Raw genomic sequence first — 70,070 nt, 5'->3', positions numbered from 1 at the left:
TAATAAATCATGGGAAATTTCCATGAAATTATGAGTGGGTTTCTCAATCAAACAATGAAGTTTTTGAGTTGATTCTCTTTTTCTTTTGTTATGCACAGGTAATGAAGCCCCACATGAAATCTTTTCTCCACACTGTGCAGAAGAATCGGATGCTGATGATGACTCCAAATTCCCTTGGCCGCACTGGTGTTGTCACGTCCTTCATTAAACACACCACTCCGATGAAGGCTGACCCCAAGGTAAGTTGAAAGCTTAACTCGCAGCAAAGATGCAGTGTTGTTCTCAGGGGTTCAGGTGCTGTGGTGGCGTGACTGTAGACGCACGCAATAATTATAATCAATGGGTTTGTTCTATAATTCTCTCATATCAATCTAGCTGCTCTCACATATGCACTGAACTCTGCAGATTGTCATGTGTGAATGCATATATCTCCAGAAGTTGCTTCAGTCGTGTGGGAATGCAGCAGGAGAACCTCCGTAGAATCCATAGAGAGTTAAAAGTGGAGTGCCTTCTTAATCCAGGTGTCAGTCTTTGGTTGAGTCTTCAGAGATTCTGCTGCATCTTTGGCTGTTCTCACACTATACATTTCTACATTAGCAAATGTTTTGGGACAAATGAATGAGAAGCATTTTAAAAGAAGTAATTAATCAATGTAGAATCTCCCTTTAAGCTTACTTATAGGAGTTTATAGTTTAAAAATGCACTATTATGTTTGTTTACACAGCAGAAAATACTTGCTGAAAAAAACAGACATGGCATACACTTTATCTGATATCTTAAAAGTTCTTGGCTCACCCCTTAAATCCTTATTTATATTTACATGTATTTTCTTGAGCTTTGAAACCATTTAATTCTCTTATATGAATGTTTGTTTTTTCTCCCCTCATCAGTTGAGTGTTGGTATCGTGGTAAGTGTGATAACGAAGCACTCACTGTATGTTTGTGGGTCCAAGTTCCCATTGTTACTGGGTTGAATGTCTTCTCATTTAAAGCACTTTTCCAATTTACAGTTCTAGCATGACTCTGCTTTTTTTTTTGCTTTTTCATTAGCGATAGTACCTGGTGCTCTTTTTAGTATCTGTTCTGGCAAGGTTCCAAGTGAGCTGAGCTGATACTAAAATGTGACATTGGCAGAGATTGGCACCTGGAAGAGTCATGAGCGCGACGTCGACACAGGAATCAAACCGAACAATGCCAAAATGTAGATAAGTTAAAAAGACTAAAAATATGAGCTAATCTCCAACATTATAAGCTGGCGATCATGAGCTAAATCACAACACATTCAACTATATTTCAGTTCAGTGACTGTGTCAGACGGAGTCACGATTCAGTGATCTTTTTAACAAAGTGATTCTGTTGATTCAGGACACTGAAAAGAACTGTTTTTCTTGTTGCTAGTTTGTGTGTCGCATAGAAACCCGACGTCATGGCAGTCTCGTGCAGCCGTCCAATGACGGCCCCCGTCCACGTTGAGGACATCCAGCCGTGACGTCGTCAGACTGTACACCTCACCTTTCACCTCACATGAAAAAGACCTGATATCAAACCGAGTTGAGTCATGCTAGAACTATATAGTGGAAAAGCACCATTAGCACACCCCCCTTTTCCTGTCTCCATATTTCCACATAAACACATTTACATCACAGCTCAAGTAACTATCTATGGTGGTTGGAGAGACTTGTGTTAAATGCAGGCTCTTGAGCAAGACTGCTCAACGTTGGCCTGCTTGCCTTCTATTTTGTAAAAGTAAATAGTGTTTCTCGGTCATTGACAAAAGAGTTTTTGGCCCCCACAGAATCGACAATATATTTGTATATATAATAATTTCAATCTGTTTGTAAAGAAAATTTAAATTGGTCATTCAGTTGGAGTTGAAAATAAGCATTGAATGATTATGTGCGTATGAGTTACCTGCACCTTTGTAAGCCAAAATGAAATGTAATGGCGGAACCTTTACAAAAAATGAAGTTTTGTGGTAGAATACAACACAAAGCTCTTATTTGTTTACATTTAAATGAAAAGAAAATTCAGTGAAGGAGCCTGGGTTGCCGGTACTTTTCTGTCTTATAAGGCCAGCTGCCCTCTATCAAATATTAGACATCCCTACTCTAGAGAAAACAGATAAGCAGCTTTCTGGAGAAAAAAAGATGAACGTCAGAAAGTGAAATATGTTTAATGATGCTCTACACTTTTGCAGCACGTGTGTGAAGTGGGCAACTGGATATTAATAACACCCCAAACTGCACTTAGTTGATGGTTTCACTCATTCCATTGGTCACTAATGCTCATGTTATGCAGTTGTTTAGAATATAACAACCCTTCAAGCAACCTAATACAGTTTTGGTGACTTCACTTGTTTTTGTTTGGAAACTAAAGGAAAAATCCATCTTAACCAGAATCCATGTAAAGTAACGTCATCACAATGGCTTTTATTCTTTTGATCATCAGTAGAGTAAAGTACACTGAGGGAGGAGATCGATCAATTATACGACTACTGTTCTATATATAACTGCACTGATCTTTGAGAACTACTGACAGGAGTATAGTGTAAATGTTAATAAATTCATCATGTAATTTTTTTGTTTGTTTTCCACCATACCTTGAACAATGTGTAATATTTAATTGCCTTCTGTTAGGTATAAAAAGGGTCAAGAAATAAAGAAAAGACAAGAATTTGCTAGTACAAGTACATAAATTCAGAGACCAATTATCACAAGTCAACAGTAAATCTCCATCACATCCTGTGGCCCTGTTGTTCACACGGTGTTAGAAGTCTGGTTGGATGGATTTTTGCTCTTGGTGTCTATTCTGGGAGGTGAACACTTTCTGCATGGAAGCACTCCATTTGCCCTTTTGCATTAATTTGATTTTTTTTTTCATTTGTTCATTCATTAATTTCTTTTTGAACAAACCTTTGAATCGTATTTTTTGTACATTTATAGACAAAAGAGCGACACAAACTGGAAGCACTTAAAAAGAAGCAAGAGCAAGAAGAGGAAAGGATGAAGAAAATGGAGGAGGAGAAGAGACGGAAACAAGATGAGCTTAAACGGTTAGAACTCAGTCTTTCACATTTTATACGTATTTATTCATAGCCAGTTATTATGTTTTATGCATTACAAAATGTATCCTAATGTTCATAATTTGTGTTCCAGGAAGAGGGATGAGAGGCTGAAACGGGTGTTTGATGCCAAAGTGAAAGAAGAGCAGAGGGAGGAGGAAAAGAAAAAGAAGATTGAGCAGAAAATGTTACAGATTGATGAGAAAAATGATAAGGTATGGAACAAAATTCAACCATATTTTGTCCTTTGTCTCATAGGAATTTCGATGAAAGACAAATTATTCACAACACGCCAACTCTAACCAAAACCTGCCCGCTGCCTTCAGATGCATTTTCATTTAAACAATGTTTGCACACTGGTTTGAAAAAGTCAAAACGTTCACCCCTCATCTCATATTGTGCTTCTTCAACCAGCGACAGGCGGATGAGAAGGCCAAGCGGAAGCTGGCCCTGAAACGTCTGGAGGAGCTTGAGCAGAAGAAGTTGGAGGAAGAGGCTAGGAGGAAGAAGATGCAGCAAGCAGTAAGATTATGCTTTTTTTCCTCCTCAAAGGCGACATATTATGCTAAATCAACTTTTGTATCATTAAAATCCCTATATTTGGGACTCTAGAGGCCCTTATCAGTCGGTAAAGTGTGAAAAAAGATGACTCACTCATGTTTTTGTGGTCCTCCTCAGTCTAAGTACAGGAGATAAAACACGCATTGTTGACTTCCGCACTCATAGGGACGTCACAATAGGCCTGGGCGATATATCGATTTTGATTAATTTGATTGTTTTGTTCCGACGATTTTAAAAATATTGATTATTTTCTCTTATTACGGCACACTTTTTTATTGTTCGCACTGGGGAAATGTTTCCGTGGAACGCTCATTCGTGGCACCGCCCGTGCATCTCTTCACAAACACTCACCAGCCCAGGGTCTCCCCCAGTGCATATTGCTTGTTTATTTACTTTATATACACTTTTTTTTTAATACACCACAGATTTTTCTAAACCGCGGAACAAGCGCGATGCGCCCGCATGTAACCGGCTAGCGTCCTCTTGTCCAGGTGCCGATTGAAACTCAAGTCACACTATCAAATGCGCCATTATTAGGGTTATATTGTTATTGTCAATAAAGATGTTATATTTAGGAATGCACCGATAATTTGGTTGTCGAAACACGGCGAGTAAACTGTGGAACAGCAACTATTAAATGCTGGAAAGTCTCTTTGCGTAAAAGTTAAACTTATGAACTCCCCACGACATTCATTTCACAGCAGAGAACATTCTTTCTCTTTGAACAGTTAACTAAAGACATTGGCTCATCTGATGCATCTGTTATTCCCTTAATTGCAGAGTTGTAGGGGTAATATTGCGTGTAGAGAAATGATCCAGTCGGATATTGAGAAGCGCACGGCGCAGGAGAGGGAGAACAGTACAGCGCAGGGGCGGTGCGCAGAAATCTGTCTGCACCAGATGAGGGGGCACTACCACTTTTTTAATTTATGTTAATTATTTTGCTTTTAAATGTGACCAGCATTGCAAGGCTTTGTTTTAAAATTCACTGGCATTTACTTAATTAGGATTTAACTTGAATGAAAACAATTGAACAATTGAGAAGTTGGTGGATTCAAGAAGAAAGTTGCATTTCAATGGATATTTAATTCACTGACACAAAAGCTGTACTGGTGGTAAAGTAAGTATAAAAGGTTAAAACAGACTTAAAACGGAATTCTAAAAGAATTAAAATGGAATTTGGAAAAAAATAAAACGGATATCATAGGTCCCTAGATCAGTCAGAGTCTGTGCTACGGTCATGGAGGATGTATTTAAAATATTTTAATTACCTGACACTGAAACACTGTGTGTGTAAAACGTCATACATTTGCACATCATCATATGAATAATTATTTTGTCTTTAGTAGTTAAAAAAAAAAAAAAAAATGTATCGATTTTTTTATTAAATAAATCGGGGATTTTATTTATAGGCCATATTGCCCAGCCCTACGTCACAATGCGCTAAATTCTTGGAATTGTTGTTGCGGAGCTCCGCTGATGAGTCCTTTAAGTATTATTGTAGTTAACTATTGTAGCTTTGAATGCTTGCACTCAAAAACCTTAATTTTAAACTTCTCAATTTGGCTACTTTCCCCTGTGATCACTGCTCAGAAATATGATGACGATCTGTACGGTTTGATTCATACTACACAGTAACTGCCATTTCTTTTGGCTGTATCTTTATCAGTTTCCCTTGAATGACACATTTTGCTCAGACCTTTTTTTTTTATTATTTTACATGCGTTTCTCAAGGAGGAAGAGAAGCGGCAGCAGGAGTTACTCGCGAAAAAGAAGCTGGAAGAGGAAGAACAGCGAGCTCGTAAACTGGCTGAAGCTCGCAAAGCACTGGAGCTGAAGAAGGAACAGGAGCGAGAAAGAGAGCTGGAAAGAGAAAGGGAGCGAGAGCGTCAAGCTGCCGCTGAAAGGTTATTTATTGTCCTTAATTTTCTATCATAATAGTTGACGTGTAAAGGATTATTACACCTCAATATAACTCAATCTTTCACTGCAGAAGAAATTAGATGAACATTTACACCAGACTTTGATTTACAGGCTTGTTGTCTAGTTTTTTTTAATATATATTTTTTCTTCAGGGAGAGAATTGAGAAAGAAAAAGCTGTGGCTCTGCAGCGTGAACTGGAGAAAGCAGTGAGAGAGAAAGAGAGGAGAGAACTGGAAGAGAAGAAAAGAACACTTGAGGAAAAACGAAAACAGGTGAGACGTCAAATCAAGACGTTTCTTCATTATAGATTTCCTCCTTGTCCCTCATTTTAAGTGTAGCTCAAATGTTAATCATTTCATTGAAAATGATTATCAATCTAAATGTTAATGTGCTTTGTATTCCAGCAGGAGGAGGAGCTGAGGTTTGCTGCAGAGAAAGCTGCTAAGGACAGAGAGGCAGCAAAGCAAAGAGAGGCTGCTGCTATGAAACAGGTAAACTTGAGAATTGTTTGATATTTTCAATTTTCCTCATTAAAAAAAAAAAAAAAAAAAATTCTGTATGGGTTCTGTCCTACAGACCAACAAAATAAAAACAGATCAGTATCGTGTTGGGTGTTTCCACATAATGTACTAGTTTATTTTTACAACATTATATAGCTGGGACAATTCACTCCTATATTCTTATATGTAGCCTATATTGCTCTAACGTATTAACTCTAATATTATGATGTGAAATATATATCGTTTTAACAATTTTCTTGTTCTAACGTTGTGATACTGATCTGTTTTATTTTGCTGGTGTGGCAGAAACATGCGTCTAAACTATCATTTGTTTACATGGTATACACAAGGTATTTGAACTTGAAAACAGTTACCTATGAGATAGAACAGTCTGACGTAATTATCTTTTTTTTTTTTTTTTCATAATTAAGATTTAAAGTAATGTCCTTACGTTAAATTTGCTACTGTAGTTACTGATGATGCCTCTCACTTCCTGTTTGCCCTGTGTAAAGAAACCTGCTGCTGGCCTGAATGTGACTGTGGATATTGAGGTAAGACTGATGTTATTTTATTGACTAAATTATAATTTGGCAACCAGTGACCATATTATTTCATATTTATGATTTGCCTGAATGTTAAAAAAGTTTCTGTCATTAAATCACATTCACAACTTTTCCACTCGTGTTTATTTTTTTTGCAGCAGTCTGTGATGAAAACACCAGTCGGAAAAGGTGGAGGCCTCAATGTGACTGTGGATATTGAGGTAAATATTGAATTATATTCTGGTATTTCTGATTTCAACAATCAAAGCTGCAGTTGGAGTGTGTTTTTGGCCACGAAGAGGAAAAAATCAAGTCATCTGAGAGGACTAGACTTCAACCTTGGATAAATCTATGCAGTTTCTACCACCCTCTTCCTTATCCTTTGTGAATCATGTCCTTTTAATCAGAAAAGGATTGGGCACACTGCTGTGCCATGCTAAGTGTTTCCGTCTGTGCTAATCGGATGGAAAAGGCTCAGATCAGAGAGCTCCCACAATCCCGCCTACTGCAGCTTTAAATCGTGGCAGAACTGATTTGTCATCAGGGTAAAGTCTCCGTTTTATTTTTGTGCAGCAATCACCACAGTCGTACTCCATCACTCCAAAGGGTGGCAACAAACCCCTGACGAAGTTCAAAAATAAAGAGGATTATGGGATGGACCAAAACAGTGATGACTCTACTGATGATGAGTCTGCCCCAAAGAAACCCATTCCATCCTGGGCAGAAGGTATGTACTGTATTATATTAGTTTAGTAGCTTATCGCTCACAATGCTGCTGTGTTTAATTCATTCAGGTTGGTTTATGTCTGTTTCTAATTGGTCAATGTGAAATTTCTACCCACGGTTTAGTAACAATATCTACTCAATGCATGACTGTAAATCAATCCATGATCTTCTACAAGATGTGTGTTATAAGATGTTAAATAATATTAGCCCATTATTAATTAATTAATGAATTAATTCATTCATTAATTCATTAATGAATTAATGACTTGGTTGTCCCAAAAGGCTGCTGTTGTTGAAAAGTTGAGCATTGTTTCACAAATGAAATTTAAGAAAGACATTTTCATTCAATGTTTTGTTTTGTCCACAAACCAAAGTTTACTTTAATAGGGCATTGAAGATTTTTTTATTTATTTTATAAAGCATTTAATTCAATCTAATTATTTGATTAACGGGGCAAATACTCGGGATGCTTTCACACCTACAGTATTTGGTGCTCATCAATGTGTCACCGTGACACATAGGTGTGAAAGCACCCTTAATCAATCTTTAGTATTATTGACCTGGTAACCAAAAAAAAACCCTGTGATGACGACTAAGAAACTGAATAAGAGGATAAATAAATGGGTTTGCTGTCTCTAAATGAACAATAATATGTCTAACCATTAGTTACTCCCAACATTATGAGCCTGTTTGTATGGGTTGTGATGCTGGTCTAATATTTTCTGCCCTAGGTCCCAACCTGCAGCAGATCATTATGAAGCAGTACTTCAATCCTCCTGATTTTGACTCGTTTTTTGGAGAAATTGAACCACCAAAACTGGAGGACATCTTTTATAAAAGCAAGCCTCGATACTTTAAACGCACCAGCTCCGCCGTGTGGCACTCTCCTCCAAGTGGATCAAAGTAATGTCTGTGAACTGTGTAAAGTTTATTATTTGTCTGTTTCCAAAAAAGTAACATTTTTTTTTACCCCCCGATTTTTTTTTTCTATTATATTACATTTGTCTTCTTACGGGTCAACATTTTTAACAATGTTGTTGGTTTGAAAATTTCAATACTTATTTTATGTGATACACGGGAGATGACATCTTTATAATAACACACAGGGATCAGGATGTTTGAAAGTTTTTGCTGATTCATTAAAAACTTTCATTTGTATAACATATGCTGGATGTAAATGATAGAATCACTATCTTTGGGATTGTTTTTAAAAAGTGCATTAAAGTATAAAAGGTTATTCATAGAAATGTGTTGGCTTCTGGTGTTTTAGCGACGTTAATAATGTAACCTTAAAATGTTGACGTATAAGGGAATTGAACTCTCAACCTTTGGACTTGAGCATCCCAATGCCTGCTCTTTAACCAACTGAGCTAACTCCTCTTCTGGCTTTACTTTTTGAACACCTATTTACTCTTCTTGGTTGAATATTGCACTTAAAAATTGACTCCATCTAAGATTCAAACCCTCACCTGCAGTAGCCGCAGGAATAGAAGTCATTCTCTTAGTCACGTGAGCTATTTGTCCTTGTATGATCTTTTTGTAAAATTTGGAAGCCTTTCAATAATAGAACCCATGTCTTCAGTGTATTGAATTATTTAATAATGTCAGTCCAACATCAATAGATGAACAGTTGGTGTAATGGTTTGGATGCTTGCCTTTGGTGCAGGAGACCTGTGTTTGAGTCCTGGTTGGAACAAGTACCTTTATGTGTGCAGTTTTTCTCCCAGTGTGATTGGCACACACACACTGATTAACTGTGGGTGGTTTGAAGGAGGAAGACCCCCCCACACCGACACAACCCCACAGTTAATCGGTGTGGGGGGGTCTTCCTCCTCCAAACATGGAGGTGTGTGTGCCAATACTAATATATATATATTTTTTTGTGAATTTTTTTTATATACATTACAAATGTTGCACATTTCCTGGTATGACGTGATTAAAGGTAAAAACTCTCAATTTAATAGTTCATTTAATTGGCCGTGGCCATTAGTGTTTTATGTTGTTATAGGAGTGATGTTGTTTTTGCCTGAAATCAAATCAAAAGTTGATTTTCCATTCACTGATACACTTTATGATAATCAAAAATGTTGTAAAATACAAAATAATAAGTACTCTTAAGATGACTAAAAAAAACAAACAATTTCATTAAGTACTAAGCATGAATAGGATTTTTTTTTGCTCTAAATGTATTTTGGTTTAAATTTCAAGTTCAAATTTATAACTGTTGTTTGTAGATGTGATATACAAATAATGCTAACTTATCGTTAGAATTACTATTATGGTTAATATAATTATAAAATATTAAAATAAAGTCAGGCCAGAGAAACAGAAACTCTATATTGCATATTCTTATAAACTCTGTATATATATATATTATACAGTATGTTTAAACAGTAACGGGGAAAAAAACCGCCAAAATGTTTTCAGGGTTAAAGTAATAAGAATCGATGTCTATATCATTTTTTTTGGTCAATGTCTATATCATTGAAAACAGGTATTAATTACTGTGTGCACAGTCTGCATTGATAACTTGTTATTTAACCATTTAAAAACAACATGTGTGATAGAGAAACAAACACAGTCGCACATAAATTCAAGGACATGTCTTTAATTTACTTGTGAAAGTCATTAAATGCTGATTTAAAATGGAGGAAAAACTGTAAAACCCAGTGTAGTACAGCATACAGCTATCATTCCTTTTAAAGCAGTTTTTTTTTTTTTTTTTAAATCTTCCTTTCACTGGAATAGTCTCTATCCATCACTTTTATATTGTGCAAACAAATTCATGAGAGTTAACTCACCAATGAGCCTGCACAGAATCAGAAGCTACTTTTGGAACTACAGATATATATATTTTTATCACGCTGTAGTTTCACAAGCAACAACCTACACGAGGACAAACTGTACATACACAGAGAACAGAACGAGTCCACTTCAGTCTCTGCTACTCTAATGGGAAATGTGTTTTTCTTTATCTGTCACTACACCACTATACTACTGTATGTAGTTGTATCTGTTTCACACTCATGTGGAAGATGTATGAACCCAGAGCAGTGAAAACAACATCAACATTTAAGACATTAGAAAGGTAGAGAGAGGGAACTCTGTTTACATCCATCTCAGTCAGACATGGTCATCAAAAAAGTGTTTCAATAGGAAATTAAATCTCAGTTTTGTCAAAACAAATCGACAGTAGTTCTGTCACCGTGTTCCTGTTGCTTTGATAAAGTTGATTCTTGCCGTCTTATTCTTACCATCAGCCTGCTGGTTAGTTAATTGTGACAGAAATGGTTGGAATATCATGTAAATCCTTTTCCAGTTCAGTCCCTGACTGGTGCAACTACTGTATTGCTATAATGCAGACTGTATAATTGTGCTTAGACAGTACTATAAACTGTTTGGAGGACGTTACAGTGACATATAAGGGCAGCTTGAAATACTGTCAAAGTCAATTTCATTCATATTTTTGTCCTTGCGGGGGAAACTAAAAGGTTGAGGTGGTGAAGGATACAGTGGAAAACCTTGCAGAGAAGACAAATAGGTTGGAATACAGTGTTGACACGGAGGTGACAGTAAACAAATAAGAGGAAAAGCCTTTGAGGGTATCCTCAGCCCAAAGCTAATGATAAAATAAAGAGGTCAGATCACTCCATGGTCACCTCAACCTGTGCAATTCAAATGGCTAAAACCCAGAACAACAGCCCTAGTCCTGAACTCAGTCTCTCAAGACATCAGAGCTAACAGATGCATCAGCTGAAAAAATAAATGAAAACAAACACAAGTATAAAATAGTCTTAATGCACATGATCTGCAAAAAAAGGGTCTTATAAAAACATAGGCATCCCAAGAAAGACTAGTGGCATTAAAAAGGTAGTCGTAGTTAACAGTTCTCTTGTAATAATAAAAAGCTTATACCTTCATTTGTCTGTTAGCAACGTCAAACCCAATGTACTCTCACACTCCTACGTAAAAACGGGATATACTGTATATCTTTGATTATGTTGATAAATCTAACAAATGTAGGGTTGAACAGTGTAGTTATGCAGGTTTTAAACCTGCTGATTAGGCCAATGAATGAGGAATTTCTGCTTTTTGTTGCATTGGTTTTCCTTTGTACATGTATACTATCACTATCACTTGACATGATTTAAATTCCATCCTGAAGAATGACCAACCAACACAGAAAAAACATTCCAGTAATAAATAATTCAGAATCTTGCCACAAATCAATACGCAAATAAATATTCAATAAATAATAAATAAATACTTGTAGGAATAAGGGAATGGATTCCCTTGATCTGTCTCTGGCAATTTTTTATTTTTTTGCCATTTTTGTTTTCCCAGGACAGGAGCAGCTCTGCTCTTCTTCTGCAACCCAAGTAAACTGAAGTCCTGAAGGCTGTGCAGCACTTGGGGGTTGAGGGTCACAGAGTCCATCAAGCTCCAGACTGGACTGTATATGATTTAGGGACTTAAATTGAACGCACTGCCATCCAGAGATCATCCGTCAGTGTGACTCCAATCAGAACCAGGGTAGAACCTGGTGCCGCAGCGGGTTAGGATCAGTGCAGGTGGGATTGTTGGACCAGGCAGATACACGGGTCGCAGGGGGAGAGAAGGTTACTGGTGCTGGACAGAAGTGCGTGGTTATCCTGAAGGTCTGCCAAAAACTTAGGACTGTAAAAGCACAGAGACACAGGAGAGGAGAATAAATCGAGCGGAGTGCAAAATGCATTTTAACTGCTGTAGAAGAGGGGAAGCAGTGGCTGTAAGAAAAAAAAGGTTTCATCAGATAATCAAAATGCAACATGTGATGAAGAACAAAAGACTGGTGTGTTTTGCTTCAAGGAAAAGTTCGACATTTTGGGAAAAATGCATGATTGACTCCAATATGTATGTTGCAGCCACATAGCTGGATTGAACGCCTGTTTTACACTTTGTAAAAGTTGTGATCTTTAAATTCATATCCCAATACGTCAAACTATTCCTTTTAAACCACCCCAGGTACAAGGGGAGAGGAAAAGAAAGCAACTAAAAAATCAAAAGTGACTGATGTTAGTGAGTGAAAGCAGTGCTTACAGTAAACTTCCTCATGGTTTTGCGCTTCACTGTGAAATATAACAACCGATGCACTCACACCTGTGCAGTGGACAACTTACTCAAATATTTCCCCACTGGTTGAATTAAGCCGAACACGTAATTTTACTGCATTTGAGCATTCAATTCTTCCGCATAAGGGTCGTAAGGGGAAGATAGCACCCATACCAGCTGACATAAGGCGAAAGGGAGTAAATGCATCACAAACAACCATTCACTCTCACACTCACACCTAGGGTTAGGGTTATTTTGCCTAATCCCCAAATCTGCATGTTTTTGGACTGTGGGAGGAAACTGGAGAACCTGGGGAAAACCCACCCACACACGTGGAGAACATGCAGACTCCATGCAGAAAGACCCTCGCTCTGACCACATTGCTAAACTGAGTCTTCTTCCTGCAAAGGCAAAAGAATGCTTCCATGAGCAAAAATATGGAAAATATTATCATAAATGTCACCGGGAGAAAAGAATAGTGATCATCCAAAGTAAACCTTGCACTTGGACACATCTTTGTTAGTGCTATGACATACAGCATGTGTGTTAAACTGCCATGCACACACCTCTACATGCAAAGTGAAAAGATATTCTTTCACTCAATTGTCCAGAGAAATGTGTTCATTTCTTATGCAGAACTAGGTTTCAGTTTTAACCTGATTTTAACTAATTAATATTAAGTGTTAACGCATGCAGGGCCACTTTAATGTAAATGTGTGATAGGCTACAACTACTAATTAGATAGATAGATAGAAAGATAGATAGATAGATAGATAGATAGATAGATAGATAGATAGATAGATAGATAGATAGATAGATAGATAGATAGATAGATAGATAGATGATTCGAATTCTAGCAGCAGGTTCTACATCTCGTTACCTGCGGGCTAGGGAGGCTCTCCCTCGCCTCAGTTGTGGTGAAAGTGACGATATTGAGGCAGCAGACTGCTGACAATCTACAAGAAACTGATAAATTAGACAGATATATAGAATGGTGACACTCAGGGTTAGACAAGTGTACAGAGAAAACAGTGGGGACAAGACAGGGGAGGCCTGTCAGAGATGAACATTCAGACACTACGGCCGTTATTGGCTTTCACGGGTAAAACGTACCAGTGTTTATCATTTTTTCATAATGTTTGAGATAATCTGAGATACATAATGCCAGTCTCATCTGACCACAGTGACAGAACAAGTCTTCGCACAGATACATAGTCAACACTGGACGAAAATGGCACAAAGCACTTCATGACAGAAACACTGACACCATAACAATCCAGTCCTGTTCAACTCCTGAATACCTGATTATTTTTGGTAATATAATCTAGTGGTAGATACAACACCTTATTCCATTAAATGTTGAATCAGTTTTTAGAAATGCAATTATTTGTAGTGGGTCAGGGCAGGACAAGAGGTCAAACTGCATTTGATAAGAGAGAAATATGGCCAGGCACTGCCATCTAGTGGTAAATGGGCAGCAGAGAACGGTCATTGGTGCAGGAATAGATGGATTTAATTTGTCCCCATTTGCTTTTCTTTTTTTTGATACAGAACAAAACGTGAAAAGATGAGCATTCGTCCACCTTAACCATGTTCCACACTTTGAGTCTGTGAAATGATTTTTGATGTGACTATATCAGACATGCAAAGATTACAACTCTAAGTTGTAATTTACAAAGTCTCCCACAAGGAGGCGCTGTAAGTCACTGAATGTTGAAAGAAATGCTGCAGGCCTTTTTTTTTGCTTGGCTTTCACTTTCAAACGCTTGCACTGATCTGCTAACACTGATACACCAATAGTGTAGGAGAAGTGGTTCTGTTTATTTTGGCAACTATTCAGAAGTCAGAAAAATGTCTGGTGCAAAATTATTAAGGCTGATAATTAGATTAAATTAAACTGTTTGTCAACTGTTTTGAGGATGGAGCAGGCTGTCCTTGGCACTTTCCTGAGACTTTCTGCGTGTTTCAGTTAGAAATTGGAAACCAGAGTTTAGCCTTCGCTGATAGTGAGGAGATACTGACAGAGCTGTAGTTGCTTGTTGTGTGCAGTGCCACACCTTTATGGGGCTCTAAGCTGAATTTGATTTGGGGGGCTCACCACCTTGGAGTAGCCGGTGCTTGACTATTATTCATGTAACAGAATAAGTTTAACCTTAATGATAGTTGTGCTACTTACACCAAACCAATGTCCCTCTTATTTTTAACATTAGAGGGCAGTAAAAGTGTAGTATAATATAGTAAGTATTCATTTGCACGTTTGTTTTCAAAGTGAATCACTAAGCGTGGTGATGCTGAACTTGAATCAAACAAGTAAAAATAAATAACTTAAGATAAACACAATTGCCCCTTAGTTCGTTTATGCCTTGGGTCGACTCTGGGTGTGTGCGAGCAGTGTGTCTTAATACTGTATAAGGTTTGATGCTCAAGGCTTTCCAGAGACAAATTGCAGGCATCTCCATCAGGCGGAGCTGAAGCTCAGGTCTGGATTGTCTCAGAAAGAGAATGAATGAATGAATGAATGAATGAAGGAATGAATGAATGTATGTGGGGTTGTGGTTGTGGTTGAAATGCACACACATGGATTAACAGGTGGTTAACTCTACAGAGGGTCAGGAAGTTACAGGGAGTGGAAACAATGGAGTGTCAGGGTGGAGCCGTGAAGACACTCAGTGACTTACTTTGGGTGGGCTGCTTCTTATCCTGGGAACTTTAGCGCTGCGTCCACGGTGGGTCTGCTCATGGTCAAACTCCAGATCCTCCAGGCGCTGGGTCAGGGCCAGTTTCTGCTGAATAGCCATACGCAGGAGCGAGTTCAACGTCTTTTTCTCATCCTCTGCAGCAGCCAGCTGCCTCTGCATCTCATCCAGCTGGGTGACGTATTCATCACATCTGGGAAGAGAAAGATAACAACAATATAGTTCTGTTAAGACACAATTCATTATTTACATTGAAGTCATAGTGCTTAGTGTTTAAATAGAAACAAATGTCCACGTCCAATACCAAATTTGTTAACAGTAATTAAGCCGGTCGGCTCTGACCTAACCCTACATACACAAAGTGGCTTCTACTGATAAAAATAAACCTGGACGTTCAATAGAGCTGCACATTTTTTGTAGATCAAGATCACGTAAACATACATTATGTAGAGACACTGGTAGTGTTTTAGTGTTTATCTACCGCTTTATGCTCACAGGGGGTGCTGTTCCTATCTCAGCTGATATATAGCTTCGTCAACCCAGCTGATTACCGTTTTGGTAATTCATCGGGGTAAATTCAGGCAGTTTAACACATTAAACTTCTGTCTCACCTTGTGGCAAACATGGCTCTGAGGGACGAGAAGGTGGCAGCATCTTCTTTCAGAGCCTTCAGCTCATTTCTCAGCTTCATCATAGTTTCTGTCACCATCGACTTTTCATTCTCATACTTGCTCTTCAAATTAGCCAGCGCAATCTCTGCGGTCTGTAAAGGGGAGAAAGGATTGTTGTACCTCGTCAGTTTTCATGGAAACCGCACGTTATGGTTATATTTTTTCCCATTTTGTATTAAGAGCAAAGAAGAACCTTCACCTGTTTGTTAGCCTTGAGCACCAGCCTGAGTGTGGCTATCTGCTCTCTCTTAGTGCTCAGTAGAGACTTGAGCTTGAGTATCTCCTCCAAGCAAGTCTCTTTGTCCTTGTCAATCATTGGTGCCAGCTCCCTGGCTGCAGCCCTCTGCCTGGACAACAGCAGTGAGCGGTCAACAGCCTTCTGTAGGTGTTTGATCTGGTCTCTAATGATTGCATTCAGGTTGTAGATATTCATGGGCTCCTTCCGCAGATCCCCGCCTGCCTCTGAGGGCGACGGCGATGGGCACGGAGAGATGCTAATGACTGGAGAGGCCGTGAGGTTGCGAGTGGGGCTGCTATGACAAGAGAGCGGCGAGTCCACCATGTTGGCTGTAGTCTCGTTGTGATGGGCGTCTTTGGATGGGGAGTCCACGAGAGTGCGTGGGGATTCGGAGGATAACGCTGCAGATACTGCAGCAAGGCGTCGGGCCAATCGAGGTGAGAGCAGAGCCCGGGGATCATCGGAGCCTTTCAGGCTGCCGTTGCGCGTGACCCGGCTCTGGCGGTAGTAGTCCAGCATGACGCGATTTGGCGTCTCGTTGTTGCACAGACAGACGTGGTGATAGAGCTGTGCCAGCTCTTCACTGAAGGTAACCAACTCATCCTGTGCAGCGTTCAGCATCCCTTGACTCTCTGTGGCTGTGTTCGTTGCCCCGCGGAGCTCAGCTTCCAGGTTGACCACCCTCTCCCGCGCTTCACGGCAACTGCGCTCCAGGTGAGTTACCTGTTTGCAGAGATCAGGTGGACAACTAGATGTTATATGATGTAAAATGTCAAATAATTTTTCTCCTGTGTGTATACCTTTGCTGTTGAGCTGGATTGTGAGTGAGGTGGTATAAAAGCATGCCACATCATTTGTGCTAAACTGTGTTAGATTTAAAGGTTTAAATTATTTGGTTTATTATGAAACTTGTGGGACAAATCCAAGAATGTTGGGTGCCATGGTTGAGATTCTGTTGGCACACATCAAATACTCAACACAGCAACACTATTATTATTATTCCTTAAAACCAAAAGGCCAAACCTGTTCAGCGAGCGATTGGACCCTGTCGTCACTCTGGTTGTCTCCTTGTTCCTCCACAGCCTGGTTATACTTCTCCTTCAAGGCCTTGAGTTCTGCTTTCAGGTCGATCACCTCCGTCACCGCCACCTTGTACTTAAACTCCAGTATCTCGAACCCGTGGATATCGTGATCATGTTGACCGTTCGCTGGTGGTGATCCACCATCGGGCTTCTCGCTCTCCTGAGGGTCATCAAGCTCTTTGTCTCCGCTGAGACGTTTGATGGCGTTGGTGCGTTCAGTGAGGCGGTGGAGCCGCTCGTTCTGCTCGGTCAGGGCACCCTGTGTGTGCTGCAGCTGGGTCTGCGACTCCTGCAGGTTCTTCAGCAGTGCTGCCTTCTCACGCTCCACCTGTAGGATAAATGTTTTTCAGTATTTTGAGCCCTTTGGCATCTACACTACGAACAGCTACTGTCGAAAAATGTCATGAAGGACAGCATTCTATTCACCTGGGCTTTATAGGACACCATTTCTCTGTGTTTGCAAAAATAAATCACCTGAAGGGCCGTCAGACTGCTATAAACAAGATTCACTTGTCTGATGAAAGTAAGATTGAAAATTTGGCCTTGATTCAAAGTGCTATGTCAGAAGGAAACCATTTCATCCCCATCTCTATGGTGCAGGATGGTAGTCATGACTGCAGGGACCGAGAGAATGATCAAAGTTGAGGGAAACTCAATCGATCAAAGCACAGATATGTCCTTAACCTGATTTCAGAGTGCTCAAGGCGTCAGACTGGGCTGAGGATTCACTTTCCATCAGGACAGTGAGTGTAGGCATTTTATCATCATAGGTTAATGTTGATACTGACTCTAGGAAGGTATGCACTGACATTTTGGTGCAAAGGAAGCAAGTAGAAGCCTGATGCAGCCGGTCTTTACGTCTTTTCTAGAATAATTAAAGTGGAACTATGCAGGATTTTTACCCTAATGCAACACCTTATGAAGCATTGTGATGATTAAATGGGAGATTAGGGGCTCCACTCCCCCTACCGTCTTTTAGCGGAAAACTAGGTCTTGGGAAATAGGAATTGATTTATGGCATTACACACACACACAAGCCACGCCGCCAGGTACTAGCTATAAGATCAAGGCAGCAAGAGCGTTGTTTTATACGTTCATCATGGCAGAGCCAGCCAAAAAGAAGCAGAGAAAACTGTTGTTGGAGGAAGAGGAAATGACTGAGCGAGGGGCCACAGACAATTAAACATCAGACCAGCCTTTTCCAAATTGTGAGTACTGAAAATGCCAGAAGAATGCAAAGTGATTGCCAACCTGGCGTTTTTGCTGTTGCATTTGTAAGTATTTTTGGAATCAACTCTCTGTTCTCCATGTATTTATGTGCAGTTCTGTTGGAAACAAACGCACATGGCCAGGAAAGGGGAAGGGAGGGGCATGTGTCAGTGGTGAGTTTTTACAACAGTGAGAATAAAGCTGTAGACACAAGAGGGAGCTCCATAGAGGAAAAGGCTTAATACTGACCAGATTTGCAATGTTCTGCTTAAACTTGGAAGAGAAAATGGATTATGGAGTAATTGTATCTACTGAGAGAAGCACACTGCTAACATAGCAGCTTCTAATCTCATTTTCTCATTCCCAATGGGGCCAGCAAGGGCAAAACGTACAGTAATGATATAATTAGATTTTAGCATGAATCTCATCCATCCATGGTTTCTATAGCGCTTAACGGACTGTACTGTGCATATTGTGAAATGAATTATGAATGAGTTTATACACCAGTTTAGTCAAAGGATAATTGTCAAAAGTCAAAAAACACACAGATTGTTTCCTTTATGGACATTATTAGATGAGCCATATTGCGTCCCACAATGGACATATTCACCAGATAAGACATGAACCCATTAAGAGTCACATCACCTATTCCAAATATATTTTTTTTAAATGCTGATTACATATTATGATGTATAGAATCTCATGTTGAGGTCAAGAATGATTAAACCATCACATTGTTGTTTCAGCAGCTGGTCATAAGTGACCTTGATTAAGGCTGTGTCTGTGCTGTATAATGATGAAAACCAGACTGCACAAAGTCAAAGATGCCACTGTTCATAAAAGAGATGGTGAAAACAAAGATATAATATAAGTTTTGTTGACATTTCACCATTCATCCAAGAGGATTCTTCAGTTCTGGGGAAAATGTCTTTGACAGAAACTCAAGCAAGTTCATAGTTAGTTTTTTGGTTCGTTTTTTTTAGACTTTACCTTGTTAAGTTCAGTTAGTAGACATAATGGACTTTCACAACAACACAAGCATGTTCTGTTCCTATATATTTGGTTTTGAAGGGTGATAACCCTATTTTCTTTTCTAAAAGAAGATGGGCCTAACTGATTTGAATAACAGAGGGGTGCATCGGGGGTTTTTAATAAAGAGGGATGAAAAGTGACAAGTTTGAAATTGGAGGGGAAGATAAATGAGACAAACCAACTCCCTGTTTTAAAAACAACTGTAGGGTCTAAATGTCAAGTAGTGAGACACATTCTTACAAAAATCCTCCATGACAGTTCTGTTCCCTTGTCTCTGGGCTAAAAGCAGATGTCGTGCGTTTCAGTCTCTATCTTGCATCTGCTCTTCCTGCTTAATCGACACAAATCAACCTGACAGGACATCGTTCACAACCACAATCTTTATCTGCTGCTGGACTAAGGGACACATTAGACAGAGCCTGCATTTTGCATTTTTATATGTAAGGTTCTCTATATCTAGAGCATTTGAGCATGTTATGTGTCAGGCCATGTTAATGAAATTAAATAGTCTTGTCATCCATCTTGTTCTTAAATCAAGTGATTCAAACAAAGTCCATACCAAGAGCAATAGATTGTATAAGCTAAACTAAAGCACTATTATTCTTTTGTTGTTTTTCTGGGTTTGTTTGTCCAAATGATCATATTAAATATAAAATGCTATAACATAGGCCTGGTCTAAAGTCTAAAGTCTAAACAGTGAGATTTACTGATCCTGCTTTAAGACCATTTTCTATGACTTGCCTGTAGCAGCTGCTGTTTGAGCTTCTGCATCTCTGACAGGTTGAGTTCACTAAACAGGTCCGGCACAGGGTGCAGGGCTTCTCCTTTCCGGCCCTGGCGGTACTCCCCATTCATCTTCGTCAACCCAGCGCCTGTATGAAGGTGACCATTGCGCCAGTTGCTGTCCTCATTATTGCCATTAGCAGCAGGGACTGCGCTGCCATTGGTGCCGTTGGTTCCATTTGTCTCCTCTGGGAATTTGAGGCCCTCAACGCCAGTAACAGTGAGCGCCAGATGGGCCCCTGCACCGTAGACGCTGTCACTCAGGCTGATGTGATGGGCAAGTTCCTTTCTTAGGTTGTTCTTCTGCTCACGCTCACTCTTCAGGGCATCTAGGGCCTCTTCTAACTGACCCTGAGAGATATCCTTCAGACGTAAAGCATCTTCCAGCTGGCTGTTGAGAAGTACAGTCTCCTCCTCCAGCACCTTAATTTCATGTTTGAGTCCCTCATACTCAACCTGAGGGATAAACAGAAGGGAAAGGAAATATTTAATACATTATTTTGATTCTGGAAGATACAAATCCAGGCCAAACCACTTTTGACTGAGTACCTTGATAGTTCTAATGTCATAATATACAGTACATTTTATGTGACTATAATGAATATGTGTTTTTTGAAATAATCAATCTTTAATTACTCTTCTAAATGTGGGCAGGATGATGTGGCCAAAAGATTGAGAGCACCATTTAATAAATGTTTGAAGATAGTTGTTGTGAGGTCTACTGTTTTAGAAAGATGAAAGATTAAAAGATTGAAAGATAGAAAGATTAAATGTTAGTAGAAGTTAAATTAAAGCTGTGAGTAGAAAGTCATCATACTGACCTGGTTTTGCTTGAGTGTAGAGACCAGTTTCTGCAGAGTGATGTTCTCCTCCTCCAGCTCTGTGTAGTCCTGAAGAAGCCTCGTCTCTCTGAACTTGTACTCCTTGATCTCCTCCCTCATCCTGCTCCTCTGGAGCTCCATCGTCTCATTGCTCTAGAACCCAGAAGAGAGAAAGGCAGGGGGAAGAAAGTGGAGCTCAACTTAGAAACAAAGTAAGGTTGAATTCAGAGTTTCTTCATAAGCTTAACCTCTCTGGCAGCACTAATTATGGAGAGATTTCTGAACATGTTTTATGACACCCTCTCCCTCCCGCAGAGATCATTCTTTTTGGTCACGTACAAGACAGTCTATGGGTCAAATGCACAGACCACAACAGTCATACTGTATACTGCACATCATACTGTGAAGCAGGCAGCAGCTTGGTAATCTACTGATGTGTCAGCAAAATCCCTGCTGACAAAAATCTTTCCTGAAAGAACAGGGGAATAGATGGACACTTTCTCTGTTAGTTTAAAAACTCAAACTATTTTAATGGGAAGTCAGAAATGACAAGCAAAGTAATAACATAAGGGTAACACTTAAATATTATACTGACAATATGGTAATAGTATAGTAGTTGTTGTAATAGGGAAGCAATGTCATACCCAAAACAATGGAAAATGTGTGTGGGGAAGTTTTTGTCAAATTTTGGACCAAAATTTTTTTTTCAAAAAATTGTCAAATTTTGGACGACATAGTATAGTATGACGTTTTTGTCAAGTTTTGGACCAAAAAATGTTTTTCAAAAAATTCTCCGATTTTGGACGACAGTATAGTATGTCGTTTTTGACAAATTTTGGACCAAAATTCTTTTTTTCAAAACATGGTCACATCTTGGACGACATAGTATAGTATGACGTTTTTGTCAAATTTTGGACCAAATTTATTTTTTTTTTAAATGGTCACATTTTGGACAACATAGTATAGTATGACGTTTTTGTCAAGTTTTGTAAAAAAAAAAGTTTTTTTAAATACTTTGGACGACATATTAAGTATGACGTTTTGAAGTTTTTTTTTCAAAGAATGGTCAGATTTTGGACAAAATAGTGTAGTATGTAACAACTGAAATCGAGGAACATTTAGGGCCTGGCCTGGATATTAGCTTACCTGTCCTGACTGGGATTCGAACCCGAGCTATCTACATCAAGGTATAAGACTTTACCACTGAGCTAAAACAGCTATCTGATATCATATGATGTTTTCCTCAAATTTCGGACAAAATAGTATAATGTTGTTTTTGTCAAATTTTGGACAACATAGTATAGTATGTCGTTTTTGTCAAATTTTGGAAGAACTTTTTTTTCCAAAAACTTTGGACGACATAGTATAGTGTGACGTTTTTGTCAAATTTTGGAAGACATTTTTTTTTTCAAAAACTTTGGACGACATAGTATAGTATGACGTTTTTGTAAAATTTTGGATCAAACGTTTTTTTTCAGAAAAAAGGTCAGATTTTGGACAAAATAGTGTAGTATGACATTGAGGTCGACGACAAAGTATAGTATGACGTTTTGGTCACATTTTGGACCAAATGTTTTTTTTTTTTTAATGGTCAAATTTTGGACGACATAGTATAGTATGTCGTTTTTGTCAAATTTTTGGAAGAACTTTTTTTTTTCAAAAACTTTGGACGACATAGTAAAAAATGACGTTTTTGTCAAATTTTGGACCAAAAGTTTTTCTTTTTTTAAAAGGTATGACATTGAGGTCGAGGACAAAGTATAGTATGACGTTTTGGTCACATTTTGGGCAAAAAAAAAAATTCTAAAAAAAGTTACGATTTTGGACGACAGTATAGTATGACGTTTTTGTCAAATTTTGGACCAAAAGTTTTTCTTTTTTTAAAAGGTCAACTTTTGGACGACACAGTATAGTATGTCGTTTTTGTCAAATTTTTGGAAGAAATTTATTTTTTTCATAAACTTTGGACGACATAGTATAGTATGACGTTTTTGTCAAATTTTGGACCAAATGTTTTTTTTTTAAATGGTCAAATTTTGGACGACATAGTATAGTATGTCGTTTTTGTCAAATTTTTGGAAGAAATTCTTTTTTTCAAAAACTTTGGAAGACATAGTATAGTATGTCGTTTTTGTCAAATTTTTGGAAGAATTTTTTTTTTCAAAAACTTTGGACGACATTATAGTATGTCGTTTTTGTCAAATTTTGGAAGAACTTTTTTTTTTCAAAAACTTTGGACGACATAGTATAGTATGACTTTTTTGTAAAATTTTGGAGCAAAAGTTTTTTTTCAGAAAAAAGGTCAGATTTTGGACGAAATAGTGTAGTATGACATTGAGGTCGACGACAAAGTATAGTATGACGTTTTGGTCACATTTTGGGCAAAAAAAAAGAATTCTAAAAAAAGTTACGATATTGGACGACATAGTATGACGTTTTTGTCAAATTTTGGACCAAACGTTTTTTTTTTTTTAAATGGTCAAATTTTGGACGACATAGTATAGTATGTCGTTTTTGTCAAATTTTTGGAAGAAATTTTTTTTTTCAAAAACTTTGGACGACATAGTATAGTATGTCGTTTTTGTCAACTTTTGGAAGAACTTTTTTTTTTCAAAAACTTTGGACGACATAGTATAGTATGACTTTTTTGTAAAATTTTGGATCAAAAGTTATTTTCAGAAAAAAGGTCAGATTTTGGACGAAATAGTGTAGTATGACATTGAGGTCGACGACAAAGTATAGTATGACGTTTTGGTCACATTTTGGGCAAAAAAAAAAATTCTAAAAAAAGTTACGATTTTGGACGACATAGTATAGTATGACGTTTTTGTAAAATTTTGGACCAAAAGTTTTTCTTTTTTTAAAAGGTCAACTTTTGGACGACACAGTATAGTATGTCGTTTTTGTCAAATTTTTGGAAGAAATTTATTTTTTTCAAAAACTTTGGACGACATAGTATAGTATGTCGTTTTTGTCAACTTTTGGAAGAACTTTTTTTTTTCAAAAACTTTGGACGACATAGTATAGTATGACTTTTTTGTAAAATTTTGGATCAAAAGTTATTTTCAGAAAAAAGGTCAGATTTTGGACGAAATAGTGTAGTATGACATTGAGGTCGATGACAAAGTATAGTATGACGTTTTGGTCACATTTTGGGCAAAAAAAAAATTCTAAAAAAAGTTACGATTTTGGATGACATAGTATAGTATGTCGTTTTTGTCAAATTTTGGATCAAAAGTTTTTTTTCAGAAAAAAGGTCAGATTTTGGACGAAATAGTGTAGTATGACATTGAGGTCGACAACATAGTATAGTATGACGTTTTGGTCACATTTTGGGCAAAAAAAAAATTTCTAAAAAAAAATCTGATTTTAGACGACATAGTATAGTATGCCGTTTTTGTCAAATTTTGGACCAAAAGTTTTTTTTCAAAGAACAGGTCGGATTTTGGACGAAATTGTGCAGTATGTAACAACTGAATTCGAGGAGCATTTAGGGCCTGGCCTGGATGTTAGCTTAACTTGTCCTGACTGGGATTCGAACCCCAGCTATCTACATCAAGGTCTGAGACTTTACCACTGAGCTATAACGGCTATCTGTCATTATATGATGTTTTTCTCAAATTTCGGACGACATAGTATAATGTTGTTTTTGTCAAATTTTGGACAACATAGTATAGTATGACGTTTTTGTCAAATTTTGGAAGAACTTTTTTTTCCAAAAACTTTGGACGACATAGTATAGTGTGACGTTTTTGTCAAATTTTGGAAGACATTTTTTTTTTCAAAAACTTTGGACGACATAGTATAGTATGACGTTTTTGTAAAATTTTGGATCAAAAGTTTTTTTTCAGAAAAAAGGTCAGATTTTGGACAAAATAGTGTAGTATGACATTGAGGTCGACGACAAAGTATAGTATGACGTTTTGGTCACATTTTGGACCAAATGTTTTATTTTTTTAAATGGTCAAATTTTGGACGACATAGTATAGTATGTCGTTTTTATCAAATTTTGTACCAAATGTTTTTTTTTTTTAAATGGTCAAATTTTGGACGACATAGTATAGTATGTCGTTTTTGTGAAATTTTTGGAAGAACTTTTTTTTTTCAAAAACTTTGGACGACATAGTAAAAAATGACGTTTTTGTCAAATTTTGGACCAAACGTTTTTTTTTTTTTTAATGGACAAATTTTGGACGACATAGTATAGTATGTCGTTTTTGTCAAATTTTTGGAAGAAATTTTTTTTTCCAAAAACTTTGGACGACATAGTATAGTATGTCGTTTTTGTCAACTTTTGGAAGAACTTTTTTTTTTCAAAAACTTTGGACGACAGTATAGTATGACTTTTTTGTAAAATTTTGGATCAAAAGTTTTTTTTCAGAAAAAAGGTCAGATTTTGGACGAAATAGTGTAGTATGACATTGAGGTCGACGACAAAGTATAGTATGACGTTTTTGTCAAATTTTGGACCAAACGGTTTTTTTTTTTTAAATGGTCAAATTTTGGACGACATAGTATAGTATGTCGTTTTTGTCAAATTTTTGGAAGAAATTTTTTTTTTCATAAACTTTGGACGACATAGTATAGTATGACGTTTTTGTCAAATTTTGGACCAAATGTTTTTTTTTTAAATGGTCAAATTTTGGACGACATAGTATAGTATGTCGTTTTTGTCAAATTTTTGGAAGAAATTATTTTTTTCAAAAACTTTGGAAGACATAGTATAGTATGTCGTTTTTGTCAAATTTTTGGAAGAAATTTTTTTTTCAAAAACTTTGGACGACATTATAGTATGTCGTTTTTGTCAAATTTTGGAAGAACTTTTTTTTTTCAAAAACTTTGGACGACATAGTATAGTATGACTTTTTTGTAAAATTTTGGAGGAAAAGTTTTTTTTCAGCAAAAAGGTCAGATTTTGGACGAAATAGTGTAGTATGACATTGAGGTCGACGACAAAGTATAGTATGACTTTTTGGTCACATTTTGGGCAAAAAAAAAAAATTCTAAAAAAAGTTACGATATTGGACGACATAGTATGACGTTTTTGTCAAATTTTGGACCAAAAGTTTTTTTTTTTTTAAATGGTCAAATTTTGGACGACATAGTATAGTATGTCGTTTTTGTCAAATTTTTGGAAGAAATTTTTTTTTTCAAAAACTTTGGACGACATAGTATAGTATGTCGTTTTTGTCAACTTTTGGAAGAACTTTTTTTTTCAAAAACTTTGGACGACATAGTATAGTATGACTTTTTTGTAAAATTTTGGATCAAAAGTTATTTTCAGAAAAAGGTCAGATTTTGGACGAAATAGTGTAGCATGACATTGAGGTCCACGACAAAGTATAGTATGACGTTTTGGTCACATTTTGGGCAAAAAAAAAAATTCTAAAAAAAGTTACGATTTTGGACGACATAGTATAGTATGACGTTTTTGTCAAATTTTGGACCAAAAGTTTTTCTTTTTTTAAAAGGTCAACTTTTGGACGACACAGTATAGTATGTCGTTTTTGTCAAATTTTTGGAAGAAATTTATTTTTTTCAAAAACTTTGGACGACATAGTATAGTATGTCGTTTTTGTCAACTTTTGGAAGAACTTTTTTTTTTCAAAAACTTTGGACGACATAGTATAGTATGACTTTTTTGTAAAATTTTGGATCAAAAGTTATTTTCAGAAAAAAGGTCAGATTTTGGACGAAATAGTGTAGTATGACATTGAGGTCGATGACAAAGTATAGTATGACGTTTTGGTCACATTTTGGGCAAAAAAAAAATTCTAAAAAAAGTTACGATTTTGGATGACATAGTATAGTATGTCGTTTTTGTCAAATTTTGGATCAAAAGTTTTTTTTCAGAAAAAAGGTCAGATTTTGGACGAAATAGTGTAGTATGACATTGAGGTCGACAACATAGTATAGTATGACGTTTTGGTCACATTTTGGGCAAAAAAAAAATTTCTAAAAAAAAATCTGATTTTAGACGACATAGTATAGTATGCCGTTTTTGTCAAATTTTGGACCAAAAGTTTTTTTTTCAAAGAACAGGTCGGATTTTGGACGAAATTGTGCAGTATGTAACAACTGAATTCGAGGAGCATTTAGGGCCTGGCCTGGATGTTAGCTTAACTTGTCCTGACTGGGATTCGAACCCCAGCTATCTACATCAAGGTCTGAGACTTTACCACTGAGCTATAACGGCTATCTGTCATTATATGATGTTTTTCTCAAATTTCGGACGACATAGTATAATGTTGTTTTTGTCAAATTTTGGACAACATAGTATAGTATGACGTTTTTGTCAAATTTTGGAAGAACTTTTTTTTCCAAAAACTTTGGACGACATAGTATAGTGTGACGTTTTTGTCAAATTTTGGAAGACATTTTTTTTTTCAAAAACTTTGGACGACATAGTATAGTATGACGTTTTTGTAAAATTTTGGATCAAAAGTTTTTTTTCAGAAAAAAGGTCAGATTTTGGACAAAATAGTGTAGTATGACATTGAGGTCGACGACAAAGTATAGTATGACGTTTTGGTCACATTTTGGACCAAATGTTTTATTTTTTTAAATGGTCAAATTTTGGACGACATAGTATAGTATGTCGTTTTTATCAAATTTTGTACCAAATGTTTTTTTTTTTTAAATGGTCAAATTTTGGACGACATAGTATAGTATGTCGTTTTTGTGAAATTTTTGGAAGAACTTTTTTTTTCCAAAAACTTTGGATGACATAGTAAAAAATGACGTTTTTGTCAAATTTTGGACCAAACGTTTTTTTTTTTTTTAATGGACAAATTTTGGACGACATAGTATAGTATGTCGTTTTTGTCAAATTTTTGGAAGAAATTTTTTTTTTCAAAAACTTTGGACGACATAGTATAGTATGTCGTTTTTGTCAACTTTTGGAAGAACTTTTTTTTTTCAAAAACTTTGGACGACAGTATAGTATGACTTTTTTGTAAAATTTTGGATCAAAAGTTTTTTTTCAGAAAAAAGGTCAGATTTTGGACGAAATAGTGTAGTATGACATTGAGGTCGACGACATAGTATAGTATGACGTTTTTGTCAAATTTTGGACCAAACGGTTTTTTTTTTTTAAATGGTCAAATTTTGGACGACATAGTATAGTATGTCGTTTTTGTCAAATTTTTGGAAGAAATTTTTTTTTTCATAAACTTTGGACGACATAGTATAGTATGTCGTTTTTGTCAAATTTTTGGAAGAAATTATTTTTTTCAAAAACTTTGGAAGACATAGTATAGTATGTCGTTTTTGTCAAATTTTTGGAAGAAATTTTTTTTTCAAAAACTTTGGACGACATTATAGTATGTCGTTTTTGTCAAATTTTGGAAGAACTTTTTTTTTTCAAAAACTTTGGACGACATAGTATAGTATGACTTTTTTGTAAAATTTTGGAGCAAAAGTTTTTTTTCAGCAAAAAGGTCAGATTTTGGACGAAATAGTGTAGTATGACATTGAGGTCGACGACAAAGTATAGTATGACTTTTTGGTCACATTTTGGGCAAAAAAAAAAAATTCTAAAAAAAGTTACGATATTGGACGACATAGTATGACGTTTTTGTCAAATTTTGGACCAAAAGTTTTTTTTTTTTTAAATGGTCAAATTTTGGACGACATAGTATAGTATGTCGTTTTTGTCAAATTTTTGGAAGAAATTTTTTTTTTCAAAAACTTTGGACGACATAGTATAGTATGACTTTTTTGTAAAATTTTGGATCAAAAGTTATTTTCAGAAAAAGGTCAGATTTTGGACGAAATAGTGTAGCATGACATTGAGGTCGACGACAAAGTATAGTATGACGTTTTGGTCACATTTTGGGCAAAAAAAAAATTCTAAAAAAAGTTACGATTTTGGATGACATAGTATAGTATGACGTTTTTGTCAAATTTTGGACCAAAAGTTTTTTTTTTTTAAATGGTCAACTTTTGGACGACACAGTATAGTATGTCGTTTTTGTCAAATTTTTGGAAGAAATTTTTTTTTTCAAAAACTTTGGACGACATAGTATATAGTATGACGTTTTTGTCAAATTTTGGATCAAAAGTTATTTTCAGAAAAAAGGTCAGATTTTGGACGAAATAGTGTAGTATGACATTGAGGTCGACGACAAAGTATAGTATGACGTTTTGGTCACATTTTGGGCAAAAAAAAAATTCTAAAAAAAGTTACGATTTTGGATGACATAGTATAGTATGACGTTTTTGTCAAATTTTGGACCAAAAGTTTTTTTTTTTTAAATGGTCAACTTTTGGACGACACAGAATAGTATGTCGTTTTTGTCAAATTTTTGGAAGAAATTTTTTTTTTCAAAAACTTTGGACGACATAGTATATAGTATGTCGTTTTTGTCAAATTTTGGATCAAAAGTTATTTTCAGAAAAAAGGTCAGATTTTGGACGAAATAGTGTAGTATGACATTGAGGTCGACGACAAAGTATAGTATGACGTTTTGGTCACATTTTGGGCAAAAAAAAAAATTCTAAAAAAAAATCTGATTTTAGACGACATAGTATAGTATGCCGTTTTTGTCAAATTTTGGACCAAAAGTTTTTTTTTTTTTAAATGGTCAAATTTTGGACGACATAGTATAGTATGTCGTTTTTGTCAAATTTTTGGAAGAAATTATTTTTTTCAAAAACTTTGGAAGACATAGTATAGTATGTCGTTTTTGTCAAATTTTTGGAAGAAATTTTTTTTTCAAAAACTTTGGACGACATTATAGTATGTCGTTTTTGTCAAATTTTGGAAGAACTTTTTTTTTTCAAAAACTTTGGACGACATAGTATAGTATGACTTTTTTGTAAAATTTTGGAGCAAAAGTTTTTTTTCAGCAAAAAGGTCAGATTTTGGACGAAATAGTGTAGTATGACATTGAGGTCGACGACAAAGTATAGTATGACTTTTTGGTCACATTTTGGGCAAAAAAAAAAAATTCTAAAAAAAGTTACGATATTGGACGACATAGTATGACGTTTTTGTCAAATTTTGGACCAAAAGTTTTTTTTTTTTTAAATGGTCAAATTTTGGACGACATAGTATAGTATGTCGTTTTTGTCAAATTTTTGGAAGAAATTTTTTTTTTCAAAAACTTTGGACGACATAGTATAGTATGACTTTTTTGTAAAATTTTGGATCAAAAGTTATTTTCAGAAAAAGGTCAGATTTTGGACGAAATAGTGTAGCATGACATTGAGGTCGACGACAAAGTATAGTATGACGTTTTGGTCACATTTTGGGCAAAAAAAAAATTCTAAAAAAAGTTACGATTTTGGATGACATAGTATAGTATGACGTTTTTGTCAAATTTTGGACCAAAAGTTTTTTTTTTTTAAATGGTCAACTTTTGGACGACACAGTATAGTATGTCGTTTTTGTCAAATTTTTGGAAGAAATTTTTTTTTTCAAAAACTTTGGACGACATAGTATATAGTATGACGTTTTTGTCAAATTTTGGATCAAAAGTTATTTTCAGAAAAAAGGTCAGATTTTGGACGAAATAGTGTAGTATGACATTGAGGTCGACGACAAAGTATAGTATGACGTTTTGGTCACATTTTGGGCAAAAAAAAAATTCTAAAAAAAGTTACGATTTTGGATGACATAGTATAGTATGACGTTTTTGTCAAATTTTGGACCAAAAGTTTTTTTTTTTTAAATGGTCAACTTTTGGACGACACAGAATAGTATGTCGTTTTTGTCAAATTTTTGGAAGAAATTTTTTTTTTCAAAAACTTTGGACGACATAGTATATAGTATGTCGTTTTTGTCAAATTTTGGATCAAAAGTTATTTTCAGAAAAAAGGTCAGATTTTGGACGAAATAGTGTAGTATGACATTGAGGTCGACGACAAAGTATAGTATGACGTTTTGGTCACATTTTGGGCAAAAAAAAAAATTCTAAAAAAAAATCTGATTTTAGACGACATAGTATAGTATGCCGTTTTTGTCAAATTTTGGACCAAAAGTTTTTTTTCAAAGAACAGGTCGGATTTTGGACTAAATTGTGCAGTATGTTACAACTGAATTCGAGGAGCATTTAGGGCCTGGCCTGGATGTTAGCTTAACTTGTCCTGACTGGGATTCGAACCCCAGCTATCTACATCAAGGTCTGAGACTTTACCACTGAGCTATAACGGCTATCTGTCATTATATGATGTTTTTGTCAAATTTTGGACAACATAGTATAGTATGACGTTTTTGTCAACTTTTGGAAGAACTTTTTTTTTTCAAAAACTTTGGACGACAGTATAGTATGACGTTTTTGTCAAATTTTGGACCAAAAGTTTTTTTTTTTTAAATGGTCAAAATTTGGACTACATAGTATAGTATGTCGTTTTTGTCAAATTTTTGAAAGAAATTTTTTTTTCGAAAACTTTGGACGACATAGTATAGTATGTCGTTTTTGTCAAATTTTGGAAGAACTTTTTTTTTTCAAAAACTTTGGACGACATAGTATAGTATGACTTTTTTGTCAACTTTTGGAAGAACTTTTTTTTTTCAAAAACTTTGGACGACATAGTATAGTATGACTTTTTTGTAAAATTTTGGATCAAAAGTTATTTTCAGAAAAAAGGTCAGATTTTGGACGAAATAGTGTAGTGTGACATTGAGGTCGACGACAAAGTATAGTATGACGTTTTGGTCACATTTTGGGCAAAAAAAACATTCTAAAAAAAGTTACGATTTTAGACGACATAGTATAGTATGACGTTTTTGTCAAATTTTGGCCCAAAAGTTTTTTTTTTTTAAATGGTCAACTTTTGGACGACACAGTATAGTATGTCGTTTTTGTCAAATTTTGGATCAAAAGTTTTTTTTCAGAAAAAAGGTCAGATTTTGGACGAAATAGTGTAGTATGACATTGAGGTCGACAACATAGTATAGTATGACGTTTTGGTCACATTTTGGGCAAAAAAAAAATGTCTAAAAAAAAATCTGATTTTAGACGACATAGTATAGTATGCCGTTTTTGTCAAATTTTGGACCAAAAGTTTTTTTTCAAAGAATAGGTCGGATTTTGGACGAAATTGTGCAGTATGTAACAACTGAATTGGAGGAGCATTTAGGGCCTGGCCCGGATGTTAGCTTAACCTGTCCTGACTGGGATTCGAACCCCAGCTATCTACATCAAGGTCTGAGACTTTTTTTCGTTTTTGTCAAATTTTGGACCAAAAGTTTTTTTTGTTTGAAATGGTCAAATTTTGGACGACATAGTATAGTATGTCGTTTTTGTCAAATTTTTGGAAGAAATTTTTTTTTTCAAAAACTTTGGACGACATAGTATAGTATGTCGTTTTTGTCAACTTTTGGAAGAACTTTTTTTTTTCAAAAACTTTGGACGACAGTATAGTATGACGTTTTTGTCAAATTTTGGACCAAAAGTTTTTTTTTTTTTAAATGGTCAAATTTTGGACGACATAGTATAGTATGTTGTTTTTGTCAAATTTTTGGAAGAAATTTTTTTTTTCAAAAACTTTGGACGACATAGTATAGTATGTCATTTTTGTCAAATTTTTGGAAGAAATTTTTTTTTCAAAAACTTTGGACGACATAGTATAGTATGTCGTTTTTGTCAAATTTTGGAATAACTTTTTTTTTTCAAAAACTTTGGACGACATAGTATAGTATGACGTTTTTGTCAAATTTTGGACCAAAAGTTTTTTTTTTTTTAAATGGTCAAATTTTGGACGACATAGTATAGTATGTCGTTTTTGTCAAATTTTTGGAAGAAATTTTTTTTTTCAAAAACTTTGGACGACATAGTATAGTATGTCGTTTTTGTCAACTTTTGGAAGAACTTTTTTTTTTCAAAAACTTTGGACGACAGTATAGTATGACTTTTTTGTAAAATTTTGGATCTAAAGTTTTTTTTCAGAAAAAAAGGTCAGATTTTGGACGAAATAGTGTAGTATGACATTGAGGTCGACGACAAAGTATAGTATGACGTTTTGGTCACATTTTGGGCAAAAAAAAAAATCCTAAAAAAAGTTACGATTTTGGACGTTTTTGGAGTATGACGTTTTTGTCAAATTTTGGACCAAAAGTTTTTGTTTTTTTTAAATGGCCAGATTTGGGACGAAATAGTGTAGTATGACATTGAGGTCGACAACATAGTATAGTATGACGTTTTGGTCACATTTTGGGCAAAAAGTTTTTTTTTTCCAAAAAAATGGTCAGATTTTGGACGAAATAGTGTAGTATGACATTGAGGTCGACGGCATAGTATAGTATGACGTTTTGGTCTCATTTTGGGCTAAAAAAACATTTCTAAAAAAAAATCAGATTTTGGACAACATAGTATAGTATGATGTTTTTGTCAAATTTCGGACCACAAGTTTTTTTTCAAAGAACAGGTCAGATTTTGGACAAAATTGTGTAGTATGTAACAACTGAGAAGTTCGAGGAGCATTTAGGGCCTGGCCTGGATATTAGCTTACCTGTCCTGACTGGGATTCGAACCCGAACTATCTACATCAAGGTCTGAGACTTTACCACTGAGCTATAAAAGATATTTGTTATTATGTGATGTTTTCCTCAAATTTCGGACGACATAGTATAATGTTGTTTTTGTCAAATTTTGGACAACATAGTATAGTAAGTCGTTTGTGTCAAATTTTGGAAGAACTTTTCTTTTTTCAAAAACTTTGGACGACATAGTATAGTATGACGTTTTGGTCACATTTTGGGCTAAAAAAAAATTTCAAAAAAAAATCAGATTTTGGACGACATAGTATAGTATGACGTTTTTGTCAAATTTTGGACCAAAAGTTTTTTTTCAAAGACATGGTCAGATTTTGGACAAGATTGTGTAGTATGTAACAACTGAGAAGTTCGAGGAGCATTTAGGGCCTGGCCTGGATATTAGCTTACCTGTCCTGACTGGGATTTCGAACCCGAGCTATCTACATCAAGGTCTGAGACTTTACCACTGAGCTATAAAAGATATTTGTTATAATATGATGTTTTCCTCAAATTTCGGACGACAAAGTATAATGTTGTTTTTGTCAAATTTTGGACAACATAGTATAGTATGTCGTTTTTGTCAAATTTTGGAAGAACTTTTTTTTTCCAAAAACTTTGGACGACATAGTATAGTATGACTTTTTTGTAAAATTTTGGATCAAAAGTTTTTTTTCAGAAAAAAGGTCAGATTTTGGACGAAATATTGTAGTATGACATTGAGGTCGACGACAAAGTATAGTATGACGTTTTGGTCACATTTTGGGCAAAGAAAATAATTCAAAAAACAATTTCTTATTTTGGACGACATAGTATAGTCTGACGTTTTTGTCAAATTTTGGACCAAAAGTTTTTTTTTCAAAAAAATGGTCAAATTTTGGACGACATAGTATAGTATGTAGTTTTTGTCAAATTTTGGAAGAAATTTTTTTTTTTCAAAAACTTTGTACGACATAGTATAGTATGACGTTTTGGTCACATTTTGGGCTAAAAAAAATTTCCCAAAAAATTCTGATTTTGGATGACATCGTATAGTATGACGTTTTTGTGAAATTTTGGACCAAACTTTTTTTTCAAAAAATGGCTTCTTTTTGGACGACATAGTATAGTATGACGTACTGCATAGTATAGTGTGATGTTTTTGTCAAATTTTGGACCAAAAACATGTTTTTCAAAAAATGGTCACATTTTGGACGCCATAGTATAGTATGTCGTTTTTGTCAAATTTTGGAAGAACTTTTTTTTTTCAAAAACTTTGGACGACATAGTATAGTATGACGTTTTGGTCACATTTTGGGCAAAAAAAAAGAATTCAAAAAAATTTCTTATTTTGGACGACATAGTATAGTATGACGTTTTTGTCAAATTTTGGACCAAAAGTTTTTTTTTCAAAAAAATGGTCAAATTTTGGACGACATAGTATAGTATGTAGTTTTAGTCAAATTTTGGAAGAACTTTTTTTTTTCAAAAACGTTGTACGACATAGTATAGTATGACGTTTTGGTCACATTTTGGGCTAAAAAAAATTTCCCAAAAAATTCTGATTTTGGATGACATAGTATAGTGTGACGTTTTTGTGAAATTTTGGACCAAAAGTTTTTTTCAAAAAATGGCCACTTTTTGGACGACATAGTATAGTATGACGTACTGCATAGTATAGTATGATGTTTTTGTCAAGTTTTGGACCAAAAACATGTTTTTCAAAAAAATTGTCAAATTTTGGAAGACATAGTATAGTATGTAGTTTTTGTCAAATTTTGGAAGAAATTTTTTTTTTTCAAAAACTTTGTACGACATAGTATAGTATGACGTTTTGGTCACATTTTGGGCTAAAAAAAATGTCCAAAAAAATTCTGATTTTGGATGACAGTATAGTATGACGTTTTTGTGAAATTTTGGACCAAATTTCTTTTTCAAAAAATGGCCACTTTTTGGACGACATAGTATAGTATGACGTACTGCATAGTATAGTATGATGTTTTTGTCAAGTTTTGGACCAAAAACATGTTTTTCAAAAAAATTGTCCGATTTTGGACGACATAGTATAGTATGTCGTTTTTGTCAAATTTTGGAAGAACTTTTTTTTTTCAAAAACTTTGGATGACATAGTATAGTATGACGTTTTGGTCACATTTTGGGCAAAAAATTTTTTTCTAAAAACAAATCTGATTTTAGACGTTTTTGTCAAATTTTGAACCAAAAGTTTTTTTTTTTTAAATGGTCAAAATTTGGACATTTGGACATTGGTATAGTATGTCGTTTTTGTCAAATTTTTGGAAGAAATTTTTTTTTCAAAAACTTTGGACGACATAGTATAGTATGTCGTTTTTGTCAAATTTTGGAAGAACTTTTTTTTTTCAAAAACTTTGGACGACATAGTATAGTATGACTTTTTTGTCAAATTTTGGAAGAATTTTTTTTTTCAAAAACTTTGGACAACATAGTATAGTATGACGTTTTTGTAAAATTTTGGATCAAAAGTTTTTTTTCGGAAAAAAGGTCCGATTTTGGACGAAATAGTGTAGTATGACATTGAGGTCGACGACAAAGTATAGTATGACGTTTTGGTCACATTTTGGGCAAAAAAAAAGAATTAAAAAAAAATGTCTTATTCTGGACGACATAGTATAGTATGACGTTTTTGTCAAATTTTGGAAGACATTTTTTTTTTTCAAAAACTTTGGACGACATAGTATAGTATGACGTTTTGGTCACATTTTGGGCTAAAAAAACTTTCCAAAAAAATTCAGATTTTGGATGACAGTATAGTATGACGTTTTTGTCAAATTTTGGACCAAAAGTTTTTTTTTCAAAGAATGGTCAGATTTTGGATGAAATACTATAGCATGTAACAACTGAAATTGAGGAGCATTTAGGGCCTGGCCTAGATATTAGCTTACCTGTCCTGTATGGGATTCGAACCCGAGCTATCTACATCAAGGTCTGAGACTTTACCACTGAGCTAAAACAGATATCTGTTATTATATGATGTTTTCCTCAAATTTCGGACGACATAGTATAATGTTGTTTTTGTCAAATTTTGGAAGAACTTTTTTTTTCCAAAAACTTTGGATGACATAGTATAGTATGACGTTTTGGTCACATTTTGGAAGAATTTTTTTTTTTCAAAAACTTTGGACGACATAGTATAGTATGACGTTTTGGTCACATTTTGGGCTAAAAAAAAATTTCAAAAAAAATTCCGATTTTGGACGACATAGTATAGTATGACGTTTTTGTCAAATTTTGGAAGAATTTTTTTTTTTCAAAAACTTTGGACGACATAGTATAGTATGACGTTTTGGTCACATTTTGGGCTAAAAAAAAATTTCAAAAAAAATTCCGATTTTGGACGACATAGTATAGTATGTCGTTTTTGTCAAATTTTGGAAGAACTTTTCTTTTTTCAAAAACTTTGGACGACATAGTATAGTATGACGTTTTGGTCACATTTTGGGCTAAAAAAACAAATTCAAAAAAAATTCCCATTTTGGACGACATAGTATAGTATGACGTTTTGGTCACATTTTGGGCTAAAAAAAAATTCCAAAAAAATTCTGATTTTGGATGACATAGTATAGTATGACGTTTTTGTGAAATTTTGGACCAAATTTTTTTTTCAAAAAATGGCCACTTTTTGGACGACATAGTATAGTATGACGTACTGCATAGTATAGTATGATGTTTTTGTCAAGTTTTGGACCAAAAGTTTTTTTTTCAAAAAAATTGTCAAATTTTGGACGACATAGTATAGTATGTCGTTTTTGTCAAATTTTGGAAGAACTTTTTTTTTTCAAAAACTTTGGACGACATAGTATAGTGTGACGTTTTTGTGAAATTTTGGACCAAAAGTTTTTTTCAAAAAATGGCCACTTTTTGGACGACATAGTATAGTATGATGTACTGCATAGTATAGTATGATGTTTTTGTCAAATTTTGGAAGAACTTTCTTTTTCAAAAACTTTGGACGACATAGTATAGTATGACGTTTTGGTCACATTTTGGGCTTAAAAAAAAAATTCAAAAAAAATTCCGATTTTGGACGACATAGTATAGTATGACGTTTTTGTCAAATTTTGGACCAAAAGTTTTTTTTCAAAGACATGGTCAGATTTTGGACAAGATTGTGTAGTATGTAACAACTGAGAAGTTCGAGGAGCATTTAGGGCCTGGCCTGGATATTAGCTTACCTGTCCTGACTGGGATTTCGAACCCGAGCTATCTACATCAAGGTCTGAGACTTTACCACTGAGCTATAACAGATATTTGTTATAATATGATGTTTTCCTCAAATTTCGGACGACATAGTATAATGTTGTTTTTGTCAAATTTTGGACAACATAGTATAGTATGTCGTTTTTGTCAAATTTTGGAAGAACTTTTTTTCCCCAAAAACTTTGGACGACATAGTATAGTATGACTTTTTTTGTAAAATTTTGGATCAAAAGTTTTTTTTCAGAAAAAAGGTCAGATTTTGGACGAAATACTGTAGTATGACATTGAGGTCGACGACAAAGTATAGTATGACGTTTTGGTCACATTTTGGGCAAAAAAAAGAATTCAAATTTTTTTTCTTATTTTGGACGACATAGTATAGTATGACGTTTTTGTCAAATTTTGGACCAAAAGTTTTTTTTTCAAAAAAATGGTCAAATTTTGGACGACATAGTATAGTATGTAGTTTTTGTCAAATTTTGGAAGAAATTTTTTTTTTTCAAAAACTTTGTACGACATAGTATAGTATGACGTTTTGGTCACATTTTGGGCTAAAAAAAGTTTCCAAAAAAATTCTGATTTTGGATGACATAGTATAGTATGACGTTTTTGTGAAATTTTGGACCAAAAGTTTTTTTTCAAAGATTTTGGATGAAATTGTGTAGTATGTAACAACTGAAATCGAGGAGCATTTAGGGCCTGGCCTAGATATTAGCTTACCTGTTCTGTATGGGATTTGAACCCGAGCCATCTACATCAAGGTCTGAGACTTTACCACTGAGCTAAAACAGCTATCTGTTATTTTATGATGTTTTCATCAAATTTCGGACGACATAGTATAATGTTGTTTTTGTCAAATTTTGGACGACATAGTATAGTATGTCGTTTTTGTCAAATTTTGGAAGAACTTTTTTTTTTCAAAAACTTTGGACGACATAGTATAGTATGACGTTTTGGTCACATTTTGGGCTAAAAAAAAAATTCCAAAAAAAATCCCATTTTGGACGACATAGTATAGTATGTCGTTTTTGTCAAATTTTTGAATAATTTTTTTTTTTCAAAAACTTTGGACCACATAGTATAGTATGACTTTTTGGTCACATTTTGGGAAAAAAAAAAATTCAAAAAAAATGTCTGATTTTGGACAACTAAGTATAGTATGATGTTTTTGTCAAATTTTGGACCAAAAGTTTTTTTTGAAAAAAATGGTCAGATTTTGGACAAAATTGTGTAGTATATAGCAACTGAGAAGATCGAGGAGCATTTAGGGCCTGGCCTGGATATTAGCTTCCCTGTCCTGACTGGGATTCGAACGCCATCTATATACATCAAGGCCTGAGACTTTACCACCGAGCTATATTAGATATCTGTTATAACATGATGTTTTCCTCAAATTTCGGACGACATAGTATAATGTTGTTTTTGTCAAATTTTGGATCAAAAGTTTTTTTTCAGAAAAAAGGTCAGATTTTGGACGAAATAGTGTAGTATGACATTGAGGTCGACGACAAAGTATAGTATGACGTTTTTGTCAAATTTTGAACCAAAGTTTTTTTTTCAAATAAAAGGTCAGAGTTTGGACGAAATAGTGTAGTATGACATTGAGGTCGACGACATAGTATAGTATGACGTTTTGTCACATTTTGGGCAAAATTTTTTTTTCCAAAAAATGCAGATTTTGGAAGACATAGTATAGTATGTCGTTTTTGTCAAATTTTGGAAGAACTTTTTTTTTTCAAAAACTTTGGACGACATAGTATAGTATGACGTTTTGGTCACATTTTGGGCTAAAAAAAATGTTCCAAAAAAAATCCCATTTTGGACGACATAGTATAGTATGCTGTTTTTGTCAAATTTTGGACCAAAAGTTTTTTTTCAAAGAAATGGTCAGATTTTGGACAAAATTGTGTAGTATGTAACAACTGAGAAGCTCGAGGAGCATTTAGGGCCTGGCCTGGATATTAGCTTACCTGTCCTGACTGGGATTTGAACCCGCGCTATCTACATCAAGGTCTGAGACTTTACCACTGAGCTATAAAAGTTATTTGTTATAATATGATGTTTTCCTCAAATTTCGGACGAAATAGTAAAATGTTGTTTTTGTCAAATTTTGGACGACATAGTATAGTATGTTGTTTTTGTCAAATTTTGGAATAATTTTTTTTTGTTCAAAAACTTTGGACCACATAGTATAGTATGACTTTTTGGTCACATTTTGGGCAAAAAAAAAATTCAAAAAAAATGTCTGATTTTGGACAACTTAGTATAGTATGATGTTTCTGTCAAATTTTGGACCAAAAGTTTTTTTTGAAAAAAATGGTCAGATTTTGGACAAAATTTTGTAGTATATAGCAACTGAGAAGATCGAGGAGCATTTAGGGCCTGGCCTGGATATTAGCTTCCCTGTCCTGACTGGGATTCGAACCCCATCTATATACATCAAGGCCTGAGACTTTATCACCGAGCTATATTAGATATCTGTTATAATATGATGTTTTCCTCAAATTTCGGACGACATAGTATAATGTCGTTTTTGTCAAATTTTGGAAGAATTTTTTTTTTCAAAAACTTTGGACGACATAGTATAGTATGATGTTTTGGTCACATTTTGGGCTAAAAAAAAAATTGAAGCGTCAAACACCAAATATAGGAAATATGTGTGAGCATACGGGTGTTTCTATCACTGCAGTGCTCCCTGCAGCTCCATGTGCATATGGCAGAAGTGCTGACCCACAGCCAATGGGAAGCACTCTCTGGGAGAGGGAGCTTTCACAGCACAGCACAGAGCACACTGAAGCTTTTTGGAGGCTTTAAACCAACTGAACCTCAATATATTTATGTGTGTTTAGGGGCGAATGGCAATTTCTGGCCTGGCAACTGGACTGAAACTAAAGACCATTACTATCCAATGAATCTTTTGATTTGTACAGTGTCTGACAGCAGCTCATATACTCTTGAAGCTAATCGTGGCAAAGTCCAGTATAGGGCAGTCTCAGCTCTCTCTCTCAACACACACACACAAATTCTTATACAGCATTCTTAGTGAGGACGAGCATAGACATACTGTGGTTCTTTAAATAGAGTATATATGTGTAAAAAAAATGTTCATGTGATTTTATCTTCATTTTAAGGATCAAATAGGTTTTGCAGCTCCAGATTAATTTTATTTGGGTCAAGAGGGGACAAAAATGTCTCTTTTCGTTCTAAAGGTTGCAGACTCCTGCCCTAACGCTAACCTTTAAAGATGTGAGGGCCACAATGTCCTCACTCTGTATGGTTTAAACAATTTTTGGCTATCGCAGTTTGGGTCACTGAGAGTGTGGCGTATGACAATAATATATAGAGCAGAGGAAACCAATGATATGATCAGTTTCCTGAAAATATTGATGTTGTTTACCGCTCCATTATGTGGAATATCTTGACAAATGTACCTGTTGTTGTGTGAACATAACATAACATTGTGTACATTCATTCGAGGGTTCAAACCAACAACTCAACATCACAACTCTCACTGACGAACTCATGAATGGAAGTGAGTGTCGTGGTGTGTGTGATGAGAGCAGCTCGGCTCACTCTGTCCTTACACATGTGCCGAGCTCAGGGCATTTCACTTATTCCCTAGCTTAGCACCGGATTTGCCCCCTACAAAGGGGTCATGGGCACATTGTCTGACCCCTGCTTGAACTTTTGCAGTAGCTGCAGACTTGTGAACACATGCTTGCACTTACGCCACTGTCACTGTTTCCTTTTATCAGATGCTTGAATCTAGATATAGCCAAATGGACTTGATTGAGTTTATTTGAATATGAAGAGGCTTTTTCACTTAATATTACTCACCACAAAGTCAGTAGAGCAGTAGTTTTTTGAGGGAACATAATTCAGAATTTTCTGTATTATATACTTGGGTCACATTTTGGGCTAAAAAAAAAATTTAAATTTTTTTTTCAGATTTTGGACGACGTAGTATAGTATGACGTTTTTGTCAAATTTTGGACCAAAAGTTTTTTTTCAGAAAAAAGGTCAGATTTTGGACGAAATAGTGTAGTATGACATTGAGGTCGACGACATAGTATAGTATGACGTTTTGGTCACATTTTGGGCTAAAAAAAAGAGTTCAAAAAAAATTTCCGATTTTGGACAACATACTATATATAGTATGCCAGTTTTGACACATTTTGGACCAAAAGTTTTTTTTTCAAAAAAATTGACAAATTTTGGACGACATAGTGTAGTATGACGTTTTTGTCAAATTTTGGACCAAAAGTTTTTTTTTCAAAAAAATTGTCAAATTTTGGACGACATATTATAGTATGTCGTTTTTGTCAAATTTTGGAAGAATTTTTTTTTCTCAAAAACTTTGGACGACATAGTGTATGACGTTTTGGTCACATTTTGGGCTAAAAAAAAGAGTTCAAAAAAAATTTCCGATTTTGGACGACATACTATATATAGTATGCCAGTTTTGACACATTTTGGACCAAAAGTTTTTTTTTCAAAAAAATTGTCAAAACTTTGGACGACATAGTATAGTATGACGTTTTTGTCAAATTTTGGACCAAAAGTTTTTTTTTCAAAAAAATTGTCAAAACTTTGGACGACATAGTATAGTATGACGTTTTTGTCAAATTTTGGACCAAAAGTTTTTTTTTCAAAAAAATTGTCAAATTTTGGACAACATAGTATAGTATGTCATTTTTGTCAAATTTTGGAAGAAATTTTTTTTCTCAAAAACTTTGGACGACATAGTATAGTATGACGTTTTTGTCAAATTTTGGACCAAAAGTTTTTTTTTCAAAAAAATGGTCAGATTTTGGACAAAATTGTGTAGTATGTAACAACTGAGAAGATTTAGGAGCATTTAGGGCCTGGCCTGGATGTTAGCTTACCTGTCCTGACTGGTATTCGAACCCGAGCTATATACATCAAGGTATGAGACTTTACCACTGAGCTAAAACGTGATTAATCGTGATTAATCCACAGCTACCCTGTGATTAATCTGATTAAAAATGTTAATCTTTTGACAGCCCTAGTTTTTGCATGTTCTCCTCGTGTGTGTGTTTTCACTTCAGTTGAAGTACTTCAGATTGAGTGTGACAATGAATGGTTGACCAATAATGGATTAATCAGGGCTGATTTGAAAGAAATTTGAAATAACCATATTGTACTTCTCTAGTTAGCTAATGACTTCTATTGTCGCAAGCTGCATGTGTGTTTGCAGAAGAACTGAAATTTACAAGGTGTCTTGAATTAATTCTCTGAATTCAACATGCTGTAAGGAATATCAGAAATACTGTACTACTGTATATACCAGGATATCATTGTGGACTGGAGTATGTAGAAAATGAACAAAATAATAATATTATATTAAATCATAAAAAAATCGAGTCACTTTATCTCTTGCTCCATCTTCATGTAATGTTGCTATACCAGTGTGTGAAGTGAGGAAGAGGAGGGTGATGAGAGAGCAAATAAATCTGCCTCCTGTGAAAATGTTAACATCAAGAGCTCTTTGAGAACCACTGCTGTAAACCTAGAATCTGATTTATTTATGAGGTTTCCGTGAATGCATCTCTGAGCTGTCCTTCTAGCTGACCATGCAGTCGTCACAGAAGTTTTAATGCACTCAGGTTTGCTTCTGGTTGTTCTGATTATCATTCATCAGGAGGAAATCACATACGCACACATTTTCAGCAAGTGCCCCTTAAATAAGCAGACAGTGACTCTTCATTTGTGCTAGACGTGTTACTAGTCAGTGAAGCAGCCTGAGCAGAAATGCCACTCTGAGCAATGAGCTAAGTCTTTACATAACAGAGGCAGTGCAGCCTTCACCCACCATCTGTACCAATGTTTGTTGATGATGACAAGTTATAAAATGTGCCGTCTTTTGATGTGTCTGCGAGTGTGGAAAAGCTCACCTCTCGCAGCTCCTGTAAGAGTGCGTTGAGTCGCTCGTTTTCTGCCTGGGCATTGGACGCGACAGATCGACTTAGCGTCACCTCCGTCTGAAGCACCAACAGACGGCTGGTGTAGTAGGCCTCTTTAGAAGCCGATTCCTGCAGCAGCGTCTCCTCATTGGTCTCCCCGTTCTCTGCCACCTTACGCTGGTTGGTGTAAACCTGGCCAAATGCCTGGGGAGGAAGAAAAAGGTTTATACACAACAAGAAATTAATAAAATATCTAATATAAAAAATTATATTAACCTTCAACGAGATATGACTCAAATATTAGCATTATCAGACAAAAATGAGCCCATAATAGAGATTCGCTTCCACTGACATACAGAGTTAATCTCTCACTATTAACTACTTGGCATACGTCTGATTTTCACTCTGTTTCTTTGAGGGCTGTCCCTTCAGGACACACCTGCTTCTGTCTGTGTGAGATGCCGTTTCGCTGTGATCAATAGACACAGTGTTCCCATTTTCCTGACACGGCTTTTCACAGCATTGAGAGCTGCCTCGTCATGATAAAGGATGTGAGGCCTGATTGAGAAAACCAAAGGTGGCATCAACAGCACAACAGGCCCACACCACACTATAGCTGACGTACTGCTCCGAGCTAATTCAGTAACAAATGCACAAAAACTCAGTGGACTGCATGGAACAACTCTCTTTCTGCTGAGCATTTACTTCTTGTAGGGTTGAGAGAATCATGTATTATTTAAAGGGACAAGACAGGGGGAGATCTGGCTGAGGTTTGCAAATGAAACAGAGGAGGGAGGCATTATGTAACAATACAGATGCCAACTGCTGTAAAAAAAAAAAAAAGAATAAGAAATCTATCAAATACCTTATATGGACCTGTTTTTCTGAATTCAGATAGACAAATATGTCCTGTTACTGCTCCTCAGTTTTAGTACCTCATTTAATACACTGCTTTACTTTCTCAGCAGGAGAAATTAAAGGTAGTATAAGAACAGTGTCCTCTGTAGGTACAGCCTCATTTGACAAGTATTTCATGGTTTACAACTGCCAAATGAAACTGTAGACAACAATAAAGTGCAGTTATTTCAGTCTTCAGGATGTGATTCCTGGACAGAGTCACTTCACAAAATTGACCGTGCAACACAAATCATAAGGGATCCATATATTTTGGACTAGATGTATTAATAATTCACACACACGCGCACACACACACACACACACACACACACACACACACACACACACACACACACACACACACACACACACACACACACACACACACACACACACACACAGCCTTCCAAATTCTACCTCACTATAGCAGCAACATCTCTTCACGATGAATCATTTATAAGCAACACGCCCCACTGTCCCTCCTTCCCACTGCATTAATCATTTTTCATTTTTCTATTGCCCGTTGATCTATGAGCAGACAAAGTAGCATATATACATATATATATATATATAGAATAGAATAGAATAGAATTCAACTTTATTGTCATTGCACATGTCACCACTACAGAGCAACGGAATGCAGTTTGCATCCATTCAGAAGTGCTGTTAGCAATTAAATATGTATATTACAAATGTACAATGTATACAAATATAAATATATATACACAATATATATATACAGTATACATAAATATATAAAAAAGATAAATATGGTATATATGGCGGTTGATATATTTATACATATATATACACACACACACATGTATATATACATATACACGTATATATATATACATATACATATATATACACATATGTATAAATATATACATATATATATATTATATTTACATATATACATACATATTTCTATATACACATATATACATACATATATATATATATATATACACATACATACATATACATACACATATACATATACATAGTCAGACAAGGGGAGTTCTAGAGAGTAGGGAGGACAGAGAGCAGGTTTGTCTTATTAAGCCACTGTGAAGATAAAATATTAAGCCAATTTACCACCAGAGATACAAAGGCCACAAAATGTCATCAAAAAAAAAATACACATCAGCAAACTTTTTTGTAGAATATTCAAGGACATGGTCAAACCTACACTCTATAAAAATACATCTACTGCTTTAAAGGACTACAATGAAGTATTATGCATTCAGGCACTGATTCCCTCAGTGGGCGTATTTATTCCAGTTCAATAGATGCTTTTTGTTTTCTCTTTGAAACACAAATGTGAATATTAGCATATGAAAAAACAAAGCCAACAATAATTAACCTAGTGACGAAAAAACCTCTGTAAATACACAGATCATTTCAGCAAATATCCTCCAGGTTTTGCTCTGCGATGACCACAAAACACACATGCACAGTAACAGAGTAATGCATTAGAATTCTCATTTTCCATCTCTATTTTTCTCTCCCTCTCTTTCAAACTGTCCCCGGTGGCCTCTCTCGCTCTCTGGGGCACAGTGTGACTGTAGTGAATGATTATGTGGGAGGTTCTTTAGAACAAAACAGCTGATTAATTCTGAGCACAGTGCAACCCAATGTGCTCGCAACCTTGCTTAAGATAAGAGGCTCCCAACGTCTGGGCATCGCAGCCCTCACAGCAACAGCTGAGCCTGTCAGGAGGGAAAGAGAAAATCTGGTCTCAAAGGGCTGAGGTTTAAGACAAGACACAAAAAAAATGTGTATAAAAGAACTAGCCTACGCTGTCGGGGGTCGACAGCAAGGGGTATATCAGCCAACTTGTCCAATCCTCAACTTTCCAATATACCCAAAGTATACGCACTCGCACCTGCCACTAACTGTTTTAATTAATGATGAATAAATTCAACAAAATAACTGTTTAATATTATGATATAATGCTGACTACACATGTTCAAAGTATCCATATAAACTCCATATTGAACACAGAATACCTGAACTCATACATTTCTCTCTAGTTTTTAATAAAACTAGTTAACCTATTATACCTTGTTAAATATTATGAATATTAAAATGCTAACCACACCTGCCATATCTTCAAAGTGTCCAAATGTCATGAAAAAGCAAACACTATGTTTATTACATTTCATGAAAAAGCTACAATATGTTCAAACTTTCCATTCAATGCATTAATAAAGAAATGGAGGCTTAACTTTTTTTAACCCATGATATCCTCAATGTGTCCAAATGAGCTCAATAATAAAGAAAAAATGCCGTAACTATTTTTTCTGTGTTCACTAATAAGTTAACCAGTTAACTTATTATGTAACTATTACCAATCATAGCCAAAGTAATAATGATTGTACTTGTAGATAGTTGTTACATGAATCATTGTACAAAATTTGAGGGCAATATCTCCATCAGTCTGGAAGATAAAGCTGAAATGTGTTTTTAGCATAATAAATTAATTAATTAAGCTAATTAATAATAAAGCTACAAAGATAGGGATAATTCTCAGGTGGTATGTGATGCACATGCAACATTTGAAGCCAATACCTGCAATACTTTGGAAGATACAGGCCAAAATATGGTTTTTATATCATTAATTAATTAATTAACTAATTAATAATAATGGTAGACAGCTCAAAATCAATAGGGATCATCTACAGGGGGTATGTGACCCATAAAAAAAAAATTAAATCTCAAACGCCTTTCCAGTTATCGTGTTAACGGCTAAAATCTGCGGGACCGATTCCATAATATCCGCGCGCGTTTCTCTTATAATTAACATATTATTTTCACCTTTACTGTTCTATTCTGGGGTTATTCAAAAACCACACAGAGCTGGTGGGTATTCAACAACCTCTTCCATGGAGTTTTTACTCTTGTCCGTCTGTTCTCATTCAGTTACGGAGATACATGTTTTCCAGCAATGCATGCTGGGAGTAAATGTTGTTAAAGCTTTGCTGATATTGCAGATATCCAGTGTCACGCTTGGAGTCAGGTGCCCGCAGTTTCTCTCCTTTGACTAAATCCTGTCCTCACTGGCTCAAGGCTCCATATGAACACCAACACTCACTCACTCACTCACTCATCTTCTACCGCTTTATCATCCACATGAGTGTCGCAGGGGGCGCTGGTGCCAATACCAGCTGACCGGGCAAAAGGTGATGGACAGGTGGGCAGGTCACCAGTCCATCACAGGGTCACAAAGAGAGTCCAATTTGTCTTTTTGGTCTGTAAGAGGAAACTGGAGAACAACTCCAACTGGGGTCTGAACACCATTATTATAAATGACATTTCCCTCACAAATGCTATAAAACTGTTGAAATCAGTAATTTGACATTGTAAATTAAAAGACTGGTCTTTTAGGTCATATATATTTTTTATATCCGTATCCTTACTATGTCAGCTTTAATACACTCATTTCATACTCAGCAGACCCATGAATGCTTGATAACCAGTTTTAATGACTCATTTCAAATATTAACAAAATAAAGCCCAGTTGGAGGCAGCGATTAAGCAGCTACTCGACCACAGAGAAGTGTTGAGTCTCAGAGTCAGATGGTTTTATAAAAAAAAAAAAAAAAAAAGCCATTCTATTTGAAGCCACTCACTCCATCTGCTCTATGCCTCTCACAGTGAGTGACACTGATGGCTGAGGTTCAACGTTCAACACAGTATACATTATGCCCTGACCCTGCTGCTGCTATTATAAAGAATATTTCTTTCGTTAACTGAATATAACACAGTGACAGCTGTTTAATTTCCAGGCTATTTACTGGAACACCAGTGACAATGCTGTATCATTACAGTGATGGATTTGTAGCGCGTCCTAATTGGCAAACATAATGTGGTTATTTAAGTCAGACGACATGTGAAGAATAACACAGATACTGTAGAAGATTGACACCCGAGATAACATTCATAAAAAGAGTCACTGTTTTGGTCGTCTTTGTGCTCTGGAAATCCCATAATATATTCAACCTTGAGGCTCCTCTGCCTCCTGTGCCTGAATGGATAAAGTCCACACAATAAAGTCCTCTTCTCTGGATATTCATCCCTGAGGCCATGAAAAGAGAAGCAGGAGCAGACACTGCACCAGTGAGAGGAAGAGTGTGTGTGTGTGTGTGTGTGTGTGTGTGTGTGTGTGTGTGCAACCCTGAAATCCTTCCCTTTCTGTTGCAGTCCCTAATGAGGAGCCTGGGGAGGACCAGTGAGTGAGTGTGTGTGTATGTGTATTGTTTTTATTTTTGCATCGATGGAGAAAAAGAGTGTACTATTCTTACAAAGGCAATTCATCTCCACCAAACGTACAGTGCAGGACGTCCGAGTGTAAAAATACATTCTTGGATAAAAATAGCATAGATGATGGTATGGTCCAGAGTTTGAATTGATTACGTTTTCAAGGTCGAGGATGTCATAAAACACATGCTAGAGGCTGGAGGATAGTGCAGAGGGTGTAGAAATGTGGCAACAGTACACAATCATGTTTTATCATTAATTAATTTGTCCTCATGGCTTTAAGTTCTTTAAAATTAATGAGGGTTTTAATTATGTACAGGTGCCACTCAGAGTGCCCTTTATTCATTGTTAATCACTAAAGATTTAGTGACGTAAGTCTTAAACTGTACCGTGACAGATTGCAATTTGTATTTCAATTATTGTACGAATTGTGAAAAAAGTCCAGCTTTGAATCTAGATCACGACACACACACACACACACACACACACACAGAGTTGAGATCTGTCCAGATGGTATCAGGGATTTCAGAACCACGGAGAGAGACATGCAGAGCTGCTGCTGCAAAGCCATGCAGCTCTCAGCATCATGATGGTGCTCACGCTCTGAAATTCAAGGATTTTAAAGGACTTTCCAGGACCAATTCCTTCAAATTCAAGGACCGAATGTGCCGACAAAGCTTAAGATGGGAGGGCAACTTGTAAGATCTGTCAACTTTTATTGATTTGTATCTGTTGAAGTGGTTGTCCTTGGGATCTCGGACAAGTCAGTCTTTGTAATTCTCTTTGTGCATGTTGTCAAATTCACTTGTTCCACCATTTAACTGGTATAAACTGGCAGTGAAGGAAGAAAACACACACAAGATTTGTCGTTTTTGACAAACACACTGTATGTGACTGCAGTCAGGGAATGTAAACTGTGAGTGAATGAGAAGAAACATAGTCTTCTAACAAACAGAATACAGATTCTCTCTCTTTTAAAATATCTTGTGAAACAAAAGACAACATTTTAAAAAGCAGAAGCCAATATTCTAGATATAGGACACTGGATCCTCCATCTCCCATGATGCAACTCATATTAACCAAACAGTCCGACCCCTAATTTCTTATGGAACTATGCTGTCAAACTGTATGAAAACGCCCTCCACAGCTGCAGAAGTCAACAAATAGTGCTGCATAAAACTGAACATAAACAATAACTCATTTTCAGTTTTCTTATGCCATGCTGGTGGAGTTAAAGACTGTATTGTGGTAGAGATTGTTCTGGCATATTTCACCCTTTAACAAGGGCACACATTTTCTCCATCTGCTTTTTCAGCCACAGGGAAAAGTGCCAAGTCAAGAGATCCGTCATCTATAAAAACACCCAGGCAGTGAGGGGAAGCTGGGTAAACACATCCCAGACACTCTGGAAGACACATGTATATTTCCTCCACTCAGAAACTCAAACAAGACATTTTACAGAGGTTTTTTTTTGAGGATGCTAAATAAGCATTACTAGAATGCATAAAAATGTAAATTCTTTTCATCAACTGGAATCGTTACAGTTTATTCTGGTAATGCTGAGAAGAACCCAGGCATATTTTTAGGAAAATCTTCCCCTCATGAATCACGGTCTACATGAACACTGAGCTAATGTGAAATGAATAGTAAGCAGGTTCACTGTGAATACTTTCTCTTCCTCCTCTCTTTAATGCAACAAAGCCTATTATTCCTATGATAACAATGTAATGTAATGCATGTAAGGACTATAAAAGCTGCAAATGCTGCATCTGCTTCATGTCACATCTGCTGCTTTCTGTCTGACACAATGTAGGACACGGTGCTGAAAGTCCTGCCAGAGGACACACTGTGTTTAAGGTGTGGCTTGTTAAACAGATGCAATTTGGCTTAAGTCTGTTCATGATAAGAAAAAAAAACGTTTGGACTTGGTCCCAGAATGAACAGGCTGAACACGCTTCAGTGTTCCTGGCTGAATGAACATTAAAATGGTAGAAGACCAGAAGCAGCCGGGCGTATGATTTGTTTGAGGAATCTTAAATGTCTCTTTATTGTCTCTCTTTTGCATTTAAATCAATCTTCACACGCTCCTTGAAGTCTTTCTTAATCTTAAAATGTAAGATTATTTTGCCAGGAAGCACGAATGCAAAAAAACACACTTCACAGACACTCAGAAGTTCCCAAACATTCAAATAACACAACTCACACGGGTGAGTGAAAGGCATCAATTATTGAGATCCCTTACATTGAACAAAATTAAACAATTTGCTTATTTTTGTTCTTATTTTTTATCAGATCTTGAAATAGTTCCTATTCATTTCCCACCTCTAAAGTCTCAAAGGACAATAAAGTCATTAGCAATTTAATTTATTCTTGACCCGAAGCCTTAAATTGGTTTCTCCATCTATCATAATCCTCTTTGATGACAAAAGACAATTTTCTATTTGATCCTTATCTAAATCTTAGTCTCCTCAGTCATGGTTACGTTTTCATGAAACTTGCCTGTGGAAAAGAAGCATCGGAGCACTAATGTAGAAAGTATGGAGATCGACCCACTCTGGCTCCTCTCGCCTACGTCCCTCCCTCTCTCTTTTATAGACTCATCTCTTTTTTTGACTAAGTGGTGGAAATATAATATATATTTAAAAAAATCATGGAGGTGTTTGAAAGCTCACAGGCTGATTGGTATTGGCCAGCAGATGCAGCCAGAGAGAGAAACAGACAGATAATGTCGTCTCTCGTCTCTGGGTCTCGCTTAATAAAGAGAGCTCAGTCAAAGTAGACAAACAGGAGCTAACAATAGAAAGTCCAACATGCACATATATATAAAGTGACCCCATTGACACATGAGGCCTCTGTGGATGATTCAGTGCTTTTGTGCCATGTGAAGAAGAGCAGCCATGCCAAGCTTACAGACCTGGAATACTTGTACACTGTGTTACTACAGGTACACTGTTATTAAAACAGGCTTCAACCTAGTCATCAACCAATGTCAGTATTTTCATTTTGCATGTGATTAAATACAAGGGCCTTTCTGCATGGAGTTTGCATGTTCTGAAAAGGTTGTTTGTGGCTCTGTCGACCTGTTCAAGGTGTACACCGCCTTTCGCCTTATGTCAACTGGGATTGGCAGCAGTTCCCCTGTCGATATCACCCTTTTCAGAAGCAGGACTATCATGTTAAAAGAGAAGAGACGTGGATTGTAGCATTGACTCACAGCGTAAAAACTACTAAAAGTTTCACTCATTATCAAGTATGAACCTTTTATAACCACATATACTGTATACACAACAATGTACAGTAAGTCCTCTCTCTCTCCTCTCTCAGCTTTCTGACCTAACTTGACATCAGCACTCTGGTGATGGAGGAAAAGGTTAATTAAATGCTTGAACTGGGGAATGGTTTAATACACGTCTAAGCCTAACTGGGTAAAAGTAACAGACGGATCCTCTGACCCTGAGTCTGTTTCACACACAAACTCACACGCACGCACATTGTGAGTGCATGTTCATGTGCACACATACATATGTAAGCCACTTTATTATAAATATGACGAGGCAGAGGATAGGCAGGAATGTCTGTCCATGGTAGTCGTGTCTTGCTCAACATCGCTGGACACGACGGCCTCTGGCTGTCCCGATAAGAGGATTGACTTTCCTCTGCACGAAGAGATGACGATCAAGAAAGAGGCTGATATACGAAAGTGCTCTGTCTAGACAAAACCACAGCAGAATGACCGATGTGACCGATCCTTTAAGGAACTGATGAAAAGATGCTTTTGATTCACATGAAAAATAAAAAAAAGAACAGACTCCTTTTTTCCTTCACCTTCAGCACAAATAGCTGAAGTAGACCACGAATCAATACAGCAGCCTGCAGGCTCCTGTTCTCTTGCACTCTCTACTGTATTTCACTGCGGTAAAATCTTTTTTTTTCCTGCTAAACAGAATCTGGGCAGTGAGACAACATGATAACCTTAAGAGGAAGGTCACATTATTTCACGAATGTGAGTAACACGAGGCGTCAAACCAAAGAGTGAAACCATCTTGTTGACATACTCTGTTCTTCTATATGTGAGTAGTGACGACTTTCTATCTATAGGGCTGTGCTACAAAATGTCAAATATTGTGCAGTAGCAGACCTTTCCGATGCATGTATCTGTCAACTGACCATGTGTAACAAATGGATGTTGTCTTTCTGTTATGAATCCTTGAGATTCTCACAGGTTTTGAAACCGAGAGATTGCAGATGTCGTAATCAGGCACCTATCGAACGATACAAGCTGTCTTAACAAAATTGGCATTATTTGCTATTAAAGAAGACATGCTATTAACAATTGACAACATTATTTCTTCAGGAGGGTGGTAATTAATGTTACAAACCAAGTGAAACTTCCAATCATAAATAGTTGTTTTGCAACCAGAGTAGTCGCCCCCTGGAGTCAAACTGCAATAACCATATTATTTTCAAAGCTTAACTTTTCAAAGACTACCTCCATTTTCATATACAGTCTATGGATAAAGCTCATAGCTCAAACCTTGCTGTTAAAGGCTGATAAAGCACTTGTTGTATGGTTGTAAGATAAAATGTATTGTATCAATTCTTCCGTATAATGATTTTATCATTCGGATTCGGTCACCACTACCATCACTCCGTCCCACCTTCCCTCCCCTCCCTCTATAATCTCGATCACAACATCCACATCCACACCCCCACCTCACGCTCCACACACACACAGCATATAAACAAAAGAAAATAAAAGCCAAACGTACACATGAAACTGGCTAAAATGTGTGACTCAGACCAATGACCTTCCCTTCAGGTGCACACACAGACACACACGCGCACATAAATCACCACAGGTCAAACACCAGGACAGACAGGTTGTTGTCTCGCTTGTCGCTGGGGTCACAGGTCAACACACCACCAAGCTGTGAGGCATACACACCAAAGCAAACCTTCAAGTAAAAACACAAAATGTAATTTTAACTCTATTAAACAATATACTAGCGATTTAATTCAGTCCTGAAACATATTCAGGTAAGGCACCAAAATAGAAATTCATTTCTGTAAAAGCCTTGTTAGTGATTCTGCAGCCGTTGTCAATACTGCAGTTATAATTCACTCTGAAGAAACGACGTGCGTTTTCTCCACAATGCAAGCTGCAACACACACAGCGGAGCAAAGCCTCGCTCAGTCATCATACATGTCCACCACAAAGAGCAGAAATCGATGCATAACTCCCAGTTCTCTCCACGGGGACAGTGGGAGAGAGAAGAGGTGCAGCCATGGGAAATAAGTAGGAGGGGGATGGTTGACTGAGAGTGAGGAGAAAAGGTGAAAGGAGGGAACAGCATCATCTCATGAGGTATTGATTTGTCCCCCTCTGTCCATGTTTACTGCCCTCATATGCACACCCCTGCTAATGTAAAAGACGAGGGGAAGTAGGAGGAGAGGGGAGAGAACCCTGTAATGTATCCTTTTAGCCAGTCAATGCAGATAGATTTACAACCACAGCTGCACTCATTCCTGATTGTTGGCCGGGTCAAACACGTAAGGCAGCATTCAACTTTTAGTCGTCTTTTTACTCAGTCCTTATTTCTATGGCCATTCAGGTTGTAAGGGAGCAACTTTTCACATTGTTTTGCTGTAGAATTGTGAGGCGGATCAGAGGCGAAGCCTCGTGTAACTTATTGTTTTTGTAAGGTGGGTGATGCTGAGGTCATACTACACAATCTTTTTACATTACGATGATCACAGCGTCAGGTTAAGTGACCACAGAGTCATAAAACTGACTAACACTGACCACACAGAGGTACCTGACCAGGTTGATGTCACTGATGTGATGGAATACAACAAAAAAGGGCAGAACATAATCAAAAATGCCAGACTTTCTGTTGGGTGGGAGTCTATATGCAGCCTTGATTGTTGTTACGACACACCACACAGGTAGAAATGTCAATTTTTAGGCAATAATCATGATTATCATGTGTAGTCTGACATTGGCACAAACTGCACTTGTGATCAGGAAGAGTTTCCATCATTAGCTACAAATACAGACAGAGTCAAGCCAAAGGCGCACGTCTGTTAATCTAATACTTCTAATGGAGGTGGGAGGCTGATGAATGGGTGAAAATGCTGGTGGGGTTTTTTAAAAGCATAATAAATCAATGAATACGAGATGACAAAACACAGTTACATCAGTGTTATTGGGCCAGACAATGACACCATTTTCTGCCACTGAAAGATAATCGTACCCATGTACTTTTAAGAATAAAAAAATGACAAAGCCTGAACAGAAATACCAAGACTAACATCCCAACTTCAGCAGCAGAGGGTAGTTTGTCAAAAACCACAGTGAATATCCTTCCTCATCTGTAATATATTCAGGCTGTGGAGTGTTTGGCTGCATGATACACATGAGGTTTGCAGGCCAGCTTGACTTTGCAGCAGTCATTCACTGTTAGGACAATCAAGAAGCTTTACACCTTCAACATTAGTCCCCAATGACTGAGTCACATGACATTAACATGATCTATGCACATTATAGGATCACATCCCACAGGGAATGGAGTGACATGCAATCAATCATCGACTTACTTCACTCTCACATGTTGTTCACAGTTATTTTGTCATTTGACAAGTAACCCAAGTTCATAACACACTATTATAATTCTTTAAATTCTCTCTCACCAGAAGGTCTAGACAGAGAACACCAACCCCATCCCAATTACGCATTTATTTACCATTTATTATTTTTAAAGGATACTTTTTAAATAAAATGACCAACATAAAGTTAAAATAATATCCATCATTAGAGCTGAAATTCAAAATAGCTTCTTGCGCTTGTGCAGAAATCCCAACAGTACTGGGTGGTAATTAGGACAAGGCTGCCCCAACCACTGGACTCAAACTACACACGATTTCAAGCCTCATCATTCTTATGATGCAAACATAATCACACTGCTCCTCCTACTCTGCAGTGATGGCATCCTCGTCCTCCTTCAGCCGCCACTCTGTCCTATCTGAGGCTGATCTGCCTGGAGACAGCGCTAACAAGCCAAAACCACAAAGTAATGGAGTCTCCAGAGACTCACAGTATGCACACACACACATACAGTACACACAGAGCTGGGTAAAGGGAAAATATATAGGAGAGCACATTTCTGCTGTCAAACTGCCTCCGTTTGCTGTCTGTAGGATTCAAACAGGCAACTTTACAATAGGGAATAAAGTCAGCTGGAGGCCATGGTGAGTTTTAAGACACATTTTTGTCTGGTTTATATAACAGGTCTATGAGCTTTAATTCGATTGGTCATTTCGTTGGCCAACAATGTCTCTATCGTGAGAATCTCTTATGGTTTTGACTGCTATTAAAGATTAAAACAAATATCATGGTCATTATTAGTTTTCAAAGCTTTCATGTTGTTTCCATCACTGTGACAGTGTGTTTTCATTCTCTTTAGGACTTTTTCTGCCATAAACCTTGACCTTGTCAGAATCTGTAGTCCGACTCCTCATGGAGACCAAAACCTGGTCTTCACCTGATTTCTGAAGAACTGGTTATTACTTTCTGTGGAAGTAATATCATTTTCAGTAAATATTCTCTTTGTCAGGCAAGAGCAAAAATAGACAGACAGACTGGCCGACAGGTGGAAGCGGGGAACATGAGGGATGCAGCTGTTAGCACATGATGACAGATCAAAACAAAGAGCCCTGCTGCTGCAATTTGTTTAATAGTTATAGAAAAGTGATGAAAAGCATTTTTATTATACTCGTTAACATATTTACAATCCCATATCCTTTCACTGCTTCCTCTCTCACGTACTCCAGTGTCTCTAGATTCCTTCTTCTTTCATTTGCATCATTTCTCACTCATCACGCAGTCATTCATAAATCAGCTGGACAGAGTCGTGCTGCTGCAGGTATCAACGCTGTCGCTTTGTTTTAACGTGATTCTGTCAGCTCTCACAAAGATTAGTGTGATTGTGCATGTGAATCAAGGCAAATATTTTTCAAATAGTCAAGCACTGAAATGAAAGGAAGAGTGAGGGGGATGGAAATATAGAGCCGTGCATGTATAATGTAAACATGGTGAGTGCTGACCGACTGATGTCATTATTATTTTATTTGACTTCAAACAGCGTATGGTGAGTCAAGTTTAATGTTACATGTTTTCTTTCAGGACATGAAATGTGCATGAATGACAAAATTAAGATTTCAATAGTTGTCTTTAAATAGTAGTATCCACTGGACAGATAAATCCTCTGAGGCTGGAAGTTTGTGTAGAACTCTGTGCTGCACTGTGGAGCCAAGAATAGAACTTTTCGTGGACTTCACGGACTTTCGGTTTTCGGATATTTTTTTTTTTAGGTACAAAGTGGAGCTTTGCGAGACAACAATTCCAGGAATTTAGCATTAGCGGATCAGAAAAACATGAGGGAATCATCTTTTTTCACAAATTGCCGATATTGCGGATTTAAATGATTAAAAAGTTGATCTTGCATAATATGGGATCTTTAATTTAATTGTTTAGTTTATAGAACATTGGAAAAAGTGAATAATGTTGACTACAATATTCTAAAGCCAAATGCAACATCATTAATTTCTTCTTAGTAAGATTAATGTACTGTTACATGAGACAAATCAAAGTTCCTTGATGGTGTAAAAGTTTTAGTAGATAAATCAGTTTAAACTGTTGAATCTTCATTTTTTGCCGAACTTTTAGGCGCATCAAAGCTCTAAAGTTTGGGGAAGCTCCAACTCAGATCAATAAGTAACTGAGCCGCACAACAAGCTGTAGTGGACAACAATGACGATACAATTCCAGGGGGAGAGTCTCTAGATAATACAATATCGAGGAAAAACACTAAAAGACTCAGAGTCCAAACTGAGTAGCTTAAAATTAATGCCTGGCGCCATCCATCCACACACACACACACAGACAATTGATCTTTAGAGGCCACACTGGTGTGAGAGGTGCAGAGTGATGTTATCATATGCTTGAAGAATCCTGAGCAGACAATACAGATATTGTAATATCTGCTGCTGCGTATAAAATTCTACTGCATTTAAACAGTATGACTTATTGATTTTATTTTTCATTATAATTATTTCATACAAGATGGAAACCAATATCTAAGACTGGACTACAAGACATAGAACGGAGGAATTTAATCAGTCAGAGGCACACTGACAGGACAGGGGCCCGCAGAGAAAAGGGCATCCATTCCATCATGCCCCCTAATATGCAGCTAACCACAGTTACATCCAAACCCCCTTCATGTAAGTAGTGTCATGCAGCAGCACTTCTGTGGCCCCCAAAGAACATAAATATAATGGGCCCCCAAGAGTCAGTCCTAATGGTATACTTTGCAATGACATCCATGAAGCCGCTAAAACCCCACTAATACGTAAGAAAACCACTCACCTCTCAAAACACACTGACCAACATGAGCCATGTCCTAGAGTGATGCACTTAAATCCACTGTATTTGGTCAGTGACAGTGTTAAAGGTCCCATATTATACCCTATTATTCCAAGTTAACCTAGTTCCCTGGTGTCCTAATGAACATGTCTATGACATATTTGGTCAAAATACCATAAGGATGAAGCACCACAGCAGTTCAATCACTCTGCCAAAACAGCCCTGTTCAGAACGCTCTGTTTAGTAGTATCTCTAAAAAACAACAACAACAACAAAAACTAAACTTAAGGGACAGGAAATAACATCAGCCACAGAGGCTACTGGGATACTAGCATTTGGAAAAGTGATCATTTACAGGCTCTAGCAGGCACATTGCCGTCATATATAACATGTATCCACTGGACAGATAAATCCTCTGAGGCTGGAAGTTTGTGTAGGACTCTGTGCTGCACTGTGGAGCCAAAAGTAGAACTTTCGTACACCGTTGCCCTCGTGTGTTTTACGGACAAAGCGGAGACAACAATTCCAGGAATTTAGCGCGTTGTGACGTCCCAGTGAGTGAGGAAGTCAACATAACATGTGTTTCATCTCCTGTACTTAGACTGAGGAGGATCACAAAGGACCACACAAACATGAGTGAGTCATCTTTTTTCACACTTTGCCAACTGATAGGACCTCCAGAGTCCCAAATATAGGGATTTAAATTTTTGTTAATATGGGACCTTTGAGAAACACCCAACAACAGATAATATTTTGATTATGTTAAGTTATTCACATTTAAAAAAATAAATGTTCATGACGTATGATAAGCACTGATTGCAGGGATGCACAGGTGCTGCAGGTGGGGAGGGATGGTGAAGGGCCCTAATTAGCTTCTTTGCCTGAGGGCCCCCCCAGAGTCTAGGATCGCCTCTGCCAGCAGTGGTGGCACGCACAACAACGTCAGTGTTGACTGAGTGATATGTCAGTAACTCAAATAACCACAATTCACAAAAAACTACTCCTTTAATTAAAATAAATATTTACATTTATCAAGCGAATCCCCAAACAAATCTGTGGGTTTGACTGATCTGATCCATCAGAGACAACAAAACACACCTCATCCCTCTGAGTTGATGCAGCTGATCACACACACCTGACCTGACTCACTGCAGCGCGTTCGTCTTCGCCTGTGACCAACAAACAAACAAACAAACACAAAAACACAACAACAGCCAGCTCCAGCAGCTCCAGCAGCTCCAGTCTGCACAAACCTCCTGCAGCAGCTCCAACTCTTTCCTCAGAGCCTCCTGCTCGTTCTCCAGCTCCGTGTACTTGTGTTTTAGCGCCTGGTTTTCCTCCAGAACCACCAGACCGCACTCCGCAGCCCTGATCTTCTCCCGGTTCGCCTCGGCCAGCTCCTGGGTGAGCCGCTCCACCTCGGCTCGGTACTGATCCACGGACTCTCCGCATCCTCCTCCATCGGCGGCCATCGCCTCTCTCTCTCTCTCTCTCTCTCTGTGCCACTGTCGCTCTGCGGCTCCTTTTTTAGCCTCTCAGTGGTTTTGGACAGAGACACAGCAGAGGCGGGCGGAGGCTGTGAGGAACACTGAATAACCCCCCCCCCCCCTCCTCCTCCTCCTCAGAGCCAGTGCAGTGGCAACAAACAAACAAACAAACAAACTAATTTACTTTACCACAACAGACAGAATGCTCCAAAGGTGTATTCACCAATTCCATAACCACTTATAGGCGAAGCCTTGGTTTAAAATGAGGTCAGTGTGGCATTCTCATACTGAGCATCATTTCTGCTTATTCATGCGAGCAACAGCGCCACCTGCCAGCTGCATTTATCACAGCACACAGTTGACTTGTCATATGACAGGAAAAGTACACATGGATGTTTTCCATCCAGGTATTTATGGTATAGTTATCTATCTCTCTCTATATCTATATATAATACCTGGACCTTGCAGCTGGTACATCTTATCAAATATGAATGCAGAGATACACAAGATACACCTAAGACATGTTGACATAGCTGTTGTGGGAGGTTTTTTTATTTATTTATTTATTTATTTATTTATTTATTATGTGTAACTGCCTGTTCATTCATCAGTGGCTGCAAGTGTGAGTGCTATAATGTGCAGAGAGTTTACATTAATACAATTAGTAATAATATTACTAATTGTATTTGGCACAACAGAATATTCTGCAAGGTTACAATAAAAGTAATGCTAGAAGAATGTTAATGTAACCAAAACAGGAGCGTCGTACAAATGTTAAATCAGGGGTCTCAAAGTCAAATGACCTGGGGGCCAATGTGCATCTATTGTGGTCAAGAGAACACAAAGTTGACAACAACTGTTCACAATATTGCATCATGATATCACACGTATATGTAATAATACTATTTATGATGCAAAATTAATGTGTTAATATCAAAAACAGACATTTATTTTAAATTACATAAATAATAGTGTGGACAACTGTAATTAAAATTTGTACCAGGAGCCGTTTCAGCCACTGTCATTCGTGGCTCGGACCCTAACAAGTGTATTTATATATGTAATTAAATGTTGTATATGATACATTTAATAATGGGATAATTCTGACCAAATGTCTTATTATTACTGTTATAAAAAACATATATTCCATCACCTCGCTGGCAGCTGTGCCTCAGCTACACACTGTGTTTAAAAGACAGTGAGGTCGTGGGCCATGTTTTCATTATCACATGATATTAAGTGGGGGGGCCGCAAGCGATTGATTGGGGGGCCTCATGTGGCCCCTGGGCCGCCAGCTTGAGACCCCTGGGTTAAATGAAGGTTGTGAGTATTAACGTGAGGGGAACATTCTGGGAGTCATATGTGCAACCAAAATTGGGAAAAACAACCTATGGCAAACTTTCAGGTAACGTTCCTGCGACTAAAAGTTAACCGAACCATAAAGGTGTTGGGAAGTAATTAGACTTACTTAAATAATCAGGATTCTTGTCTTTTAAATGCACTTTGTATCAGCAAATCACACTTGTGTCTCTAATTTTAATGACTATTTTCATTTTAAATGTTGAATTTAATGACATTTTAATGTCTTGCTTTTATTATGTGATTGTATTAGTGTATTTCTATGCCCTTGTAAAAGATGCTTCATGGTGAAATAATAAGTCTCGGATGTGTTTTGGTTCAAGACCATTCAGTGCTTTGTAAACCAAGAGTAATAATTTGAAATCTATCCTTTGGGAAAAATATAAACAAATGTCAAATGCTTTCAAACAATACTGATTTAACCAATCAGCTCAACACTGCACTGTCTGTTTCTCAGTGGCAGCATTCCCATGCTACACACAGGAAGTGATTCATTTTATATCAGAAAACTAAAGAGATGATATTCAGTCCAAGGGAAGTCGATCTCATGATGCTATTGTGATACACAACTGTGCAATAGAACAGGCTGGATCTGACAAACATCTGAGCATCCACATTGATTCTCTTCTCAGATGGATTGATGTGCAAAACTGACCCAGAGACTTCACTTCCTACGCAGATTTAGACTGCACACATATAATGACTTCCTTATATAATGCAGTGTTGGAAAGCATTATGAGATATGGGAAGGCAGTCGGGTTTGGTCCTCTCTCAATCCAGAGTAAAATCAAAGATTGAAACGACAGCTTTTAATAGCTTCAAAAGTGATTGAAAACCAAAACTCAATATATAAGAAAGCTGCACTTACTCAGGCTCAAAGTGTCTGAATCACTAATCCCATATTTTACAAATATGCACTTTACCTTCAGGGGGACGTTATTAGATATGTTCTTATTGTTTTTAGGGTATTGCTAGGTTTTAATATCAGTTAGTTTTATCTTATCTATTTACTGGTTATGATCTCTGGTTTGATGTTTCAGAAACTTAGAATGTTTTTATTGAATTTTAAATACATGATTGCACTAAGAAAAAAAAGGAATGCACTGTGACAACACTGTGACAACACCTTCATTCCTGAACTTCGCCTGTAGTGACACTGCTGTCCAGGACAAATTTCCATCTGGGACAATAAAGTTTATCTTGAATGTTGAATCTTGAATATCGAGAGACAGACAGAGGCAATAACAACATTGTGATTGTAAAGTGCAACGACTGGAAACAGGTTGAAATAGGAGTGAAAACACAAATAAGTGCCCATGAAAAGTTTCAGAAGTGAATCCTACTGCTCAAAAAACCCCGGCCATTGAGTTTGACAGCATATATTCTTGTCCCCGCCCTCTGCTGTGTGCAAGTGTAGTCAGTCAGGTCAAGCAACACAGAAATCACATTACACTGTTTCTGTTCACAAAGACCAAACACAGGCACAATAATAACATACGTTATCTACAACTAAACAAAATCAACAACAGTAATGCAGCTTTAAAATGAATCTTGTATCTTTATGAGTTATATGTTATCACCTCATGGTGGCGCAGGTGTGGTGGTATGGTCCACATTTGAGCTTTTACAGGACCTACATATGTAAGTGACATCTACTGGTGAGACTGTAGACGCCTTTGCTCTTCTATTGCTATTGCTATTCTTCACATATTAAAACAGGATGTCGTTCATTATTTGCTCAGTATGTTTCTGTTTAAAAAATAAAAAATAAAAAAAACAAGACACTCTCTGACTAGTTTGTCCATTTGGGCGGCTGTAAAAGGAAATAAAAGCAAGATCCCTACATAAAGTAAATATTATTGGCTTGGTCTTAGGCTACAAAAACCTAATTTAAAGCAGTCATACACTGATTCAAACATACTCAACACCCAGCAAATACTAAAAAATATAAATTTTGGGTTGAATTTATTGGGTATAGAAATTCTTTATTCTCAGATTTGGGGATTAGACGAATTGGACATTCTGAATTGGCCGTAGGTGTGAATGTCTGTCTCTCTGTGTCCCTGTGATGGACACTGGTGACCTGTCCACGGTGTACCCCATATTTTGCCCTATGTCAGCTGGCAGTGACCCCCCGCAATCCGTCATGTGGATGATTAACCAGTAGAATATAGTTTACCTGACTTCTTTAAAATGGTTTTCTCTCAGCAGAGCCTTTTATTGTGTTACCCTCCGTAGCATAACCAGGCTTTCACGTATAATCTGCAAACAGACCCAAAGCAAAGCTCTGCTGAATACAAGACTGCTGAGTAAATACATACAAGATTAGCACGAATGACTGCTCCCTTTATTGACCACGTGTGGATTGATTTATAGATCTTCTGACCGGCAATGCTGCTATTTTAGACCACAGTTTCTACACATCAGGGGCCAGAAATCTTTAGAAGAGATTTGTTTATTTTGATTATCATTGTGGGTTGATTATCAGATGTGGGTTACATGGGTCATGACAGGTATTTTACTCAGATTATCTCATAGATCTTTTCGAAGGTTTTATTTTGGTTTGAGATCTTTCCAGTTTGGAAAAACCCACAACATTCTCATGTTGTCCAGATCTTGTGTGTATGTTACAGTGAATAAAGCGCCACATATGTCGCTCTCTTCTACTTACATTATCCTCCTGCACTATTTGAACCCACACCCGCAGCCGGGAGTACAGTTTATCTTGCAGCACATGCAATAAAGGACGACATGACCGGGGTGAAAAGTTCACCTGCAGTCATCAGAGGCTTGTTAAAGGCAATAACTTATGGTACCGTCAATTTAGTTACGTTATCGACAGTAAAAGTTTATTATAATAATTGGTAATTATTTGTAAAAGGGCTTATCGGAAAAAATGGAGAGCTGATACTGTGACTGCTGGAGTAGAAAAAGAGTCAGGGTGACATTATTGTTGTGAAACACATTTATCAGACTTATCTGTAATATTGATGTAATAAATAAAGGTGAATTGAGACAATAAAGGTTGGGTTTTACACTTTTCCCCCTCCTCAGTTTGACCATTTAAGTCACAATTACTACATATCTCTTCATCACCAATGCATCAAAATACCAGTAACAATAGCTTTACTTTTATCCTATTGAACAAGCTCTATAAATGTCCACGCTGACCCATCAATAACCTCTCTTTACAAGCTAAAATTAAGATAAGGCGAGGTTGTCAGAGAGTCAAACAGATGTTTATGGACGTGTCGTATCGCATCACTGACAAGGAACTGTAGGGTCATGAAAAGACGTGAGTGCTCTCCTACACAATAATACAGCGCAAACACCTCTCTACCAAGAAACATGTCAAACCTTGATCTGTACAAATACTTATCACACAGTCTTTTAAAAAAAATACTTTCAGCAGCCATTGTCAGCAATGATTGTCAACGTTGTTAGTGCATAAAAATAAAAAATACACAGTTGCTATCATGAACATGTTATTTCAGGTTGACAAGATAATACAACACTTTAGAAAACTGAAGCAAAATCGTCAAAAATACACTGTTATCATAGTTTACGGATCGTAATCTACAATTCTCTTGTGTAATAACGACTTCAATCGGAGTCATTACGATCTTTGTACCAAGCGTAATCAAATCATCGGTGAAAGAATACTCAAGGTGCTATCTTTCTGTCCCCCGCAAATCAAAACAGAGAGTTCTGTAATCTGGGCAGTGTATTGATGTTGTTGATGTAGATCTGAGCAGCAGCCATGAGTGAAGAGGTTCAGGCAGACAACATGGCAGCCAGCACAGTGACTGCAGCTGGGGCTTCTGAAAATACAAGAGAGCAAACGAATGATCGTAAGTGATCTTTGAGAGTCACCACTGTCATACAGGATTATCACCTTTGATTAGATAACTGTTTTAATCAGTTTTCCACACATTCATTTTTACGGGGCGAGTGATTTTATCAAAGCATCCCCTAATACAGGCCATATCAGCTTGTCAATTTGATATCATTTTGAAATTACAGTTTGGTCAATAGTGGCTTATTACGTTATACTGATGCAGCTCCTGAGTGGCTGACGGTATGTGCTGTCTGGACATCAGGCCTCGGTCCCTCAGAGTTTCAGTCTTCCTCCATTTGGCTCTGCGGTTTTGGAACCAAATCTGAAGCACAGACAACACAAGAATAGTACATTTAGTGAGTGACTAATATTTATCCTTTGCTTTTTAGATGTATTGTTTGATTGGTTTATTTGTAATCATGGGTGATCCATGAATACAAAAACAGCTGGAGTGACCCAACAGTAATAGATCAATGTCTCTATGAGCTGGTTTAATTTCAACCCAAGCATTTTGTTGCATTTTTATCATGTAATATGTCATTGATCAGTTAAAGCAGGGGTTCTCAAAGTTTTGATACCTGAGGGCCAATTTAGGAACCCAATATTGGACTGAGGGCCGCCAAAGGAAAAAAAACAGAAATAAATCCCGTTAATAATAATTTATTTATTTTAATAAATAGTAATAATTGCAGTTCTACAGTTTATACTAATTGGTCTGTATCCAGTAATGTCCAATAAACATTTAACAAGCTTAGTAGCTCCTTGATTAAAACTATCAACTATAATTCATTGCGGGCCTCCAGAAATGTTTCTGCGGGCCACCATTGGCTCGTGGACCACACTTTGAGAACCAATGGATTAAAGGGAATATCTCACATGAGCATGTCTACAGACTAAAGACTATTGAACATGTGTGTACTCTAATGAACTCCTGTTAGTCTTAGAGTACACACTTAGAGTTTAACATCATCAGTTGCTGTGCAGTGATTATTAACACTTAAATACAGCTATGACCCTGTTTGTCCATAAGTCACTGATACTAATTTATACCCTGGAAATTCTTTATTAATAAAACTAATAAATTCATTGTGTCCCACCTGTATTCTTCCCTCGGTGAGATGCAGGGAAGAGGCTAACTGTTCTCTGGCGTTGACATCAGGATAGTGAGTTTGCTGAAAGACTTTCTCCAGCTCCTTCACCTGGAACGGTGTGAAAGTGACCCTCGTTTGCCTTTTCTTCCTCTGATCTGCAAACAATTGATTATCACTGTCACTTTTCCTCGTCTGCAATGGATACACGGAGCTTCATAAACAAGTATTTTCTTGAAACATTTTTATTTATCGTATAAAAACTTACTAATGCAGTCTGCTGTTGTTGTTGCTGTTGTTGTTGTTGTTGTTGTTGCCCTTGGAGAATCTTCAAGTTGTGGAGTTTCTACAGAAAACGATCACATTTCAAGATTATTCTTTGAGAGAGAGTGTGATTATAGTGTGTGACAGTAAGTTTTAATACAACGTACCTGTACATGAGAGCTGGTGAGTTTCTCTGGTGTTCTCTTTGATGACAGACCAGTCGCGATGAACTCTTTGTCTCTCTTTCCTGACACATGCAGGTCTCCTCAGGATTGCCTCGATGGAATGGGATAATTCTTTACATGGCTGTGTTTCCCTTTGTTCATCCATGAAAGAATACATCTCAGTATCTCCTCTGTTGCACATTTCCAGTATGCTATCTCCTGCCATCTTCACCGGTGCAATCAGAGATCCCGTTACAGTACTGAATTACTCAGAATCTCAACACATCAAACAAGTCTTATTAAAAAACGCTCAGAGAGAAAAGCGACTCCAGTTCTCTGACTTCTCCTCCCCTTGGTCTCAGTGTTCCATTCTAACCTCTGTAAGGTGACGTCCTGGAGGTTTGTCCTCCCACTGCTGTCAGCCTGTGTTTGACCTGCATCACATGGTCATCATTAGGGAGGAGCAACCACCAGTAACATTATACTTCTAGGAAAAACCTAATCAGCACCTATCTCTGTCAAAGTTGCCGGTGTTAATTTAGGGCACATTCACTATACAGTACATATGTGAACTTATATGATGGCATATTGTGAACTCCCCTTATCACTTATAACCACTTTTAGTTCTTTACAGTTCAATGATTTGAGCTGCAACAAGACTAAGACCAAACTCTTGTCATGGTGAAACAAAAAAAATAAAGTGCTTTTGTAGCAGTCGTAACAGTCTTTGTGACATTAAATTATGAGATATATTTAAATTACTGCATGTGTTTCCTATCACCTAATTTATTGGCAGGCTTATCATTATCGCCTTGGCCTCAGTATGCCCCCCCTGACACGCACACACGCACGCACTTCATTTCAGCTTTCAGAGAATCTGAAAAAAAAAAAACACTCTGTGCTGCAGTGACTCCCTGTGGCGGTTGGGTGAAAACGTATTATTGCATCAGCACGTCTCCCTCTAGTGGTGTTTTGCTGTGCAGTGCATTCAGTTTTGATTTTCCTGACAGGGATTAATATAACATGAGGTTTTAGATATTTTGGAATACCATAGCAGGAATATCAGAGGTGTATTATTGTCTTAACACTTTCCACTAAGAGTAGCCTTGGTATTGTGCGTGTTCTGTCTCGCTGGAATGATTTAAAGCCATGGTTAATAACAAATATAAAAACAAATGAATGTGTTCATGGGGAGACACAAACCTAAAGGTGCACTTCAGCAATTTAGTAGTAATTGTTAATGTTCAAAGAGAAATAGATAGAATAAGTGTTACAATAACACGTGGATCCTGCAGGTGGTGCTGTTTACAGATCATCCATCATTGAAGAATAATACTTGTACTACTTGAGTCTCTTATGGTTTGTAAGTCATTTGGCTTCTGGCTGCATCTGTCTGTCTGCAGCATAACTCAAAAAGTAAAGGACAGACTTGGAGACATTGCTCTAGTTGACTCATGTCATGAATTCACTTGGTTAGAACAAAACAGCAATGAAAGATCACAACCCTGCACTGAAGCTTGAAGTAATGTTGGTACATGATTCTTAAAGGAAAACCTGTAATTTTTTTGCTAATGTAATTTAATAAAATGTTTTTGATCTTTTTTAAGTTTCTGAGATACTTACGTTTTTTTTAAGCAAATAAACTACAATACTGCGATGGAGTACTAGGGTCAAAGAATGTACGTTTTTTTTTGTTTTTTTTGTTTTTTTAATATTCCAAGAATAATATTATGAGAATAGAATCATCATTATTATTCAAGCAAAACCTCAGATGATCAGCTGCGATCTGCATAACCTGAAATTACATTTTGATTTCATCTTCAAACAACACACTGATGACACCATGAGCTGACGACACGTTTCATGGTGATCATGTGTGTTGCATGAGTGACTGACGCAAAACCTATACGCTATAATTTGTGATTTGATGCAGAAAATTATGTAAAAGTATGTATTGACTACTTTATATACTTAAATCTGAAAAAGTATATTTCTGACTTAATATTATTGATCTTTATATTCATCACTACATTAGGCAGAACCATTCAGGGGCCATTATAAAACAATAACATTGTAATGCTGTTAATAAAATGCAGTTTTCAGTGGAGATTTCTGGCATAGATTCTTTTACTAAACGCTTTCTTTTTCTGCTGTCCCACCGTCACATGCAGACTCTGGACCTCATGATGTCAAAGTGCTGACTCTCTGTCTCGCGCTTTGTTTTGAAAGTTTTATGTGAGCAAAGTTTCCTTTTCAAAACTGTGTCATATGTGTAAAAAAATACACATGAAATGTTGCATATGTACATTCTGGAAAGTTTTTATTCATAGTTCACAGACTGACTGTGTGTTTGAGCGTGTTCTTGTATGGGTGTCTTTGTGAGGACCAAAACACCTATAAACCATGGGGAGTGAAGACATTTTTTGGGGAAGTGAGGACATTTTGGCTATTCTGTCACCACATGAGAGGGTTATTTGAGAGTTAGGACTTGGTTTTAGGGTTCAGTATTTAGTGGTGATGGTTTAGGTTACACTCTCAGAAATAAGGGTTCCAAAAGTGTTCTTCTACAAGAGCTGAGGTTCTACCTGGAACCATTTGCTTCTGAAAAACCCTTTCCCTGAAGAAAGAGTTTGTCAAGGGTTCTTGGTAACATTTATGGTTCCAGTAAGAACCATTTTGATCCAGAGAACCCTTTCAAAACCCCTTTCCTGAATAAAGGGTTTTAAAAGGGTTCTTGGTGGAACCCTCCAAAAAAAAAAACTTTATAAAAAGGTTCTACCTGGAGCCAGAAAGGGTTCTCCTATGAGGACAAGCCGAAGAACCTTATATGGTTCTACTTTGCACTTTTATTTCTAAGTGTGCAGGGTTAGGGGCAAGGGAAAGCATTATGTCTATATATGTGTGTGTGTGTGTGTGTCTGTGTGTGCGTGTGTGTAAATTAAAATAAAAAGCTCAGCCAACAAATACAGAAACTGATTCAAAACCAATGATCATTTCAAAACAGACTATTTCACTATCACACAACTAATTTGATCATAAAACTGTCGATCACAAGGTTTATCACAATTAAATGTTATGGGAGCTACAATCACTATATGCTTCACAGCTGATCTGGAAGGCGCCATTCCACACACCCGAGGGGTTGTCAGATGTCCCCAATGAACCATTATATCTGCTGTGTAACAACAGCTGAAGGGACAAAAAGAAAAAAACAAATCATCTTCAGAAATAATCGATTGTTATGTACAAATGTTACTAGGCAGGTTAGCACAAAAAGGCATGAAAGAAAGAAGAGATATTTAACCTTGCACCTCACTCTTTCCTGTGTTACAACCAGGCCAAGGGAAAAACCCAATCACAACAAGAATAAAGAGACTCCCTCCTCCCAACTTCCAAGAAACCACCAGCAAAACACAAACAGAAACCATTTTAAAGGTTTATTAAAACAAGCACAAAATGTCTGCTGGCAGTCTGGCTGTGAGAGGTTTGAGGAAGTCCATTGCAGTTGGGATGTTCAGTCCTCTTATTTGATTCCCTCCTGTGGAGGACCAATCAGCTCCCAGGATCCACCTAGACTCATTCACTCAAACACACACACACACCTGCAACCCATCTCACACTCACATGCAGACACAGTGTGTTAGTGTTCATGCACTTTTTCTGGTATAAACAACAGACAAGTTGTCCTCATGAACCAAAGCTTGGTCCTAATGAGGCAGAACCTCATTT

The 70,070-nt window shown here is 36.7% G+C and overlaps 2 protein-coding genes across 2 annotated transcripts in view; one reads left to right on the top strand and one right to left on the bottom strand.

Annotated features, from left to right (window-relative positions):
• Positions 1 to 8,221, top strand: part of LOC310930613 (inner centromere protein A-like) — a gene marked incomplete at both ends in the record, with an annotated part of 10,607 nt that extends 2,386 nt beyond the window's left edge. Inside the window, 12 exons of the mRNA XM_083893648.1 lie at positions 99 to 239; positions 891 to 908; positions 2,943 to 3,052; positions 3,156 to 3,276; positions 3,476 to 3,583; positions 5,357 to 5,529; positions 5,698 to 5,818; positions 5,954 to 6,034; positions 6,559 to 6,597; positions 6,747 to 6,809; positions 7,162 to 7,315; positions 8,046 to 8,221. Coding sequence (XP_083749774.1) covers positions 99 to 239; positions 891 to 908; positions 2,943 to 3,052; positions 3,156 to 3,276; positions 3,476 to 3,583; positions 5,357 to 5,529; positions 5,698 to 5,818; positions 5,954 to 6,034; positions 6,559 to 6,597; positions 6,747 to 6,809; positions 7,162 to 7,315; positions 8,046 to 8,221 — 1,305 coding nt within the window. The remainder of the gene's footprint in view (positions 1 to 98; positions 240 to 890; positions 909 to 2,942; positions 3,053 to 3,155; positions 3,277 to 3,475; positions 3,584 to 5,356; positions 5,530 to 5,697; positions 5,819 to 5,953; positions 6,035 to 6,558; positions 6,598 to 6,746; positions 6,810 to 7,161; positions 7,316 to 8,045) is intronic.
• Positions 8,222 to 13,313: 5,092 nt separating this feature from the next.
• bicd1a (bicaudal D homolog 1a) lies at positions 13,314 to 59,613 on the bottom strand (the record flags this gene model as incomplete). Its single annotated transcript, XM_083893984.1, has 9 exons — positions 13,314 to 13,361; positions 15,084 to 15,294; positions 15,713 to 15,864; positions 15,972 to 16,733; positions 17,034 to 17,420; positions 20,075 to 20,572; positions 20,938 to 21,090; positions 43,546 to 43,758; positions 59,395 to 59,613. 9 exons carry the CDS (start codon positions 59,611 to 59,613, stop codon positions 13,314 to 13,316), a joined length of 2,643 nt encoding a protein of 880 aa, XP_083750110.1.
• Positions 59,614 to 70,070: the final 10,457 nt, after the last annotated feature.

Source organism: Microchirus variegatus (genome assembly GCF_963457635.1).
Source record: "Microchirus variegatus genome assembly, chromosome: 8".
Taxonomy (NCBI): Eukaryota; Metazoa; Chordata; class Actinopteri; order Pleuronectiformes; family Soleidae; genus Microchirus; species Microchirus variegatus.
The sequence above is the reverse complement of the archived record's forward strand: the minus strand, read 5'-3'. Positions and strand labels throughout refer to the sequence as shown.